This window comes from Sitophilus oryzae, unplaced genomic scaffold (assembly GCF_002938485.1).
Source record: "Sitophilus oryzae breed Bouriz unplaced genomic scaffold, Soryzae_2.0 scaffold_1351_pilon_pilon, whole genome shotgun sequence".
In the NCBI taxonomy this organism is placed as follows: Eukaryota; Metazoa; Arthropoda; class Insecta; order Coleoptera; family Curculionidae; genus Sitophilus; species Sitophilus oryzae.
In genome coordinates, this window is record NW_022146006.1 from 880,303 (window position 1) to 952,391 (window position 72,089).

A 72,089-nucleotide genomic window follows, 5' to 3' on the forward strand; every position below is an offset into this window, starting at 1 on the left:
CAATACCTCCAGAAATAAATTATTTGTCATTGTCAGTGGTGTGTCATATATATATTACGTTTTTAGATATTTTAGAGTGAGTTCATGCCGCCAGCTTTACATACATAAATATTAGCACAAAGGTTCGTTTAAACGACATTAGTGAATTAGCTACACAAAGCGATTTTAGCAAATTCATCCTCTTAGAGAGTAAAATTATCTCGGAACAGTTTGTTGTATGAAAATTCCTTACTATTTGGCCAAGAAGAATGAAATCCTACAAAAAGAATTAGAAGAAATTTTTGAAATTCATCAACCAAATGGGTAAAGTTAGTAAAAATTTATATAAAACTTGGTGACCTCTGGATTATACACATAAAAATGGGCACAAAGGTAAAGCGAATTTATGAAATTTATACCCTTAGGGAGTAGAATAGGGAATGAAAGTTTACTGTACGAAAATGCAATATTATAACATTATAAACCAGACAGTATAAAATTTTATACAAGGGTTTATTTAGTGACATCATAACGAAATATATCTTCCTCAATTATCCTTCAAAAAATAAAAAATAACCTATAAAGAGAGTATTAGTGCTCTTAATAAATAAAAAAAAATGAAAAATAAAAAACATCTATGCTCACTAGCTCTTTATAAAGAAGTAAAAAATCATTTAAATCAATGCATGAACGATTCGAGGTGTAACGCGAACGTAGTCGCGGGAAAAAGCTAGTAATTTATTAAATTATTTTATTTAACTCATTAATTTTCATTGAAAAGGAATTTTTGTAATTCGCCACTATATTAGTTAAAAACTAAGAAACTCATATCAAATTTAAGTTTTGCGATTTTGACTTATACTTTTTACAAAATCTGAACACATTTTAAAAGAAAAAAAGTTTTGGATAATATTTGTGTAGATTGACTACAAGTTGTATAACATAAATGTCTACGACCGGTCTACCTAGTGGTCTGCAGCATCGCCTTATGGTGCAAACGTGGGCCTGTTAATCTGTGACGTGACGCCAACAGCCAAGAAAAACAGAAGCGTGGCTAAGAATTTAGTAATTTAAAAAAAAGTCTTTTAGATACAGTAGTAGGTATTAAAAAGTTTTGTGTTTAAATGGGGTTTGCCTTTAACAGTTAAAATTATATCGTAAAGTGTAACTTTCCGTAAGAATTCTTTTTTTGCTTGCTTGTTTTACAGATAGGTGCGATCGCATAATTATTATTGATAATGTTTTATTTAATTTTAACATTACTACTTTTTCAGTGAATCTTTAAATCTGTTGTTTTTTGTTAAGTTCGTTATTTAAACATATGTATGTAATACACTCATATTAACACTAATCATATTTTTACGTTTTTATTCATCATTTTCAATGCCCCCCCGGTTGCATCTTTGTAAAGGACTGTGAATTTTTTTCTTACTAGAATCCTTTAAACCAACTAATATACCGTGCTTTTATTTTAACTGTGAACATACGGTTTAACAGAGTGCAATGCTATATTGCTAACTATGTTCATTTTTAAAGCAAAACAGTCAATGTATTGGATTTGAATGAATATTATGCAACCAATACTCACACAATATATTTTTTGTTTTAAAATATTTTTTTTTGTTTAGCTAAAAATAGTTCTAGACCCTAAATGGTAAATTTCGATTAAAAAAATATCAATATTTTGAATTTTATTTTACGTTTATTAATTTTTCGGCGAAAAACTGTATTGCCTCTGGGTTTCACGAGGGGCAAACTGCTGGTGGTAATTATTGTACAAGCACTTGGTAATACTGGTATTTTTTGGTACTTTTGATACTAATTTGGTATTTTTGGTACTAATTTGGTATTTTTGGTACTAATTTGGTATTATTTGGTAATAAACTGGTATTATCTGGTAATAAACTGGTTTTATTTGTATTAAACTGGTATTAAACAGGTATTTTGTTGGACATCTGGCAACAGTGGATGTGGATTAGACGCACGTGGTGACGGCCGGGAAGATTCCATCATTTCTAGCCCATTTGCATTGAAAATGAGCCGCCTTCGCGCTTCACACGATCAAAAATTTTTGGTGTTGACCTATTTTATATGAAGTATTTTAAAGTTTTTATATTTAGTGTCCAAAGTAAGTACCTACTTAACAATAAAATATACCTCGTAATATACATACTTAAGAATAATTACTTGTGTTTCGAGGTTAGGTTGCTGGCCTATTTGAAAAATAGGTTATAATTGCCAAGCTTGCAATTTTTCAATGCATAAGAATGTTTTTTACGCAAAAACGGTACATAGCGTCATACGAAAAAATGTCAAGAAATTAAAGAACTCGCATCATGGAAACATAATATGGATCTCGTTAGAATTTCTTATTTTTCTTGTGCATATAATTATATTTTTCAGCTTATAAGTAACAAATAGCGCAAATAATAAAAAATTCAATTACTTTTTATGTCTAGTTTTTACTTTATAAATTTTTGAAGTATCCATGTTAATGGATACTTCAATATAATCGATACTTTAATGGATACTTTAATATAATATCCATGCGTTAAAATGACTTTTTAAACGTGTCATGATAGTATCTTTATTCGATTTCCCAAAAAGTACGGTTCTGGAACGGTTCAAAACAATGGCACAATATGATTGTTTGCAACTTTTGACATGAATGATTGTCGTAATTAGACTGTGCGATTGTTTTAAACCGGTCTAGAACCGTACTTTTTTGGAACTCGAATTAAGCTTATATGTTTTTCTGACCTAATTATAGTAGTTTGACATGAATAGGCCCTAAAGCTCCAAATATCTTAAATTCTTTAGATACTAAAAAGAATAATACTAATTTGGTATTTTTGGTTCTAATTTGGTAAATAATTTGGTATTTTTGGTACTTTTTTCCCAAAATTGGTATTTATGGTACACCATTTTTTTGGCAGCGGCTTGCCCCTCGGGGTCTCACAAATTACAATGATTGACGCCTATGTTCACAGTTAAAATAAAAGCACTGTATATATCCCATATGTCCCATTTAGTAATAGAAATTGAAGATTCACAGTCTACTACTTAGACCATGTGTACTAAAAATGTACGGTATTAAAACACCAGTTGGATCTAGCAATATACTTTTATTAAAGAAATCATGCAATAATATTTTTAAGTACCCATTATTCTACCATAGACTAGTGTTCATCTCAGAGCTGCAATTTGCTCATAAAAGCTTTCCAATAAAGCTGGAAATGCCTTATTTTACGATGAAACTAGAAAAATTCTACGGCTCGATATCTTGCGGTGCGCTATCCTACGTTATGAAACAACAGTTTTATACGCGTTGCCGGAATTGCCGTACCGGAAATAATCCATTTTGATAACCAGCAAGAATATTACATTACTGCACAGTGGAATATACGGTTTTGCTTTGATCTTTAGATTTCATAACGCTAGGGAATTTTCGAAGATATTTTCAGTATTTTAGTTTTATTATTCTCTCTTTAATTTAAAACTTAAGCTTCTTATAATTAGTAACTAACTAACTTTATACATTAAAGTATAAAACACGCTCTACACTATGCGGAGATCTATTCGAAGCAGGCCAAGATCGCTTTTCGTCGCCCAATTTTGCCACATTTCGGTTTATTTCCAGTTGTCTTGACCCACTTCGGTTTGCTTCGACCTACTTTCGATTCTTAAAAACACCTAAAAACTACTCGTGAGGAGGGCGTGGGGGATATTTTTTTGGCGTTTCCTGTTGCATCGTTCAATGTTGTTGGTTTTGAACCATTTCCAAAACGTGGCGGTATCTGTACCCGAGGCAAAGGACTTTTATTTCAAAAATCTTAGTGAAATAAGTAAACCTAGACGTTTTTAAAATAGCTGTTGTTACGATGATATTTCGTTAATTACATTTCGTTTTATATTGATATATATATATATATATTCATATATTCCACAAAATTAATGTTTGAACACGCGTTTATAATATATAGAGTAGATATTTAAGAACAAAACTTTTCACTCAATCTGCTGGAATATAATTACAATATAGTTATTATTTAATTTTATTATAATGAATTAGTATATAAAATTGTATATGCTATGCTCGTTTACGCGGCCTTAATTACGCGTCAGGCAAGTATTAATAACCGTTGAATTCTTCTGGTGATTAACACATATTTTTTAATATTATCTAATAAACATGCTATAAAAATTTTAGAATGCCTAAAGTGTATTTTCCAGGTATAATGATTAAACATATTTGGGATGGTCGGGTTACACGAGCCGAAAAAGTGTCTGGCATACTTATTTCTGGGTTAAATAGATGCTAAAATTTAAATATAAACAAATCCCAAGTTGTCTAAAGGATATTTTTTGGATTTATTTTTTTGTAAATATGGTTGCGCGGTAGCAAAATAACCGCAACCCACCATTAAAATTCAAAATTTAAAAAAAATACTCATTACACTTAAATGCTCGACTTAAAAAAGATAAAAATTATTTAAGGAAGAGCGACTTTCACAAATATAAGATTTGTCAACATTCATGGGACACAGGGCACATAATAGATTTTAACACTGCAAAAATTATAAAGAAAGAAGCGATAGCCTCTAAAAGAAAATTAAAAGAGGCGTTTTTAATAAAATCTAATAAAAATAAATGTATTTATTGCTCATGCATCTGTAGATGTTAGTAATGTATGACAATCGCTTCTTTGACTTTTAAAGAACATACCATAAATAAACATAACATACGTAAAAATTAAACTCAAATTAAAAATAATCACACAGAAAGTTTGAAGCTTTTTGGTTTTACCTTATTAAGTAATTGTTAGCAGGTAGTAATTGTTAATTTTGAAGTTTAACTCGATATAATGTCATTTTAACAGAACGTCAACGGTTTTTGTAGACGTATCTGTTTAAAAAAAAAAACTAAAGTGTTCTCGAATAGTTGCATTTAGATATTTTTTAGAGTTTTTTTCTTTTTTTTTGTATATTCTTTTGCTTCTGACGACGGAAAGAGATAAAATTTCCGAAACGTTAAGCATTTTTATCCATTATGCAAATTTCTTTATAGTAAGCCACTGCTGACCGTTAGTCTCCATTGGATTAAAGCTTGATTTTCATGCATCCGTTATCCGACGATACGTTGATACGATATTAATTTCATTGGTTGTATTTAATGGCTTCGATTGGTTAACCGTTTCTAACCAACCGAAGTTTTTAACTTCAACCAATTAAATTAATATCGTATCATCGTATCGTCGGACAACGGACGCATGAAAATCAAGCTTAACACAGCAGTGTTTACAAAAACTAACTATTTTATTTTGTAGATTTTATTACAGTGGAGTAAAGCTTGATTTTCATGCATCTGTTATACGTTGATACGATGGTCCGACGGTACTCTGACTGGTCATAGAGTTTTCGCGCCACTTTTCATCCGTAAATATTTTACTTCAGCCCGTCAACGGACCCGTTCATACAATAACGGACGTTTTGACACTTTTTTGACAAATTTAATCTAACCTTAATAAAAAATATAAGTAAAATAGTCAAATCGTTATGGAAACGAAAATATAAAATAACACCAACGTATATCCGATAAACGGGGGCATGGAAATGCAATAAATTTAAAAACTGCGTTATTTCCTAACCAATCAAAGTCTTTAAATTCTACCAATAAAATTAATATCGTATCAACGTATCGCTGGACAACGGATACATGAAAATCAAGCTTAGATAACCCATAGGATTTTTTTGAGAAATGAATCCGCCACAGAGGTATAGACATTTTTTAAAAGACCCATTGTAATATTATTTAGGGTAATCTCATTACGACCCTGTCAATTGACCACTGTCCAGATGAGTCACTGTGAGTCGAATTTGTCGACCTTCTCGCCTCTATTCCAGTTCGTTGGTGGACGCGGCCGGTCCAGGGTCCCGAGGTTAGTTAAGTCCTTTTGTCCGTTCATAAAGACAAATGAAGGGATTTGCAGTTATTTTATGGCGTACGTGACGTTACACGACGCCGACTGTTTGTTTTTTATATCCCGGAATTTATCTTTATGGCGAAGGGTAGGCGAAGGGAAGGATGGCCGATAAAAAGGTCGAAAGGGTCATATTAGACGCTATGAGATGATGGAGGTTATTTTCCTGTCATTTGTAAATCAATAAATTAAAACCAGTAGCCTTTAGGGTCAACAGAAAAAAGTTCTAGCTCTATACCAGGTGCGTTTCAAAAGTGGCTCAACCCCTATAACTTTTTTATTTTTTCAGATAAAAAAACAAATTTTGTATATTAGTAAAACTAAAAATCTTTTAGTAAAAAAAAAGCAACTTTCTAGAGCAAGTCGTAACTTCAGTAGAGACGAGACAGATAAACAATAGCATTTTATATTATGTAGATACTAACAAACGAAATTTTGTTTTTTATCTAAAAAAATATAAAAGGTATAATAGGGGTGAGGCACTTTTGAGACGCACTCGGTATAAATTTATAGTCATTAAAACAAAGAGTGAAGTGAAATAAACAGTAAGATGCCGATGTCTATGTATGTATGTAAGATGCAGATTGTTTAAAAATGCAAATTGAAAATCTTTCATCACATACAACGAATTTAAGTAATACTAAATTATAATAATCGTTAGCAAAAAAAAATTTATCAATATACAGTGTAGTCCGAATTGTATTCAGGAAACTTCGCCAGCAAATTTGGCCGAGAAAAGTAAGTAAAAAAGTTCGTATAAATGTATGTCCTAAAATATTTAGTTTTTTCGACGTTAGTTTAAAAGCTATTTCGAAAAAATCAAAATAAAATTTAATCTTCTACACCCTGTATCTCCGAAACAAAACATTTTAAGACATAAATTGATTTTAGTTATTTTTGTCTGCAGAATATGTTGTCGAAGTTTTCCGAATACATTTCGGACCACTCTGTATAAAATTCATATTCTTGTATGAGCCGAAATTATTTACCCATTTAATAATATAGCTTAAGTATTTAATGCATGATATTTCTATTTAATTAATATTTATTATTTTAGTTATACTTTAGTGCACTTTTATCAGCTACTAAAAGAATGGGATATTTACTAAACAAAAATAATAATAGAGCTTGCTCTATTACTCTAATAACTACCTCGACGTTTATTAAATCTGTTCAAGACTAAACTTCCACAGTAACTCTCGAGTTGGAGCTAATAAGAGTCCATGTTAACAAGGTCTATACCAAAGTCCAGATACAAGTAATGCCGATTAACACAATAAGGTCAGAACTTTGGGTTAACAAAGTGATTTATGCATTAAAATATTACATAATACTAATTTATTTAATTAAAATAAAATGATTATTTTTATTAACAACAATACTCTATGAAATTATTGTAAAGAATGCCGACTAAGCTGATTCATAGGAAATTCGTTAAGGTGGGTACAGATTCAGCGAACGAAGGCAAACGAATGATTGCGATCGAATTCGTTTGGATTATGTGTACGTACGATATCATCGTTGATTGAAGAAATAAGACGATAAGCAACCATATAGGCGATTTTGTGGAACAAAACCTGTCCGAGATGTAGCTGGCGTTACCGGCAGCCTATCCGATATTTATGTCTGAGTTTTAGATCTGCGCCGCTGCGCGCTGATAGTCGTTTACAGCGCAGCGGATAAAGAATACTGTACTGTAGTTCTGTTTAGAATCGATGAAGTGTGGTTGCCGGAGGCAGTGTTGCCAGAACTACTGATTAATCCGTAGATTTATGGATTAATCAGAAAAATTCGACCAAATCTCTTGGACCAAATTCGTTCACCTTCATTCTTAAGACTTTACAATCGTTTTATAAAATAATTTATTCCATTTCTAGTTATTACTAGTGAATTCCATATATTAGTTTTCAACGAATAGTAATATACGTAGAATTATTTGTGAAATCTTTTCATTTGAAAAAAACAGTTAGGTACATAGTAACTCTTGTTGCTACTATAATATAACTATATTAATATACAGTCCACATAGATATACAGTTGTTAGCACATAAACAATATCTGCTAAGTTATGTATAGTTCTATGAACGAATGAAAATATATGGCACATTATTTTAACAAGATATAGATCTGAACGTAGAAGTATGGGAGTGCTTCTAACTTCTCATCGTTTAGACAGATCTCTCTCTCCAATCGTTCCTCATATCTGATGGTCGTGACTTCTATGAAAATACTTTTTGTTTTATAAGATCTGTCCAGGCTAATCTGTCTTCAGCTCGATGGATAGCTGAGTGTAGGGGTATACCCGTTGTTTGTCTTACTTGATCGATACTTGACCTCTACATCTTTTTTTCTGGACATCACTAGTTATAATAATTTTTCCATGTTGTTGGCAGGTCTTCGAGCAATGTGTCCAAAGTACTCGAGGATACGTTTCAGATAGATTGCCGACAGCCGGGTGCTTATGTTGAGCTCATTAATTATTGATAGATTAGTTCTTCTAGCTCTTTAAGGTATTCTCAGCATACGTCTGTAGCACCACATTTGAAAGCTGTCTATCATGCGCCGTTCCAATGCTTTGATGGTCCAGGATTCCACTCCATAAAGAAATATTGAGAAGACAGTTTGCTATCCTAGATAAACAAAATCATGAACCTCTTCGATACCATTAAGCTGGAAAGATTTTTGTAGGGTTTTTCCTCTGTCCACGAACATTAATTTAGTTTTTTGGCGGTTGATAGTCCCATCTCAGCACTTTCATTTTCCACTCGCAGCAGTAGACTCGCCATTTCTTCTTCACTGGTCGCAATTAGTGCTGTGTCGTCTGCAAATCGCAAGTTATTGATTTTAGCTCCTCCCACACTGATACCTCCATCCCAGTCTTCCAGAGCTCTCCGCATAATATTTTCCATATATATATTAAAGAGCATGTGTGAGAGTATACACCCCTGTCGGACGCCTTTATGTATTTGAAAAGGTTCAGACATGTGTTCATTCACTTTTACCATTGCTGTGTTATTGGTATATAAGCTCTCGATCAATGCTACAAGATGTTCTGGTATCCCCATTTCTCTTAAAATCCTCCAGAGCTTTATCCATTTGACGCAATTAAATGCTTTGATGTAGTCAACAAAGTAAATGACAGCTGTTACATTAGACAGATAGTTGGGTCTAAAGATAGATAGCCGTGTCATTCTTGAACAGTATGTATTAAACCGACAAGAAAAGTTAACATATGCTTGTTTTATTGATATACTACCGGTCTGAGGGCAATAAACTATTAAGTGTAAAAGCACAGGTTATTGGGTGGTAAGAGTGCCAGTCTAATACAATTATTAAATATTGTTTATTTGAAAATGGTAAACGACGGTTTGTAAATTATGAAATAAAATATCTTCTTCGTCTGGCATTGTCTTTGATTCGAAAGTTTTCATTTGTGCACACTTGTCATCACAAATGTTTATGAAGTAAAAACTAAACTTACACCACTAAGGCTAGTCTTTGAATGCTAGCTGAGATCACTTACTCATTTTAATAAATCTACTTATAAAATCACTATACCAACAACTCTTCTCCAGCAACCCTTATTTGTTTCCGCCGAAAAACTGACGTTTTACGTATACCTTGTTAGAAAAATACTCTGATACAACAATTTTCTATTCTGAATGAAAAATAAAACAAATTAAAAAAAATATAAAACAATAGATAATGTTTATGCATTTGTTTGTGGAAAATTAATTTCATGTCTTGTATGCTCTTGAATAGTTTTATTTAGATATTTTGAATAGTTTTTTCTTTGTTCTTTGTATTTTTTTTTGCTTCTGACAACGGGAGGAGATATACCTATTAAACTTTAAGCATTTTATATTGGTTAAGAAAATTTGTTTTCCTAGTAAAAATCAACTAACAAGCTGGTTTCCATTTGTATTTTACGCATTGGTGTTTAGAAAAAATAACTGTTTTATTTTAAATATTCCCTTCCAGTGATGAAAAGCCCAGAATCCTTTTAAAGAGAAGAGAGTGAATGCTCAAAACAGATTTCTTATTACGGAAACGCATATTAGAAATTTATTGAAGTAAAACGAGAAAAGGGATGCGTATCTGTTATTGCTCTGATTAACCTAAATTTATCAAAGCATTATCTGTGGATACATAAATATTATCTATTTCCGAACATTTCGAAGAGACGATTTACTAAAATCTTATCTAATGAATAAACATAACTTTTGCTGACCAATCGTGGTGCAATCAAGATGGGGGCCTAAACCCATGATTGCTAATACAATTCGTCCCTACGTGGGTCAATATTAAACAAGATTTTTGGCGACGAAAGCAAATATTCTTGATTTAGCTTTTATGTGTGACCCCAGGGTCCAAAAAGAGAGAAACGAGGGCGACATTTCGGGGCATATTGGGAAGGAAGGCTAATCCGCACGACAAATACAAGGTTGCAGATATAAGGGAAAATTGAATAATACGGAATTTCAGCTTTGCTCTGCTTTGTTTACTTATTTGAGATATTATTGTGAAGAAAGACGCAATAATGACGCTATTTTAATAATGAAAAGCAAAAATAGTTTAATCATCTTATTGATATAATTTGAATAAGTACTGATAGTAAGAAGTTTTTGTAATAGGATTATGTTTTCTGGATCCAAATTAGAAAATTATATTTGCCTTTATTTAATGACACATCATTAAAACTTCAACAGTAAAATGGATAAATCTGTAAAACAGAATTGAAGTAAGTACTCTTGCTTTAGTCAGAATTTTCAGGACTTTTTTGGCTTTTGGCGACGAAGTATACCGGGTGCGTCTTAAAAGTGGCTCACCCCTATAACTTTTTTATTTAATTTTTTAGCTTCCATTCCTGATGAAGTCAATAAAGAATTGACGAAATATCGAGATATTAAAGCAAATTAGTTTTAATAACTAGCTGCATACCTGGTAAAATATTAATATATTACTAAAGTATTTTCTACTAGTCTTTTCAATATGTAACTATACAGACAGAAGTCTTAACAAAAAGATATTAAAAAAATGTACTAAAGTTCTTGCTGAAATAGGGTTAAAGCTTAGTTCATTTAAACTTAGATTTCAGTCGATGTTTCTGGTACAAGGTCGTATAATCCGAAGGAGTTTTCCTATAATTACATGTATTCGAAACAAAAGGGCTAAAATCTAACTCGCTCTAAGTTAGTTTTCAGTTAGATGAACAATATTCCTAAGCCGGAAGCGGTGTAAATTAAACAAACAACATTTGCATGTTCGGAGCTATAATTAAACAAGGTATTCGCGAGGTATGAAATTATTCAGTTACCCATATTTTTTTCTAACGTTTCAATTTAACTAAATCAGGGTTATTTGTAGAGTTTTCGAGGAAGCCTAGCTTCTAATTAGTGGAGAAATTAATTTAGATGTCAGTTATTAACCGTTAAACTGTAGGTTCATGCCTTGTTTATATAGTGAATAATTCTATGTTTTCATCTTTTGTACGCCTCGAGACGTCAGAGAAGGTGTAGAAAAAAAATAAGCATGAAAATAACCTGTTTGGTTCTATTTTTTTGTGTCGCTTTATGGTCAGATAATGTTTTATGTCGAGTATGAAATTTTTTAAAAAAATTATTGATATTTGGTAAAAGAAATGTTTTATTTTAGATGACAGAAAAACAGTTAACTGCAGCTGTCAAACTCGTGAGGAATATGTGTGCGGGAAAAACCAAAGCTACTGCTGGTAAATAATGTAAGTTAGTGTGGCTTACGCTGTAACTTAATAGATACAATTTTAGAGGATATTGATAAAATGCATGTTGGAGACTGGGATGTGGATCACAACGCAATGGTAAGAATTTGTAAAGTTTTATTTATATTAACCTATTCCCATATTTAATTATAATTTTTTCTATATGGTAAGCCAGTATATGGGAAAAGCTCCACGTCAGTTTTTCTATTTCAAATTGTCATTCCAGCCTTATTTATAAAATATGCGAGAAATAGTAGCACATATTTTTCAAAATATTTTTATTGATACTCAGTTCAAAAAATAAACGTTTTCTTCAAAAATAAACATACTAAAACAGACAAATTTGTTTGATCTATACATAGTAAGACAAAATAAGAAGTGATAATTTTTCCCGCTAATTTAAATATTACAAACTGTTTATCACGTCATAAATCAACACGATTTTTATCAAACATTTTGCTTAATTAAGCATTAACCAGATAAAAAATGTAATAAACTGCTAACAAAAATAAAGCTTTTTCGGATAACTTGGTGACGCTATAATTGAAAAGTACAACTTACCTATATTTACACTTAGTCTTATATTTCATCATCATCATCATCGTTATGTCCAGCTTATTCAACATTTCCAATTATGATGTATTATTACTTATTGGGGGGAGCATCCCCCCCAACGCCCCCAATAGCTTCACAACTGTCGTTAATATTTGGTAAATTCAGTTTGAGACCTGCTTTATTACTGGTTGTATTTAGTTCGTTGATTTGTGTTAGTAGTTATTGATTACTATTGGCAATTAAGTCTATGTCATTATCGAATCTTAGATCGTTAAAGTATTCTCTATCTATTTTTTCAATCTTTTGTTGGTCTAGTCTAGTTTATGGACAATTTCTTTTAGTGCTGCTGTAAACAGCTTTGACGTTACCGCATCTCCCTGTCTTTGTATATATTCGTAAGATTTTCTCTATAAGGCCTATATGTACCTTGTTATACAGCTGCTTATATGTTTATTTTTACCAAACCAAACCAAACCAAACTACACCGTTTTAGTTATTGTGATAATATTTTATGATGAATGATATGATTAATATTTTCTAATTATTTTATCCTTTTTAGTGTTACATGTACTGTGGTTTAAACATGTATAAATTGGTAAGTAATACATTAAAAATATTAAGCAATATTTAATCAGTTTCGGCCAATTTGAAGATAGATAAAGACAACAAATTTGACAGAAAATCTGCAGAAGCCCAATTGGCCCAGTTGCCGGCTAGTATGCACGAATATGTCAATAAGTGTATGGATCAATGCGAAAATGCCGGTAAATATTTTTATATGCACTCAGATGCAAAGAAATGCGACGGACAATTTATTAAAAGTTCTGTGTGGACGGACAATTTTTTAAAAGTGCATCTGTTGACATGAGTCAAGAAAAGAAAAAAGAATTGTGAAGGAGACATGGCTCTGACCGAAAAATAATGTTTTAGGAAAATTTACTCACGAAATTATTGCACAGGGGGTTTTAAAGATAGGACAATAAACAACTCTTCGATTAATCCTGTAACTTAAATACTAAAGTTTATAATAATCTGAGTTTACGAATTAAAGTTAATATATTTATATACAGTTTGCTAAAAAATCAAGGAAATAAATAAAAATAAAAAATCGCTTTCCACTAGACCAAAAAAAGTCCGTTGCGGTTTTTTTTGCATCCGAGTGTATATTAAGACGTTTTTTTAATAACTCACAGGTTATAGTTTAAATTAAAAGTATATTAAAAGAAGAGCACTAAAAAAAAACTTGTAGGATTTGTTTTGGATTGACTTTGCATTAGAAAATAAAGGACATAATTTTAGATTTACTTTAATGATTTAATTGTATTTTTCAGCCACAAGTTTTGACGATAAATGTCACTCGGCTTGGGAATATTCTAAGTGCATGTATTTCTGCGATCCCGAAGTAAGGAGTCATTATATTATACTCAGAAATATAATTTATTCTAATCCATATTTTTTTAGAAATATTTCCTGCCATAATTCTTCCTATACACCAAAACATACAATAAACAACAAATAAGACCAAAATATCTGGTGAAAATCGACTATTCCAGTTTGCAGAAAAAGGAAATAACCAACATTTTTGCCATTCGCAGCGCATGTATTTTTCTTTTGAAAAACACAAGGAAATAAACAGCCATTAGTTATTTTCCCAGAATGTTTTATTTTTTTACCGAAGGAAATCAATAATTCTTTTGCTTAAAAGTGTATTTTTTACTACAACTAAATGCGATAAAAGATTAAATATAGCTGAATAAAAAAAGTTTCATGAACGTCACTTCTACAGTAATGCATAAATGTAAAAATGTTATACAGGGCGGTCCGAATAGTATTCGAAAACTCCGGCAGCATATTCTCTAGATAAAAATATATAAAAAAGTTCGTAGAAATTTATGTTCTAAAATCGTTTCGGAGATACAGGGTGTAGAAGTTTTATTTTTATTTCGATTTTCTCCAAATAATTTCTGAACTAATCTCGATATTAGGATGAAAACTGGTGTCTGGTGAGTTTTGATATGATAAATTCTATTTTGATATCAATACGGGTCCTACTTCTAACGGACGCCTTACTTTCATATTTTCTAACTGAATTGAAGAGTAATAATTTCTCGTCCGTACGTATATAAATCTACTAGATGAAAAAACATATATTTCCACATTTTTTTACGTAAAAAAAGTCTTTTGGTAGTAATTGCTACGACGAATGGTTCTCGATATATTTGGAATCGAAATAATCAATACATGTCATTAATACAAAAATTAAACATGTTGACTAGGTGCTTACTAGACTGAAATAATAGATTTGGATTTTTTTGTGCCAAAGGTTCAACAGAAACGGTTTTTATATTTTCGTAACTTTATTTAGAAAAAAGTATGATTAATATAAAAAAATAAAATGTTTCCAGTTTCATTATTTCAGTCAAATAAAAATAATTATCTAATGAACATATTTATTTTTTTGTCCATAATTACATGCATTGATAATTTACATTCCAAATATCTTGAGAAGTGTTAGTCTTGACAACTTTTACCAAGAGACTTTTTTAAGTAAAAACGGCGAAAATTTTTCACTCAGTACTTCTATACAGGTACTTCTATACTAAGAGAAATTCCGAGAATATAGTTTGCCTATGTTCTTGTGTTTTATAGACTACAAGAAGGCTTTCGATTGTTTGAGGTGGAAAAGTCTATGGAGGGTTCTGAGCGAAATGGGAGTTCCGAATCAATCTAGTGGCTCTTATTAACAATTTATATGACAATAATACGGCAATTGTCAACCTAGATAACAAAACGTCGGAACTTTTCAAACCTAGAAAAGGGGTACTCCAGGGCTGTATACTGTCACCCAGATTGTTTAATGCCTATGGTGAAGACATCATGAGACGTGCTTTGAAGGGCGAGGAAGGAGGAATCCTAGTCAACGGTAAAATCCTAAACAACCTCAGGTACGCAGACGACACCACCCAGATAACTAAAAGTGAAGAAGAAATGGCCCGGTTGCTAGAAAGAGTTACCATCGAAAGCAATAATCTTGGTGTAGAAATAAACACTGATAAAAACACCAAACCAAAACCAAACTCATGCTGATTGATAGAAGTAGTGCAGTTCGATTACACAACATCCTCCCTAATATAGAAAGAGTAGATCAATTTATATACTTAGGATCTTTAATAACAAATAATGGGGGCTGTGAAGCAGAGATAAGAAGGCGTATAGCAATGGCACGGACGGTTATGATGAGCCTAAGAAAAATAGGGACAGATAGGAACATAACTAAAAACACCAAAAAGACCCTTGTTCGATCTTTGGTGTTCTCCATATTCCTATACGGGTCTGAGTCATGGACCGTCAAGAGCGCTGATAGACACCGTATAGATGCATTTGAGATGTGGTGCTGGAGGAGAATGCTCCGTATCCCATTGACAGGTCGAAGAACGAACCAGTCAATTCTTAATGAACTCGGCATCACAGATCGATTATATCCACCATCTGCCGTAGACGCATCCTGCAATACTTCGGTCATATCACTCGCAGAGGTAAAGACAATCTTAAAAAAATCATAGTACAAGGCAAAGTAGAAGGCCGAAGAGCAAGAGGACGATCACCATCGAGATGGCTTGACCAAATAGCAAATATTAGAGGTCGTCCATTTCAATCAAATCACCAAAATTCACAAAAAATCACCAGCTGCACATAGCTATAATGTCACGATTCTTCAGACATGAAGAGACGACGAAGAAGAAGACTTCTATACAGACAAAAAGTTATGTCTCTTCAGAAGAGTTATATGTAGGTGTATGTTGTCCCCTACAAGTAGGAATCATATTGACATCGAAATCAAATTCCTCATGTAAAAAATACCACTAGACACTAATTTTCATACAAATATTGACTTTAGCTCAGAAAGTATTTCGATAAAATCGAAATAAAAATTCGACACAAACTTCAACAAACTATATCTCCAAAACGAAGCGTTTTAGAACATACATTTATATGAACTTTTTTTACCTTATTTTCATCTGTAAAGTATGCTGCCGAAGACTCCCGATATAATTAGGACCACCCTGTATAATGTCTCTTTTCAGATTTTTATGAAATGTATTTCTGTCGAGGGGTGTCACTATTGGAATTACCTGTACATTTTCTTGGCAGTCTTATGGCAGTCGCCTATAATAATTACATGGCAGTCATAGGCAGTCTTCTTCGTAGTCATTGGCAGTCGCTTGACAGTGAAAGCTAATTTTGGCAGTACGTGTACATTTTTTACCCGAGTGAGACACTCCTCGATTTCTGTATAAATCTTTTTTAAATCACACCGTTCGAACCCATTAACTTTTGCCATCGGGATCTGTTACGCTCTCTGCGAAAAAAGCAAGCAAACAAATAAACAATCGTTATTTTTCCATCGGGATCTCAGTTTCTCCTGGTTTCTCTCTGCTCTTAACGTTAAATAAATACGTAAAAATAAATTCGGACGTTGGCTTCGGTCGCCGCCGCCGTCGACTCCATGAAGCCGTTCCAGTGGAATAAATTACGCCGACCCCTCCTAAACCGTAAATAAACAAAGTATTTTAAAACAAAAGTCCCTAATTCTTTTACGGCTTGATCCCGCAAATCCCCAAAGCTGCATCAACAATGCCGACGTTTTTCGCACAGATGAGATTTTTCGATTTGAGTAAAAAAATGGTTTCGTTAAAGAAATATACAACTGAAGCTGGTGGGTTTGGTGATAAAAATAGAAATTGTTTAGTTTAAGTAGAGTGAATAAGTAAAATTTTTTACAACAGTGTTCCATGTTCAGTCTCTAATATTTCTTTCACACGAAGCCACCTTCATAGCCACTTGGCTTATCAGTTGTGCTCGTTGACCACCAGTGGCTGATACAAATCAGAACACCAAATTAAATTCAGAGAATACCCTAGATATAGTTTAATAATGGATGTCAAGTAACATTACCGACTGTATTGTTAATAATTCAACGACAACGAAGAACGAGACTAAAGAAAAAATTCTGGATATGCGCCCACTTTTATTTGAGAAATATCAAATAGGTCTATTTTGTAATTTTGTTGCTATAGTCTTCTAATTTTCTGTCCCAAATAATTGGTTCTCCTTCAGTGGCATTTATAAAATTCTCAATATTAGAATCAAGACCTTTTTACATAATTAATATTTAAATAATAATCGAGGAGGATACTTTCAAGATGCATTTTAGAATCCTTATTTTCGAATTTTGTCAAACAGAGAAAAACTGCGACGCTTTTTGCGTAGGTACTTGAAAAATGGATAAAAATCCTAAAAATAGTACACGCATATGAGAAAAATCTAGTTATGATGATATCTGAAAACACTAAACAAACTGTTGACTATTCTTTAGACTATTCAAAATATCCTTATGGGTGAGATTTGTCTTTATTTTTCTACTACCACGGTCCGTATCCTCAAGTACGTGATCTCCAGTCGTAGGTCCATTCATTATTTTTGTTATAAAAAATTATTAAAAGGCTATTAAAAGGCCACTTATTTCTGTCTTTCGCCTTTATTCTCCACATGGATGGGTTCTTATCCTTCTCAAGTCCTCTTCTAAATTATTTTTTCATCTGTTTCTCGGTCTATCCCTCCTTCATTTTCCACCTAGTTCACGTCTCATTATCATTATAGGAACTCTTGATTCAGCCATTCTTTCAACGTGTCCCAGCCACATCAATCTTTGCGCTCTTACTACTCCTGTTATACTTGGTGCCCGATATAGTTGCTTTAATTCTTTATTTATTCTTCTAGTCCATATGTTGTCTATCTTCTTTTCTTGATAAATCTCCTCAGTATTTTTCCCTCCTAAATTTCTAGCCTCGGATTTTTCGTTGCATCGAACGTCTACGTTTCACATGCACACAGCACTATTGGTCGTATTCCTGTTTGGTATGTTCTGATTTTTAAGCTTCTAGAGATGTATTCTTCTCTTACTCTTAATAACTTTCTGTAAAGCGCTAACACATCTAATTCCTACCATTATTCTTGTCACAATTCCCTGAGTTACATTCGGTTTCCTTACACACAATATTGCAGAATTTAAAAATAATTTTAAAAATTCTTCTCGAGAAACTGCTGCTTTTAGAAAAAAACTAAGTTCTTCCACTGTATAGTCGACAAATGCAAAGAAATTTAAATCTTCGTTTATTGCTACTTTTATCAATGGGCTTCGAAAGTATACCTACAAACTCCAGCTTCAACACTACAAAAGTACAAAATAAATGTTATCTTGTTGCTTCTACAGTATATTTGATCTTATATTTTATCAGTTTATCACAGCTCCAACGGTCTTACTCTATCAACGTCAATATTTTAACGTTATCTTTTCAGCATGTCTATTATTCGTCTCAAACTCATTAACAATGTGTTCAATTCCGCACTCAATATTAGTGTATAGAGGTAAAAAACCGAAGCTTTTTTGAAGAAATAAATATTGTATTATAGAATTTACATTTATATTTTAAAGTTTTATGAGGCACATATTAGATGAGGAATAATTATTCGATACAAAACTATGCGGGGTCAAGTCGCGCCAAGCCCCCGCCAAGTCGCGCACAGCCATACCATCCTTTTCTCGAAGCTATTAGCGGCACTTTTGACCACCCTGTAACTTCGTTGTGGATAAAGCAAGAATAATAATTTTCACTATATATGAGGACAGACTATAGCTGGCTAGATTACCAGATATCTAGAAATTATACCATATAGTTTATGAATTATCGCTTGTCAAATTTCTTTAATTTCGACATTGACTCACTGACAGAACATCAAAATTCTAAGTTACTTCTCGTAGAGTTATAAACTTCAAATTTTGAATTTTAGGTAGCTTTGAGCTTATAAACAAAAGAAAAGATGAAAAATCTCAAAATATCCTTATGGGTTAAAAGTTAGTTGTCTAGTCGATACAGGTAACTGACTTTCCAGTCGAGAAAAAGGTAGAAAACTGAAATTAATCGAAGCGGTCTCTTCTGATTTTATTTGTATATGAATGTAACAAATATAATTCAAGGATTATGAATTAGTGCCACTCAAACTTCTGTAACTTTGTCTGTGATTTTATCAAATTTATAAGATACTAAGGACCGTCATCAAATTTATAAGGTACTTCTGGAAATATCACAAACTTAAAATTTTGAATTTTCGTTAGATTATAATGGAAGGAAAAAATTAAAGATCCCGAAATACCCTTATGAATCAAAAGTTAGCTATCTAGCCGCTACCGATAACCGACTTTCCGGCGATTGTAATAGGAGGACCGGTGATAGGATTGTTTTTAAAATTTTCATTTTTATATATCACTTTACTTTTGCACTGGACGCGCGTTTCGCTAACCAAGATGCAAAAGTAAAGTTTTTTGGTATATTGTGGCGATTTAGTGTTTTATTTTGCTGTTGCAACACTAAAAGTTCTAACCCCTAACAGTAATAATCTACCATTTCGATTATTAAATAAATCTAAACTGTGCCCCTAACGATAATGATTTTTTAATTAGAAGAGAATATCATACTGTCAAGTTATTATAATTATTATAGAAATAAAGATGAATATTGATACTAACAATTTGTAACAAAATTGTTGAATAGGTGCTTAAAGAGGAACCAAATAAAATAAACTGACTTGGTTTTGCATGAGATCTCACAACTTTTTATGGTTTGGTTTGGTTTGGTTTTGTGTTGCGAGACTTGGCATTTTTTACATTCTATATTTTTGATGGGATATCTTTGTCGATTAATCCTCACACATGCATATAGCGCGAATCCCAGCGGATCTCCGCTATTTTTTTTCGATCTCCGCTATTTCGTATCGCAGCCGCCGGGCCATGCTCCGTCCCACAAAAACAATTACAGAACCAATTACGAGCGGCGAATATTAAAACCAGAAATCAAAGCGGACCATCCAGTGATTAAGATAATGCTACTACGCGCCTCGTATTCATCTCGCCGTCCATTATCCATTACAGCCCTTTGTATATTACGATGGGCCGGCTATCCACAACACGGCTATACGACGTGGAATATCTCTTTGACAGTTCTGGATTTCCCGTAGTTTCCTCGTTAATTTATAGCAGGGTTATAGCTAACATATATTTTTGAGTAGTTTTGTTTAGGTACCTTTTATTATTTTGTTTCCTCACATTCGTATTTTTTGTACAAATCTTGTATGTTTAATAATAACCAATGTCAAACCACTTTAAATTCTGTATTAGTGACTATTTTCGGATATTTAGGCTTGATCGGGCCGTAAAAGTATAAATAATAAAAAAAAACTATATACAGCAGGTACCCGGATGTAAAAGACGTGGTATACTGATGCTTCCAAAATCAAAGCAGGAACAGGGATAGGAGTTTTTTGGTCGAAAATTAAATACTCCGAATCAATAGGCACCTACCCCAGCATCCTTCAGGCAAAAATTTACGCTATCGAAAGATGCGTACAATTTACCTTAGATAGGAACTATCGAAAACAGGAATAGGAATCTTATCCGATCGTCAAGCAGCACTAAACGCGATCAACTCAGTAACCATCAATTCGAAGTTGGCCAAAGAATGCTTAGAGAAACTCAACAAATTAGGCAAAGAAAATAAAGTCCTCCTACTCTGGTTGCCTGCTTACCAAGGGATAGAAGGCAATGAAAAGAAAATGATCTAGCTAGAAAGGGAGCGAACACTTCTTAACTGGACCAGAAACGTTCTGCTTCCCAAGTGGAAACCAACTTAAAGCAGAACTGAAGAACCGGGAAGACTCCATCCGTAACCTGGAATGGGTGCCCTCCAATGGTCGAAGACATTCGAAAAAGTTCCTCATAATTTACGGCCGAGAAAAATCAAAGATTTTCCTTGACTTAAGTAAAAACAATCTTCGGATTGTCACGGGGTTTCTAACAGGACACTGTTATCCTCAACGAACACCTCAGTAAGCTGAAGCTGAGAAACAACGGCGAATGCAGATTCTGTTTCACTAGGAAAAGCCATCACAGAATACCTTGTCACTGAGTGCGCAGAGACGACGACCGTTCGTGCCATGTACTTTGGTACGGCTGATGTCGAGGATGGAGAGCTGGCCTCTGTAGAGCCGTCTCAGATACTGGCTTTTGTAAAAGCCCTGAGACTGTATGATGAGTTATAACTCGTTACTCGGAAGAACTCGGAGTACACAATAGATCTGTAAGGTAGCGGTGATTAACTCCCCTCCTAAACATTCTACATGTTTGAAGTTATAACAAACTAGTGTGTTATAACTTCAAAGCCACACCATTTTATAGACTTTTCTGACAGTATTTGTGCTGTGGCCGCCTCTGTCTGGTTAATCATTTCTTGCGGTAGATTTCCTGAATCATTTTTCTTTAAAATTTGACTTGATAATTCACTATTTCGTCTTTAAAAAATCGCGATTCATCCAAATGACGTCTTAATGTCAGTGCTATTTATTATGACAACGTAGCCTAAACATTTCCCAGCGTGACATATATGTAATATAACACACTAGTACCATAAATAACTATTTTTATTATTTATACTTTTAAGGTCTGAACAATATAGTAGTTTGACGTTGTTTTTATTAATCATATTTAATATTAAGCACAACTTTTTAATATAATTATTTTTAATATTCTATAGGGGATTGCATGATTTAATATTTTGTATAAAATATGGTTAAATATTTCTATTAAAATCAGAAGAGAAAATAATAGATATATTTATTAAAATTCCATACAGCAAATATTTAAATCACAGATCGTAGCCAAGCCTTCGATTATTAAGATAATTAAATTATACGCTACGTATCCATCCCGCTATCCATTATCCATTCCGTGCTTTTGTGTATTATAACTCAAACACAGACTAAGTGGACTCTCCAAGCAAGTGCTTTGCTTTGAAGGATCCCGCATTTTCAAATCTGCATTTTCACTTTAAAATACCGAGATCGCTTGCATATTTTATACATTCCTAAACTCATAAAATATAAAAGTGTTTCTGTGGCTAAAATATACTCATGTAAATATAAATATAGCCTATATCTAAAATATTTTACCACATCACACTTACTTTAAATTAAATATTGTGAAGCATACAATAAAAAAGATCTAGATTCATATATAGAAGATAGTCTGAAAATAAATAACTTTTGTATTTCATTTTACTTAATAATAAAGTTATTTATTATTCAACGATACTAGCTAGATATATACTAACATGAAACTAATATAGGAATATATGGAATAATGTATTTAATAATACTGCATTGGGAAATTAATATGACTATTGAAACGAACCACTTAGCGGTTCTAGAGCAAAAGAAAAATTGGAGAATAATGGCATACCTGAAGTAGATAACGTTGTAAAGTGCCAAGATAATTATTTCGAGTATAATTTGTGAAAATTGTAAAAATAAAAATAAAAAAGTAAATATTTTAATATCTTCAGAAGAGCTAACTTGTATTATAATTTATTATTCCAGCTAAAAAAACTTTTGATGAGTTCTACTACGCTAGCGAGCATAATTTTACGCACCGGTTTTGCTAGTGGGGTCATAACTGGAGCTATTTCGGCTATAACGATTTGCATAATTATAATTTTAGAAAATATTCATAAAACATTTAATCACTAGTTGATTTAGAAAAGTATACTCATTAATATTGCAAATTATATTTTATCCTCTCATAATACCTATATGTCTATTTAATTTGTTGATCATGTAACGAGCACCTTGTTTACTCATTTGTTTCGTCGAACTGCTTGAATCCATATTTGCTTTTGATAAAATCGGTGTGACAAACTGTGTTGTTTCGGCAGAGTTGAATATCCGGGAAAGCTGAGTTATTGAAAGTTATTACACCCAACAACGCTCTTCTTTACGATTTTTTCGACAATTTTATTAACAATTGTAATTGTCACAACACAACACGAAGCTTAGTTCGGATTCTTTTTCACTTATTTTTTACTACTAACTGCACTAGCAAAAAACTAAAATGCTTAAATATGATCACAAAGCCATGATTTGAATATTATTTTAATGCGATCAACATGAACTGTAACCGGGACGGCGTAAAATACGTAGCGAAAATTTCTGATTTCTGCCGTATACAGTGCTGCGGTCGGAATTTTTTGAAATCAACTGAAATGCACCAAGCGTATAAAGCCAAGGGCGGCGTCTGTGTGTTGAGAAATCTTTTTCAAAATAATTTAATAGCCGTGGTACTCAGCGCTTTCTAATATATTGTTGGTTATGGAACTTAGGACATTTTACAAATAATATATGATAAACCAATTTTTTGGCATCACTCACTTTAGAACATTATTTACTCCAAGTCTTGAAATTCAAATAAATTAGACATAAATTTGTCATATAAACATAAGTTTTAAGTTGTGAATTGAGTTAAATAGTTTTTATTGTTGTTTTTTTCTGTGTTAATAAACTTCGTTAGTTGAATTATACTTTTGGTTATCTACACGGAACCCAGCAAAAACTTAACACTAATATATCTAATAGATAATGCATCTCACTATCTGAGATCAAGCAAAAGAATCAAAACGCCCGTCGCGCCTCTTAGAGTCGTAGTTTGGATAAATGTAGTTAAGTATTCTAAAACCAAATCTGTTTTGTCACCGACCCTTATTTCCCATTTGACTGCTTCCGGTTTTCCACTTTTGGAATTCGTGAAGAAAATACATTTAAGTAATTTCGTGACGTTGTTGACGCATCAACACCGAACAAAAAACAACCGAAACTAAAGAAAATAAGGAAAAGAAGGTTATTAATTTATTTTCAGTTTAGAATTGGTACGTCAGCCTGATACCATCAATCTTGAAAGTCGTTTGTCTCGAGCTTTGTCAAGTTTTCCGTTGCGTTTTGTGTGGAATGGAGAATAGAGAGACTGTTTTTTCTTGGGATTTATTTTCAGTTTTAATTCACATCGAAGCTGAGAGAACTCAGAAATCCTCCTTATATAGACCTATTGTATTTTTAAAAAGGAAATTATTCCAGCACATCCAGTAATAATACCTATTTTTCTTTCGTCTATCTTTCTTTCGAAAGCGTCATCTACGTACCTATAGATAATGCTTTCAGCAAAAACTATTGATAAACAAAGAAAAGAGTTTCTGCATAAGTACATCTACTTGGGTGAGATTTTTCATTATAAAGCTTAAAAGGTCGAGAGAAGCTTCCATCTGACTACCGGTGTTGGTGTCCACACTAATACCAGGCTGACTTCTTTCCCTAATCTCACTATCTTGTCCCTGGCTATAGTGTCGTTGTTAGAGAATTGCATCAAAACGTATAAAGATGCTAGGTGGGACTACCCTGTCCGTCATACCAGGCACCCCCTACTGTCTGTGTTCATATCTCACGGACAAAGGGTGTGAGGGTTTTGGCTTAACCGCCCGAACCAAGAAGAAACAACCTTACCAAAAACCTAAATCCTTCGATGGCGGGGCCAGATCAAAGGGATGTGTGGCTATATAGAAGACCAGTCTTTTGTGGTCTCAACCTTGGTGCACCAGGGTCCACCCCATTTTATTTACCCCTTACATGCGGGACTTTTTAGAAGTCGTCCTCGAAAAAAGAGAGTAAAAGAACCAAGAACCTGCATGGCGCATCTTCACTAAAAGACAACAGAGAGAGAACGAAAACCTATCACCTTTGCTCTGGCAGGAGGAGAGAAAAAAAGCCAGGATGGAAAGCTTTCCAACACAGAGAGGCAAGCAAGTACGTATCACCAGCTTTGCCAAAACTCGTGTTCTCTGTAAGAATATCGAGTTAGCGAGTCATCAATACGAAGGAGGCTCTCTTTCTCTTTCTCTTTCTCTTTCTCTTTCTCTTTCTCTTTCTCTTTCTCTTTCTCTTTCTCTTTCTCTTTCTCTTAACCTTCCCTATAACTTCTGTATTTAACATTTTTTTGTAAACCTCGAAACAGATGAGATAATGAACTTTACTCTCACTCATCGTTGACTCACCCTGTATACTAATGTATTCTCAATTATTTTATTTTAACTTCCGCGTAAACATCACCCAAAATTCAATTAACGTTGGCTCGAATATATTCACATTTTTCACTATTTATGTATTTTTAACCGCCAGAGAATGTTCGTTTCTTTTTGGCAATTTTCCAATTTTGACGACGCTTGATAAAGGCAACTCGATAAAGATAGACGTTCTAGTTTCGTAGCGTGAAAATTTTCGTAACGAGACGCATTTTTATATTAAAATCTGTTCGGAAGCATGTTCTAATTAATACGGTGCGGTGTTTACTATGGCGCCTTTATTGGGATATTCTTTATTTTTGCTTTTTGTCTCGACGATCTATTTCGGCGAGGCTAAAGATAGCATATGCGTAGGTAAGTACAGTGTTTTGAAGATAGGGCATCGATACGTCGCTCGTAACTAGTTTGTTAACCGTAAACAAAACTGTTTTGTTCTAAGTTAATGACGTGTTTTGTATAGTAAACTAGTTGTTGGCAGTTTTTTCTTACTATTGGAGGGAACGATACTGTAATTAACCCATTTTTAGAACACAACTGTCGAATGCCGTTGAAACACATATTGATTATTTATTAAATTAGATATAAACGGAACATTTTACTACGAAATAATTAGAATTTTATTTATATACTGACATATGACATATTTAAATTTTGGACTTTCAATATAATTTTTACGTCCTTCTCGTTTCTGACTTAATAACAACAGCCCTACACTTAACCTGAGTCCGCATGCTAAATTCAAGAGGTCTTAAGGGTTCCTAGAGGTGTAAAGACATAAAATAATATGATAATCAAAATAACAATTATTTATTGACTTGCTTCAATACAAATAGCAAATATAAACATAAAATATATAACATAAAACACGCAAAAAAAACAAATTAATAATTATTATTCAAAAACAAAAGTAATGAATAATAATGAAAAAATTAATCCGTATAACAGTGATTACAGAATATTTGTGTCAACATACGAGATCGTGACATACAAAGGGTAACGAGTTGGTTTGTTTTTCCGCCTATCACAATTCTGTAGTGCCGATCCTCTGGTAATACCGTTTTCAGTGCTTTAGAAACTGAAATTTATTTTTCAGTATCAGAATTTATTTTGGGCTCTTGCCTTTCTATAATATCCACTTCTCATTCTTCCTTTTCATCGTCATCTCGATCGTTATGTTCAGTAGTAAATTCGTCATCTTCGTTCAAACGGTCTTGCATGAGCTGTTGCAATCTTTCTTGCAGAGTACATCTAAAAAATAATACTTAATTAACAAAAGAAATCGATTATTCACTTTTTTTAATACAATTTGCTCATTTTCAATTAAAACAAATCAGTAAAATAACTTACCTTGTTCGACACTATAAAATTATTGATGTAAAAATAGTATCACAAACGAGTATCACAAACGGTCGCGCGCGGACTGACACTCGTGATCGTGAAGTGTGATCAATCAACCTACATTTTCTCAGTCTGATCTCGTTATACACCTGCCTCTGGTTGGTTAAGCTCCATAAGTCCTCATTTCTGATAGAATTTGGCCAGAATATTCCTACAATTTTCAGCAGAGAGCGGTTTATGAAAACTTGAAGTTTGTTAATTAATGGCGATGTAATTTCCAGCTCTCTGCACCATACAGCAATACTGATTTGATATAGGTATTGTTCCAATGATAAAGGGAGCGATATTGTTGGTACAAACTCTCATCGATTTATTTTTTTTTAATATTGATCTTAAGACCTGCAATTAGAGCTTCATTTGTCAAGTTAAATAGTTTTATTGCCATATCCGCATGACTATGAGAAAGGAGACAGATGTCATCTGCATAGCTTAGATTTTCTAACATGCTAAAGGGAGTCCACTATATTCATGCTAAAATAACTCGCAAAAGAAAATCCCTGATCTTGAAATGTATAAAAGCTAATCATACATAAACTAATTCCTACAGGTGCCTTTTTCGATGAAGAACAACAAAAAACTCCTCTAAACTGGGGAGTTATAGAGGATAATCTGCACGAAGACATCGAGTTTCAAGCTCCCGAAATAATATCAGTATCTGAAAATGAGATTTTCGATGCCACAGTGGCACTATGTGAATTTATTAATAACGATCAGCGATTAGTTGCAGTATTTGGACCTAGAAGCCACATCCTGTCCACAGCATTAGAATCCACATGTGCCTATTTGGGTGTTCCATATTTCATTACAAGTTGGATGCCGAAGACTAACCTTCCATTCGACAATGTATTTAATCTGTATCCAGACACTGATTTGTTAATTCAGGTATGACAAAAATTAAATAAACTCCTGAATTTATTATTATTAACTATAATTTAACTGGGGTTTGTAGGGCTATGCCAAGATTGTGGAAAGTTTTGACTGGCATTCAATAGCTGTTCTCTACGAAGATGACGATGGTCTTGTAAGACTTCAAGATGTATTAAAGTTACAAAAATTTCATAAGGAGGAAATGAATAACGAAATATTTATGCAAAAGTTGAGCTCTAATTGGGATAATAGGTACTAGTTCGATACTTATAGAAAAGATGTCATTTGTAGTAGGAAAGAACTGGTTTACAAACATTTTTTTTTCATATTGTATAAAAGTCCTATAATAGGTTTACAGATTGAGTGAAAAAGTCGGCATTATATGAGATTTTTTAGATTTATAGTCCTTTTTGAAAATGGGCTTTGCTGTTTTTCTTGGTCAGTTTTTTCTATGAATTATATTCAAAATGACAGAAATAAATTTTAACTCTCGGGTAATTGTTAAGTTTGAAATTTAAAGTAAATTAACGGCGCTATAAAAACAAACATCCCTAACTCATTATAATTTTGAACATAATTTAGAATAAACTATAGAGTAATTTCTAATATATATTATGATATATCTGCTGTATATTTTAGATCAATATTAAAGTTAATTAGGAACTCTCCGTTCAATAGAATTATTATAGATTGTAAACGAAGTCGAATAATCGATATACTACAGCAGGCACAGGAAGTAAAGCTACTTTCTGATTTCTCTACCAGCATATTCCTAACATCATTGGTATGACAACGCAATAATTGTGTTTTACGATATTAGAAAATATGCTCTGTTTTTTAGGATGCTCACACGCTAGATTACTCGTCACTATATATTTTAGCGAACATCACTACTGTGAGGCTCTTCGACCCTATGAAACCAAATTTTCAAAGGATTATAGAAGAAGACTTTGCTGATATGAACCCTGCGAAAATCTCAGTTGAAACTGCTTTACTCTACGATGCAATGACTCTTATTACCGAAGCTGTAAATCATCTAAAAACAAAAGATGTGGATATATCGTCTAGATATTTATATTGTCTCTCACCTAGTATTTATTCCGATGATATAGAACTAATACCAACTATACAAGAGGTAATACATTTATTAGCAATAGTTATGTTATATCTTTCTGATTTATTTGGTCTATCGTCTTGACTATCTAGTATATAATTTGTTTACATTGAATTTTAGTAAAATCCTATTATCTTCTTTAATAAAAGGATTGAAGTAATATAAATATCTAAAAAATATTTAATTTTTTATAAGATGGCTTAAGCTTAGCGGCAGTGATGCGGTCCAAATTTTCAAAAGGAAAAATTATGCCTAAATCAAGTGTTTTAAATATACATAGAATAAATATTAACACACTAACATATACAGGGTGCCTAAGAAATAAGTGCAGAAATTTTAACTGGTAGTATATTTCAACCCCAGAAACACGTCTATGAGTTTTTTCTAAGAAAAATTGTTAAGAACTTTAAATTTTTCTTGATATTTTCGGGGAAATTTTCAAAAACTTTTTGGTGCCACTATTCAACTATTGGTCTGAGATTTCTCTACGGTGTATCCGTATCTTGCAGTGTTGCCTTTTTATATATTTCTGCATTTATAAATTTACAGCAATTTTAAATTTCTACACAAAAAATTAGGAATGTAAATTTTAATATTTTATCTAAATTCACTAATTTTAATTCAAATTATGATTGATATTTACTCAAATTAATCTAATATTTTTAGATACCTATTGATTACAGAGCAAAATATAATACTAATAACAATTATGCTAAAATTATGCCAAACCAAACCAAACCAAACCAAACCAAACCAAACTGTCTCGACAAGCGTGTTTTGATTGTTTTGGATACAACCGTTTAGTTTATTTCCTTTCGTGTTTATGTTTTATTTTTACGAATTTGATTGCGTTTATGTTTTATTTTTACGAATTCGAATGTCTTGAATTTAAAACTTGTAACTACGGCAACGTCGTTTACGAGTAATATCGTCGCATAACGCAAGATCGCCACAGCTAGCGGCTGCGCCTTTTAAAAACTAGTTGGCAAGATGGTAAGTGGAACTCTGGGCGGACGGTTTTGTTTTCGATGTAGCCATTGAATAATGAATATATCGCAATACATCGGAAATACATAAAAAAATATAGCAAAAAAGCAAAATATGTATTTAAAATTGTTCAGTGAAACATATTGTATTTTCTTAGATTAAAAGTAGTTCGTAAAGTGGCGATAAGAGGCAATAATACTCAATATATATTTATTCAGAAAGGCATTCAAAGTTGTGTGCGCTTTTCAAGATGTTTTGTAAATCAATGGTTCAAATTATGATGAAACCTATATCAAAATAATGTGTTAGACTTTGGGACTGATATTTTAGCAGTTATAATAGCATATACAAGTAAAGCAGCACAGTGAAGTGTAATTCAGATAACTGGTGTATCGAAAAAGAGAACTGTCTCTGTAACTTTTAATTACTAAATCTGTCATTAAACTGCCATTACTAGATCTGTAATTAAATATATTTTTTTAATGTTGTTGGTAAGTTTTATCTCTTAATTTATTTTGTGTTATAATAACACCATCTTAAAAATGTAATTCATCTCTGCAATCTCTGCTAAACTCCTCAGGTGGTTTGATTTTCTCATTTTTTTAAGCATATACTTTCTTGACTATGCGGAAACATGGCAACACAGGGCGTCGAATTATCTGAGATGAGATGGCGTTGGCGATATTTGCCGGCGGTTCTCAAAATGTTGCCATAATTTTTTTAAATTCTCAAAGTTAAATAACTCGGTTATTTTCAGTTTATTTTAAAAATAATAAAGAGAGAAAGTATATTTAAAGTAGGTATGTTTCTTTTACCACCCCTTAAAATATCGGCACTTTTATCTGGGACACCGAGTTTAGCCATCACACACCTTTGGAGTAGAAAGCTATTTCTTGCTTCTACAGTGCTCGGTATACCAGGGACTATAGGTTTCTTACCACCACGTTTCAACAACCTATTATTAAGCAATTCTAACCGACGACGGCCTAATAACCCGAAAAACCAAAATTCTTCAAACGATGGCCTCGAAAGCCTAAACTACTACAACCTATTATCAGTCTAGGAGTGTGACAAAGTACCCTTTTACATTCCCAAAAGCCTTTTAGAAATGAAGACGAGAGCTGTACCTCTTACAGCGTACCTAATACGAGAATTAAGAGCCAATTTATTTTTTCATAATTCAGACATGTCAATTCAGTCATATTTTAGATTCAATTAATGGATACACTTACTGGACCAATATCACTTAAAAATGGAAAACGAGAAAAATTTACTCTAGATGTCATTGAAATTAATAAACCTGACAAACCTATCGGCATTTGGGATTCAGAATATCCAGAAAAAATGCATTTAACGAGAAATGCCACGGAGCGAGAAGCCGAATTACGAAGAAGGATGGAAAATTACAATTTTATTGTCACATCAAGGTAATCATCAACAGATCATGGATTAAAACTTATAGAAATTAATTAAACTCTTTGTAGAATAGGAAGGCCTTATCTGTATAAGCGAGACGACCCTGATGCTTATGGAAATGCTAGATACTACGGATACTCTGTTGATTTGATAACAGAAATTGCCAAAATAATTAATATCACCTTTGAGTTTCGCATTACAGAAGATAATTCTTATGTTAACTTGGTAAATGACTTAATTGAAAGGGTAAGTTTGTATAACTTAAGAGTGTTAAGTGAGTTAGTAAGTTATCGCTTAAACATAGAGAGCAGATTTAGGAATATGCGATTTTACCATCACACCTCAAAGACGAGCCGTTATTGACTTTAGTATGCCATTTATGACCTTAGGTATAGGTATATTACATAAAGAAAGTTCATCGGGAGAAGTTGATAATATGTATGCATTTATGAGACCTATATCATGGACGGTGTGGTTTTATATTTGGACGTTAAATCTCTTAATATCAATAGCTATGTTCTTTGTAGCAAGGTAAATATTATATTTATGCTATATTTGAATTGATATACTTTAGGTAAATTCTAGATTAGCTCCTCGTGAATGGGAAAATCCAAAACCATGGGATGAGGAATCGAGAGAACTGGAAAATATTTGGACAATTAAGAATTTTCTATGGTTAACTCTGGGGTCTATTACTACACAAGGATGTGACATTTTACCAAAGTAAAAAGTCATTTAAACTCTCAGTTAATTTGCGCAAATTGGTTTGCACAAACCAATGTGCACTAATATTAAACTATCTTATAAAACTCACCTGACAATTATACCGGGTGCGTTTCAAAAGTGGCTCACCCCTATAACTTTTTTATTCTTTCAGATAAAATAACGAGATTTGGTAAGTTAGTATATGACATAAATTGGGATTGATTGAGGTATTCAATTGTTTTCGGTCACTTCCGGTTTCACCGGAAATGACTACAACTTTCGATTTTTAAATGGCACCCTCGTTTTATTTGACAGAAAATGAGACTCTGAATCGAATGACATATCATATGTCAATTTTTGACATAGTCACTCAAAAACAAATTCTATTTTAAATTTCAATCCAGAGTGCCATGGCTGTGTTAAACACACTAATTTTCAATCAAGGAGCCTTGGAAAAATAGATTTGATTGTTCAATGTTTTTAGTGTATTTTCCTGGCCGGTTAAAAGATGCCCAAATCGTATTTTTAATCATATCTCAATTTTTTCAAATGGAACGAGGGTGGCTCATTAGCATATTACTTGTTTATTTATTTTACTACATTATTACTACCATCTAAATGTTTGGTCTTCTTCTATAAGTAGATATCTACCAGTAATACAATAATTAACAAGTCAATCACTGTAGTTTTTGCGAACAAATTTGTTGCTTTAGTTGCAAAAATTAGTAGTTTTATGGGTTTCACATACATGGCAGGCATCAACTTGCTTTTTGTTGTCTCTAATTGGTAGATTTTCCGCTGGAGCATATTTAACGAGGAAAACTTGGAAATCTCTGGAAAGAGTTTGTATACTGGCTCTTTCCGTCGTTACTACAAAATGTGTGTGTTATAAACATATATTTAACAGATTATTATAAACGTAACCGAAATAATTAATTAACAATTTAAAATTACACCAAATAAAACAAAAATAATTAAAAAGTATGATAACTATTTCACTTGCATAACAGGCCGCGTGGCCGGCACGGAGTACCGCAACTTATGTATTTGCAAGATTTACGACAAAATTTCTACTAAACCAGAATCGCTGTATACGGAACTATTACAACCCAGGGTGTCAAATATCCCTAAATAAGAATAATTATTCTTATTTAGGGATATGTGGTACCATTAATTATAATTTATGATACCACCGCCCTACGTCCAATGGATATTTTGTATTAACGAAATTAGTAAAATTGCTATAAAAAATTTTGGACGCGCCCGCTTGAAGGTTAAATTAGAATTGCCCTGTTGTATAAATTAATATTTTTTTTTTAGTTTTACTTACTGTCTATTTACACTTTAATTACTAATAATTTATATTCATTTGTGGAGATTCTGCATTTTCAAACAAAATTTCAAAAGTGACTTCCATGCTTGATTGAATCATTACTATGCAAAAAATAAATATCAGTCAGAAATAAGGCGCCCCAAAAAAAAACCGCGGTATTTAATATATCGACAGGACTATAACGATTTCTTGTTACTTGTTGACTTTACGATTTATTGGTGCAGTTTGATTTGTGCAAACCAGGTTGCGCAAATTAACTGAGAGTCTAAACGGCCCTTAAAGAAGATCATGTTATAAATCCTTTCTTATTTTTAATCCATTCCAGATCTACACCAACCAGGACAATTGCAGGGTTCTGGTGGTTCTTTTCTTTGATAATTACCAGTTCATATACTGCGAACTTAGCAGCTTTCTTAACAATGGGAAAAATCGATGTAACAGTTGACAGTGTCGAAGAACTAGCTGCGCAATCAAAAATAAAATATGGTATAAAATTTAAATTTAACTGTTTTAAGAATGATTTTTTTATTTACCATAATCTAGGAATGTTGGAAAAGGGTTCCACAGAAACGTTTTTTGCCAATTCTAATAATTCGCTCTATCAAAAAATGTGGAACACAATAAAGCATGACAAATCTGTTTTCGAAAAAAATAACGATAACGGAGTGGAAAGAGTGCTTTCTACGAAAAATGCTCTTTACGCCTTTTTTATGGAGTCTACTGGAATAGAGTTTGAAATGGAACGCAGATGTGAGTTGAGAAGAATAGGAAATTTATTGGATTCCAAATCGTATGGTATTGGAATGCCATTAAGTATATTTTAAAAATAGAGTAAATTCTACAATTTTAAGATTATAATTCTAGATGCAGACTACCGCCATTCTATTAACTCAGCCATTTTACAATTACAGGAAACCGGAAAGCTTATGGATCTGAAGGAAAAATGGTGGAAAAGAGAACGGGAAGGAGAACCTTGCAATAGGGTAAGATAAAAATGTATTCATTCATTGCCATTACCCGCTGACGAGTATTTGACACGCATCAGAAGATGGCTACGCAAGGCTTTTTTCCTTTTATGAGCTTTTTTGTGACCGAAAAGTCCGATACGTGATGTTATCTCTTTTTCATACTCCGAACATTCAAAAATCTCATTATTTTGTTACATCTTTACTCTTTTGGTTGCCGTTGTTAACTGAGTTTATAATTCTTCCCTATTGCGTTCTGTTGTGCGCTGATTCCTCCCACTGATTCTATATGCTATCCTCTTTAAGTTGTTATGGAAAATATCCTTGTATCTCTTGGGTTGTCCACCCTGTTTTCTCTTACCGTCTACAAGCCTAAAGAAGAGATTTCGGTAGGCGGTTTTCTTGCATCCTGCATACGTGACCAGCCCATATTAAGCGGGATTAAATAATTATGATTTCAGAGCTTTCGCAACTAGATTTTTCAAGTATCGATACGTTTGAGACATAGTGATACCATTTGATTCTTAACAGTTGTCTAAGGTGGCTATGTTAAAACTTGTTTAATGCGTTGAGACGGCGCCGACGCGGCGCGGCGGTATGGCACCCAGGTTTCGCTTCCATATAACATGGTAGAGATTATTATTGATCGGTACACTGCAAGTTTCCTTTTTTGTACTCGAGTAATGATTGTAGAAAACCCTGTCTTTTAATTTACAGAATTCTCTTGAGGCGCTGCTAATTCTGTGCCGAATTTCAGAATCGATATTGGCATTTTCCGAAATCAAACTGCCGAGTTAATTGAATTCCGCTACATATTATAATAGTTATTCTCCAATTTTTAGAGCATTGTTCTGATTTTCTGGATAATTTTAGTTTTACTGATATTTAGCTTAAGACGAAGCCCGTGGAAACAACGGTTCCGCGGTTGGTGCGAAAGCCCGTTTGCGATTCTGGGAGAATTTTTTCTATATGTGGGTGCAGACGGTTTGCCATAATTTTTGCAGGAAATTTTCCTCCGATAGCCAATAATGAAAGTCGCTTTCCCATATGACATCGAAGAGAGCCTTAAAGTGACTAATAAGTTCTTTACTTGATCAAAATATCGATAAAAGATTGAAGTTAAAAATAAAAATCAATTATGTGTAATTAAAATTTAAACTTTTTATTGTTTGTAGAGTTCCGACGAAAAATCAGATTCATTGGCTTTATCAAACGTAGGAGGTATTTTTATTGTTTTAGGCCTTGGGATAGCAATTGCTTGTACTATTGCCATCTTTGAATTCTTTTGGGAAGTTAGACGAGTAGCAGTTGAAGAACACGTAAGAAATGCAATACTATCTAATTTAAATATTAATTTATTCTTTTTGTAGATTTCTTTCATGGAAGCACTTAAATGCGAAGCAAAATTTGCTTGCAAAATTTTTATTAAGAAGAAACGAGCTAAGCCTGTTCCATCTGAATCATCGTCTTCCAATTCTGAAGACAAGGACAAAATAACTTTAGCTAGGAGTCTTTTTGCAAAATCTGTGTCCTTATTAAACATTGCCAATGAATCAAATGACAATGATCTGAGAAATCGAAATACGATGAGAGGAATTCAATTCAATAAAAGCGGCAGTGAAAAAAACTAAATTTATTTTGTGATACTAAATTATAAGTTTTAATTTATAACTAATTTGTTTAAATAAAGTTAATAATATAACATTTGCATTATTCTAACATTATTAAACTAATGGACAGTTTTATATATACAAACAATATGTCCCCAGATCGTCAATATGGTTTATTCGTTTTTTAAATTTCCTTAGCGTTTCAGAAAAAAAGATACAAGATATGAGAATATGTTTGAATTTTTATTATGCGAAAGAATCAGAATGCATCTCTATGATAAAATCAGTTCAAATTCATATTTACTAAGTATTAATTTTGGTAATGTGTTTAGTGCAACGACCATTCAACTTCATAAGACTTTTTTGGCATATTATTTGCGTAAGTCTATTTGTAATAAACATTCATTATGAGCTGATACTTTGATTTTAGAGTTGTAATTTTGTATTAGTTTTATGTATAATAACGTACCAACAATAATATGTTAACAGACGCAGCTTTTTCCACCTACCAAAAAATTCTTTAGCTATTTTTGAAGGATACCTATTTAGGGAACATCTCTTAGGGTGACACATATTGGAGTAATTCACCTCGCCGTGCTCATCGCTGTTCACCTCGCCGTGCGTCGGTACTGATACATTCTGGAAAAATTGTATCTTCTTCTTTCTTTCAATAGGGTTATCCCGGTATAAAACAACTATTTAAGCCACTTGTGAATCGGATGCCCAACTTTCGTCCCATCTTTTGGATAGCCTGCCAGATGGTCTGGGTGTTTTAGGTATTTGTGTTTGCCCCATTTTGCTATCCTATCGTGGTCCATTCTTTCAACATGGTCTTCCCAATATGCCTTCTTGATTTTCCCCACCCCACTATGTCTTGTACTTCCAGTTCCTCTCTGATGTCGTGTTTTCGCATCTCTTAGATCTTCTCTTCGCATCTCCTAAAGTATTGTTCTTAATACTTTCATTTCTGTTATTTTGAGTATTGTCTTTGTTACTGATGTTCTGGCTGAAGTCTTTATAGCATAGGTAAGAACTGGTCTAACACAAGTCTTGTATATGCAAACTTTACTTTCTCTTGACATAATTTTATTTCTCCATATGTTTTAAGTAGCCAGATATTCATGCCGCTTTGTTTGCTTGGACACTTGCTTCGTCTGACTGATTTCTGTTACTAGAGACGTTCACGCCCAAGTAATTAAATTGGGACACTTGGTTAGTTGTTTGGTTGTTAGGAGCGTCATTTTGGAACGACTCTATTGATGCGCGAGTCTCTAAATTTAAATGTTTGTCTTGAAATGCACATCCGATTGTGTGAATGAAAACATGTCTTGAAAACTGTTCTCAGAAAAGCATAAGTAACGTTCACCGACCAACATATTCTCGAAAATGTATGGTTAAAGAAAAGTTCAACCAATAATCCCTCACGCTTTTCTTCATTTGATAAATTCATATTTTTGTTTGAATGTGACAGTTTGGTATCTCTGAGAGCAATGCCGATTGAACTTGTTTCCATGGTTAACTAAGTGGAATTGTTTAAACTAGATAAGAATTGGCTATAACTCAGTAATTTTCGAAAAAAATATATTACGGCTTATACCGCTGGAAAGATTAAAAAATGGCGGTTGAAAGATTAAGTCATGGCCAACTATGTGTTCCATTTTAAAAAACATATGTTTGTGTTAGGTTAGGTTAGATTGCAGTCGGTTATGTCAAAAATGACAGGTTTAGAAAAAAAAATGGAGAACACAATTTCATTAAGGATGTGATTATCTACAACTTTTATCTGAAAACTTGTTATCTAAAATAGATAATAATGAAATTAGGGAGTAATTTGAAAATAGCCCAAATTTGTTTTCTTCCAAATATCTAGTAATCCATAAACTTTTTCAAAAATCCGAAAAGTGCATATCTTTGTCCTCACAAAACTGCAATTCCGTTTGACAAAACCTCTAGCTCCAGTAGTTTCCCAGATACCCATAGAAAACATCGTAAAAATCTCACCCTGTATATCTTTAATAATTTAATTGTTAAGAAAATAATAATTTTTTCATTTAACTTATTTTAGAAAAAAAAATAAAAATAACTGGATTACATTTATTTGTATGAGATGATAAATTTAACTTTTGGTATTAGTGCGAAGGTTAATTTATTTCTGGATCATAGTAGGTCGAAAACAAATGGTCTACCGTAAGCACATTGCAGTGCCAAATAAATGGGATACTGTAAAAATAGACCGAAAAATGGATATTTATTAAAAATTATTAGGGTTATTTCTGTAACACGCGATACATTTTTGATTACATGTGGGAATTATAATAATTTAATAAGAAGATATATTTAAAATAAACCAAGTTATTGTATAGAGGAAATTATAAAATAGGTGTTGAAATATTTATTGTACGCATCGTAGGGCCCTCAAAAGTTACAGACGCTTTAGCTATAATTAAAAGTCAAACTCATTAGCCGCTTAACTGTCTGGGGTTATTTTTATAGTCGATAAAATAATTATTGGCCATGCACCAGGATTTAGGGACCTCAAAATATTTTCTGTTTTTACTAAGTTGAAGTCTAGTAAAATACGATAGCCACTTAAACAGGAAAGATGCGAATGTGATCGATTCGAAAAAAGTTAAGCGCGGAGTTAACGATGTATCGTTTGATATTTTGGTCGATTTATTTTTGCAGCGCGTATTGTAGTAACGTAATCAACGTGGGTGAGTAAACACGTTTGTTTCATTATACAGGAAGCAGAAAAGCTTGAAACGGTTAAATATTTTAGGGATTATTTTTGATAAAGATCAGGCGCACGATGATCCCAACTGGGATGTTATTACCCAAAATATCAATCCAGAACTCAAGTTTACTGTTCCAGAAATTAAAAATGATTTACCTTCGGATGGGTTTGAAGCCACCAATATGCGTAAGTAATTGTGTTTACTTCATCGTCGACATAAACCTTTATCTCATTTCTTTCTCTAAATATAGTTTGCAATATGGTGCAAGAAGAAAATAGTATAGCTGCATTATTTGGACCGAAGGATGTATGGATGTCTGCAACACTAGAGACTGTATGTTCTCACTTGAATTTGCCTTATATTTTAATAAACTGGAGACCGAGAATTTTTGAAGCACAGGATGTAACTTTCAACTTATATCCTGAAGCATCCATCCTGGCTCAGGTGAGTAACAAATATATAAAATTTTAATTTATTTTTTTATCAAGTGTGTGTCTCGGTGAAAATCATTTCCGGTTCTGAGAATAGAATGAAATTATATTATATCACAATAGAAACGCCTTTTTTATTTTTAGGACATTAGGAAAAAATTCCACCATATTTTCATGTTTTTTCTAATTTTCTCTAAAACGGTTAGAAATTTGGAAAAGTATAAACGGGATTAACAATTTTAGAACAAGCAACAAATTTTATGAAAAATGCATTTTCCTCATAATGTTAGTAATAAAAAAGTTTTTTCTCTTGTAAAGAAAATCCAGGGATATACTGTACATACAGTGTTACCATAATAAATGTAATAACAAATTGACTAGACATACCAAGTAGGTGGTACCAAATTATTCGTAAAAAAAATCGGTAAAAAAACTTTTAAGTTAAACGGTTTTATCTTATGTGCACTGAAAACTAGAAAATAATAATAACAATTAGGTATTTTGAACTTCTAGTTCAGAAATATTTTAGTACTAGGCAGAATAGCTTTTAGGCATATTAGACTAAAATAAAAACGTGGGGCCCATTAACTATTGCTGTAATACTTTCTTCTATACTAAGTGTGGATTGCATCGACTTACTATAATCGTAACTGGAGATTTTGACAATCAATAACCAGCCGTGGCGGCTTCACCAGCGAACGCCGAGCTCATGATCTACCAAAGTATAAAGATATGCTTTGCCATAGGTAGGATTTCAGAGGGGCCCCACGTTTTTATTTTAGTCTAATATGCCTAAAAGCTATTCTGCCTAGTACTAAAATATTTCTGAACTAGAAGTTCAAAATACCTAATTGTTATTATTATTTTCTAGTTTTCAGTGCACATAAGATAAAACCGTTTAACTTAAAAGTTTTTTTACCGATTTTTTATTTTCTAGTTTTTAGTATTTAACGGTTTAGTATTTAACGGTTTAGTATTTAACGGCCTACCGAATATTCCTCATTCTATTTAATTCATTTAGTGCATCATTATTACATGTTTTTTACATGTTAATTTATTACAATCCTGACCTGATAATTTATTACAATCTAATTCCTCAATACATAGCCCTTCCAGAGACTTGACTTGACTTAGAGCCACGTATGCTTGCCCTTCCTCAAACAATTTTGAGCCCAAATACACTACTGCATGGTCGACTGTGCTGCCCTGCATTTTATGGACGGTGGATGCCCATGACAAAATTAAGGGTAACATCCTTCTTTCAGCCGTACCATAATTGAATTTTGCTGGAAACTGTATGGCTTTCGGGTGTATAACGTGTATGCCGTCTCTGCCAAAGTCAATCCAAACTGATGGTACATCTGTTTCGTACATTTGGGTTCAACGGAACTGAGGCCAAACAATTTCTGTAATGTGGCCTATAGCACCATTTACCAATCCTTTTGCAACGTCAATGTTGGACCGCAACATTTTCACAAATCACCTATTTTTTTTTATCTGTCCTTCTAACGTCACACAATCTTGGACACAACTGTTCTGGACACGACTACTCATGCCCTCACCTAATACGCCATTTTGTAACGACGTCCATCTTGGATTTTAAATTTTGTCATAATCACAGTATTCTACTAGTGTAGCCCTTTCATTTGATACCCATATTGAGGGGGTTCTGAAAAAATATGAAATCCGCCATTTTGTTCCGGCGGCCATCTTGGATTTACAATGTTATTGATATTACTATATTGTATTGTCATCGGAACTAAAGGTGTGTACCAAATTTCAGATCAATCTGACAACAGGAAGGTACTTAAATTTCAATTTCTAATTTTGACCCAAACAAATAAATAAATGCCGTACGGGTCGAGCTAAATAAAACCGTTTAAAAACTTCAACTCATGCATTTATACCATTGAGACATCTTTCAGCTGGCCCGAAAAAAACACAACAAACATTAGAAGATCATATCAATTTTCCAAGACTACTTGATTATAAGATAAATGGTCTTAACACAGTTATGGCACTCTTAATTAAAATTTAGAATACTTTTTTTTCAATTTAAAAGTTGACATATCATCATCTTTTTGAATCAAATAAAGTAAAAATATACTAAGGCTACCATTTAGAGATCTAGAGTTGTAGCCATTTCCGTTGAAAGAGGATTTGACCGAAACTAATAAGATACGTTAATCAATCCCGATTTATAGCATATACTAACATACCAAATCTGGTTTTTATATGAAAAAAATAAAAAAATTATAAATCGGTATAAAGGATATGCAAAGAGTGAATACTATTGCATGTACAAAGAAAACTCACATTACCATTTACGTGCACAATGCAACTCTTTTAATCTCTAGTTAGTGGATGGATTACTTATATTTAGGGATTATGCGTAGCATTTTCATAGATTAAAAAATATATCTTTAGTACCTACACAAAACCAAAGATTGGATGGCCTGTTTTGGGCAGGAGAAATCACAAAAATTAGAAGTTTGGTGTAACTTGTCCCAATTAGATTCAGCGACTAAAAATTTGCTAATAAGCTAACCGAAATACATTATCGCTAAATAATATTTTTATCAAAAGACTATGCCAGAAAAAGAGTTATAACGATAATGACTCTATCATATAGTACTCTATCATATTCTGCTAACGACATTAAATATTGTATCAATCGTTTACCAAAGAATACAGTGGATACAGGATCCTTTAGGATTAAGAAACCCCAAAATATACCACCAATTTACCACAATTCCTACTTTACACATTTCGTTAACTGTGTTAGCATCATCAATAAATGACTAACTATTATAATTTTTTTAATCATATGCTAATGATGCATTATTAACAAAACTGGTATGCTGAATTTAATACACAGTTTTGGTGTAATTGGTAAACTATAATTTTTTAACTAATTATTATTAACCAAAATTTAGAAACGTCTTCACCAGAGACCCTTCCACGATATGTTCCGATACCCTAAAAAATACATTAAGTATAAATTGATTACAACTCCTAATTTATTGTAATCTATTTTAGGCGTATGGTACAATAGTAAAGTCTCTTGATTGGGATACATTCGTCGTTCTGTATGAAGATGATGAAGGCTTGGTAAGGCTTCAAGACGTTTTAAAACTCCAGGAGCACAAAGACGACGTTTTTAAAAATACACTTATGGTTAATAAATTGGATCCCTCTGGAGATAGCAGATATATTTTAAAGAAAATTAGAAATACACCGATATCTAGAATAGTATTAGACTGTGCCACTGACAAAATTATTGATATTTTGCAACAAGCCAAAGAAGTTAAGCTATTAACTGATTTTACTACCAGTCTCTTTTTGACTTCATTGGTAAGACTTCTGTGAAAACTAAAAGTCTGCACTAGGTATATAACATTTTATTTTAGGATGCTCATACATTAGATTTTTCCCCTGTGGGAACAAAATCAAATTTGACTACAGTAAGATTATTCAATCCACAAGAAGACAATTTCCAGAAACAAATATTTAAATACTATCCTGAGAGTGACCCCAGTCAAATTACAGTAAGCGTATTACAGGGTGTAAATATATGAATTGCATAGAAATTCGGGAAGTAATTTTTCGTATAATTATTTTTTGATTTTGGCGTTTCCTTTCCTAACACGTCATATATCAACTTTGGGGTTTTCCTTTTGATAATTTTATACAAAAATTCATCCTTATCTTTAAAAAATAAATAATCTCCTATATTCGTACACCTTGTATAATAGTGTTTTATCGAAACTTCAATAATAATTACTGAAGATATTATAATTTATAATTATTCTACATTTTAGGTTGAACATGCCCTGATGCATGATGCCATGATACTATTAGCCCAATCATTAAACGTTATGAACTCAAAGCAAGAAAATGAGGAGATATCTTACGATCCAATATACTGTAATTCAACTGAAAAATATGAAGACAGGTATGGTCTCGTAGAAGCCATACATGAGGTAGTACCTTTTTAGTAACGATATTGTTTTATTTCACTTTTTATATGTTTTTAATTTCAGACTGAACTGATTAATGGTCTTACAGGTACATTTAAATTAAAGGATGGAATAAGGGACAGCTTTATATTAGAGGTAATGGAAGTTGACAAATTGGATAGACCTATAGGGATATGGAATTCGGAAAATCCAAAATCGATATATTTGACCAGAAATGCTACTGAAAGAGAGGCCGAAATTCAAAACAGATTACAAAACCACAAGTTTATTGTTACTTCCAGGTTTGTTGAAAAGAAAAAAGATATATAAATAATAGTCTAAGGGCTAGCAACATTTTCGAGAGAGAGAACTTTAACAAAGCTGGTTCTTTAATATATCATTTGTGATGCTCTCTTAAACAGAGTGCGGGTCATCTGGCTGCCGGTAGACGTTGCGTTTACTACTGCGCATCACATCCGTAGAGGGTGTCCCATTTCCGTGTGTTTTATGGGATTTCTTGTTTATGAGTAAAGATACAATGATGCGTTTTACATATTACTTTGCCACTTTTTTATGAAACTAAATACATCACACATAGATTTGTCGTAGCCTTCTTAGTTCCTGAAATACAGGGCGAATTTGAGATTGATGCATTTATATACATACATAATTGATGCTTATTTCAGGAACTAAGAATAGGACAAATCTATGTGTAGTATATTTAGTTTCATAAAAAGTAACAAAATAATGTAAAAGCCGAATCATTGTATCTCTACTCATAAACGAGAAATGCCATAAAACGCACGAACATGGGACGCCTTGTACAGATGTGATGCGCAGTAGTGAACGCGACGTCTACAAGCAGCCAGATGGCCCGCCCGCTGTTCAAAAAAGCATGGCAAAAGATATATTAAGGGACCAGCTTTCTTAAAATTCTTGTTATAACAACGTTGCTAGCTCTCGTACTATAAGTAGCTAATTTTAATTCTTTGTGAAAAGAATTAAAATAGTTAATTAAATTCTTGTTTTGGGTAAATTTGCCGGACCTGTTATTTTGATTTTTAATTTCATGAAACAAAAAAATATGAATTTAGGGCTTATACAATAATACATTGAATGAATAAATAAAATAAAAATAAATAAATAGCGCCCATGTAATACTTTTGACATATCACATTTCAGATTTGGTTTATTTTAACCCTAGATCATATATACTTACGTGGATAAATTAACGCCATAAGACATGCCATTTTCAAACCTTCTTTATTGCACTTATGAAACGTTCAATAGGTTTGTCTTTCTCGAGGACCTTACTTTGCGCATGCACATTAAAAGTTCCAATTCCAAAATAATTATAATTTTATACGGTTTAGAAAGTACAAATTATACATTGTTATGGAAACCAATTTTTCATTGTCATCATATTGTCATAATCATTAATTTTCTAAATATTCGCCAAAATAACTAGAAATTGTTAAGTGTGTGAAAGTTCTAATATAAAGGTCCCAGAATTATCTTTTCATAGGCAAGTAAAGTATTCAGTTGTTCTTTTATTAATATTAAGCCACATGCATACTTTCTGGTTAAATTTCCTAAGAATATTGATATTCGTACGGAGTGGCTAAATGTATTTTTATATAATTTAATTTTTGTGACAATAAACATTCAATTTATTGTTCAAATATAAGCATTTTACAAATTAAATTTTTAAAATTAATGTAAATTTGACGCGCGGGTAATAGGTCCTCGACAAAGATACATAGAGTAGTAGCACCGCGTGTGCAACAAAAAAAGAAGATAAAGGGAAGTCGTTGATCTGTTTGCGACAGTTTCCATAGTGATTTACTTATCCACGTAAGTATATATGATCTAGAATTTTAACACAGCCTATTTACTAAACAACCAGTCTACTTTTAACGATCAGTTACATCAATAATTTCCAAAGTGGTCACCGTACTGCCTCATGCTTATCGCTTGTTTTTTGTTTTTAAGTTTTAAACAATATACTAATATATTTCTAATAAATGTTATTTCTATTTTTAGCTTTTGATTTTTATATTTCAGGATAGGTCCACCTTATTTATTTGTAAATCCAGATCCCGAAGCTTCAGGAAACGGGCGTTATTATGGTTACTCTATAGATTTAATCGCAGAAATTGCTAAAATATTGAACATAACATTTGAGTTTCAAATAACCCAAGACAATTTACCAGCAAACTTAGTCAAAGATTTAAAAGAACGGGTATAATATATTAAAATATTGATATAAATCATAAAGTCACAATAATTTCATTTTAGAGAGCTGACTTAGCCATATGCGATTTCACAATAACTCCCGAACGAAGAGAAGCTATTGATTTTAGCATGCCTTTTATGACATTAGGTAATTTACCGTATTTTATTAATAAACAGAAATTCGCAATTTAATTCATAATCAACATATAGGAATAGGAATTTTGCATAAAAAAGCTGAAGAAGTTGAAGAAGCAAATATGTACGGGTTTCTTGGTCCGCTGTCGTCTAAAGTATGGTTTTACATAGGCGCTCTCTACCTGTTTATGTCATTTCTCCTAGTGTTTATTGCCAGGTACAGAAAAATTATATACTAGAACTCACAAATAAAATTGCATCTTCTCTTAGGATGTCTGCAGAAGATTGGGAAAATCCCCATCCTTGCGACCAGAATCCTTCAGAATTGGAAAACATATGGGATCTCAAAAACTGTTGCTGGTTAACTCTAGGTTCTATTACTACGCAAGGTTGTGATATTTTGCCAAAGTAAGTATAGTCTAAGTGTGTAAAAATAAAATTTCATCATCCTCCTCAGCTTGTTCAACCATTACCAAGTATGGTGTAGCCTCCCTCACATACTCTCTTTGTAGTCTCAGTAGGGCCCATTGTTGTCTATTGTTATATTGGCTATGCGGGCTCAAGTTATCCCTGCTAATTTCCTAACATCATGGTCCCATCTCTGATTTGATCTTCTCCTAGGTCTCTTAATTCCTCGTGGATACCATGCTGTAATTTTTGTGGTTCATCTATTGCCCGTCCTTCTTGCTAGGAGTCCTGTCCATTGCCACTTGAGGGATTTGGTACTGTGGAATTCCCAAAGCTGGGTCATTTGTCGTATCCACTCTATTCTTTCACGATATTTTCTGGTTATTCCCAGCATATTTTGGTTTGTTCCCAGCATATTTTGGTTCATCTGTTGCCCGTCCTTCTTGCTAGGAGTCCTGTCCATTGTCACTTCAGGAATTTGGTACTGTGGAATTCCCAAAGCTGGGTCATTTGTCGTATCCACTCTATTCTTTCACGATATTTTCTGGTTATTCCCAGCATATTTCATTTCATTGAACGTTGTGCGACCTGCAGTTTCCTTATAATGTCCGTTTTAAATGTCCAGGTTTCGCATGCATAAATCATGACTGATAGTACACATTGGACAAATGTTTTCTTCTTTAAATAAAGTGGCATTCTAGATTTGAATATGATTGAGTTTCTTCAATAAGTACTCCATGCTAACTTAATTCCTCTGTTGATTTCTGGTAGTAGAGATCCTGAGCTGTTGTATTAGTTGTCCCAAATATATATTACTCTTCGAATATTTCAAGTGTTGTCTTATTTATTAGTTTTTTTTTTCTGTCTATTAGTTCGTTATAGATTAATTTAGTTTTTGCTAAATTCTTTTTGACACCTACTTTATTGCTGATTGTATTTAGTTTGTTAATTTGTATTGTAGTTCTTCAGGACTATCGGCAAGTAGATGGTTAAAATATTGTCCATCTATTTTTAATCCTTTATTGGCCCAGTCCAGTTGGCGGAATATTCGTTCTAGTGTTGCTGTAAACAACTTTGGGGACATTGTGTCTCCCTGTCGTAATCCTTCGGCAGTTGGACACCTTGAGTTTCTTTTATATATCATTACTCTTGCTTTGGCTTCTTTGTATATATTGGCGAGAGTTTCTATATAAGGCCTGTCAATACCTTGTTTAGCAGTACCTTTTCGCTATTATTTCTTTATTTTTATATATTTTTATTTTAGAGGATCGTGTACCAGATTAGCTACCGCTAGTTGGTGGTTTTTCTCCTTAATCATTACCAGTTCATATACAGCTAATTTGGCAGCTTTTCTAACTATGTCCAGAAAGGATGATTCTATTGATTCGGTGGAAGAATTAGCTACACAATCCAAAGTCAAATACGGTAACTTAAGGTTTTTTCTTAATTATTGTTCCTTTTCTATCCGCTGTATTTTGAAGGCTGCCAAGAAGGTGGCTCAACAGCTACATTCTTCGAAAAATCAAATAACTCATTATATCAACGAATGTGGAACAATATGGCAATGGACAAATCAGTATTTGAAAGTAGTAATGCCAAAGGAGTTGAGAGGATCTTGTCAACCAAAAATGCTTTATACGCATTCTTTATGGAGTCTACTGGAATTGAGTACGAATTGGAAAGAAAATGCGACTTGAGAAGAATTGGAAATTTACTGGACTCTAAATCATATGGAATAGGAATGCCGATGAGTAAGTTTACTTACACAAAACAAATCTTAGTGTTGAATTAAATTATTATTAGACGCGGATTATCGACACTCTATTAATTCTGCGGTATTAAAACTTCAAGAAACGGGAAAACTTATAGAATTAAAGGAAAAATGGTGGAAAAAACAAAGAGAAGGCGAACCATGTCCATCGGTAATTCAGTGAAATAAATTATTTAGAGGGTGTCCCAATATTCCGTGGACAATATAGGATTACTACGTATTTTTGGAATCAAAATGAGTTAATGGCACATCAATTACATTAAAATGCTTCCTTTGTCCGCTAGAGCGCATTAAACTTTTGTTTTTAGACATTCATAGCTTTTCCCATGTGCTCTTCATTTGTGATATTCAATGAACAAAAAATTCCATATTTTCGTCAACTAGATTATAGCGCATAATATATGTTATGTGCCCACATAGCTTAATGTGAAAAGAAACATATTTTTTTCTCAAAATGTATGCGCGGTCTTTTACATTTTATGAAAATAAAATCAATGGAGTCAATGAAATTTTAAAATATTTCTACGAAAATTTATATAGGGGTGGGAGTAGTTTTCACCCTTCCCTTACTTTTTCTTGATTTTTGTAAAAGTTAAATATTAAAACATTTAACAAGACATATGCACCCCAAATCTCATTCAAATCGGAATCCCCCTCCTCCTAGGTGCCTTCTCTGTTGAGGTTAGCGATCAATATGGCATATGACTCTCTGTCCAGAGCTTGATGGATAAGGGTGTTTCCGTCGGTGTGTGTCTAATCTCTTATGTTACGTAGTCATGACTTCTTTTTCCTCCCTATGCTTTCCTCACCGTCGATTTTCCCTTCTATTATCAGCTGTATTTTTTCATTTTCTCAGTGCCGCGCTTTGTGTCCAGCAAAGTAGGTAGTTTTTTGATTTTAATTTTGCCTGTTAGGTGTGTGACTTTTCATTTTGTTTAAAACTTCAGAGTTTGTTGTTCTTAGGTCCAACTTATCCTCAGCATCCGTCGGTACATCCACATTTCAAAAGCATTAAGTCGTTTGATGTTCTCCTGTGTTAGCGTCCATGTTTCGCATCCATATTGAAGCAGAGACCACATATAGCATTTTAATGTTCTTAGCCTCGTTGGTATAACTATTTTGGGATGGCACAAGAACTTCCGCATGTTTAGGAACCCAGCCCTAGCTATTTTAATCCTTCTGATTTCCTTAGAGTGGTCTAGCTGGCTGTTTAATTCCCTGCTCAACTAAATATATCTCTGCGTGGTCTCTAGTTGGACGCCGTTTATCATTATGTCGGTGTTTTCATTGTCTTGCGAATGACGGTGTTAATCTCTAAACTCATTCTAATGCTCTCTTCTGTCAGTTTGCTCATTGGAGTTTGCAGCTGGTCTTCGGAATAACGGTTATTAAAATATCTTAAAAAATGTCTTTATTTTTTTAAATTTTAATGCTCTCTAACGAACAAAGAAAGCACTTTTGTATAGAGGTATATTGTGGCCAAGGAACTTATTTTCATTCCTTTAATACGTATCTCCACATAATTCTTTAATTCGTAATCTCCACGGAATATTGAGATCCCCTGTATTTAATATTAAGAAATAATATTTTAGGAAGTCGAAGAAAACACTGACGCCTTGGCTTTAGAAAACGTCGGTGGTGTTTTTGTTGTTTTAGGGGTATGCTTAGGATTAGCATTTATAATAGCAATTTTAGAATTCCTATGGAACGTCTACAATGTTTCGGTGGAAGAACATGTAAGTCAAAATGTATTTTAACCTAGCTTTTAACTATGAATAATTATGATCTCCATTACAGTTAAGTTACTTCGAGGCTTTTAAAGTCGAACTGAAGTTTGCCTGTAACATTTTTATAACAAAAAAGAGAGTCAAACCACTTCTCTCGGAATCATCATCATCAAAATCGGAGGAGGATTCTAAAACTAACGCAGGGATCCTTACCGGGGCAGCCTCGTTCTTAAACATTAATACCAGTATTATTCACAAAATGGGAAACGGAAATGTGGATACCAAATCGGTCCATTCAAAAAAATCTAACTCGAACCGAACGACCAGTTGATATTGTTTTAACCTTTAAAATAATACGAGTAGTAATATGTAATAAAATATGTTTAGACTCTTAGATAATTGAGTAGAACAAACCTGAAAAAAAAATCTAAAAATTAGAATAAGATAATAAAAAAATGTACAAAATAGAATAGTAATTTTTTGTAAACACCGCTGCAATTTTAGTATTTTTTGTCCATTATGCAAAATTGTATTATTATATAGTAAACCACCGCTGACAAGTTGGTCTCCGTTGGATCAACGCCCAGCAGTCTTTACAAAAAATAACTACTTTTTTCTCTTTCGCCAAGTGGCGAAATACCCATAGGACTTTTTTGAATATACAGGGTGTTTCAAAACAAATGCATTTTCAGAAGTGAAATTTCAAAATACGCAGGCTGGGAGCTTCATAAACGTTGGGTCAACGACACACGAGAGGAAACGTGGTAGGACAGACGGCTTAGGAAAAATCGTCCGGTTTTAGTTTTATCTTGTATGTCGAAAGAGATAGACTAATGTTATGAAAACACACTTTCTGGTAATTTTTTCACTTTTTTAAAATGAGTGGAAGAAGTTGAAATAAACTACCCCTATCATTCTTATTAACGAAATTTAAAGAAAAATCTTATCAAACACATACAAAAAAATTAATTTGGATAGTTCAGTTTGTTTAGAAACTTTTTTATCTCTTGTATTTTTTTGATAAAACTCACCGATTTGAAATTAAAAAATAAAATGTAAAGCATTAAATGCCAGGACAAAAAATATTTTCTGATAAAGAATCTAGTGGGCTGCTGTAATTTTTTTAGGAAAAAATCTAGTCGGCTGCTGTTACTTTTTAGGATGTTCCTAATATTATTTTATGTGACATTACTCTACTGCAATACGTTATTATCTAGATGATTATTATTATCGTTATTATCACTAGATTCTTAATCTAAAAATGTTTTTTGTCCTCACATGTAATGCTTTACATTTTATTTTTTAATTTCAAATCGGTGAGTTTTATCAAAAAAACACAAGAGATAAAAAAGTTTCGAAACAAACAAAACTATCCAAATTAATTTTTTTGTATGTGTTTGATAAGACTTTTCTTTAAATTTCGTTAACAAGAACGATAGGGGTAGTTTATTTCAACCTCTTCCACTCATTTTAAAAAAGTGAAAAAATTACCAAAAAGTGTGTTTTCATAACAATAATGCTTCCATAAAATTTCATTAGTCTATCTCTTTTCGTTTTCAAGATAAAAAATAAAAACATAATTTTTCCGCCATCTTTGTACCGCGATATCTCCCTAATGGTTGACTTTTGACCCAACGTTTATAAAGCAAACTACCCTTTATTTTGAACAAGGAATCACCCCCTAAAGTTTTTCGCATTTGTTTTGAAACACCCTTTATAAATCTGCCACATAGATATAGACATTTTTGAAGTGAAATTTCTTTACGCAAGCTGGGAGTATAAATTCAAGGCCGCGACACGACACACGAGAGGAAACGTGGCAAGGACAGCCTACGGCTTAGAAAAAATCGTCCGGTTTAAGTAAAATTTGGTATGTCGATAGTCTGGACCAAGGCCAACTTGACCGTGTACGACCCGTGTCACTGGGACAGTTAGTTTTGAATCATCAAAATTTGATGTCCGATCGCGACCAAATTTGGTGGGTAGGCTATGTGAGCGACGGTGCATATGGCAAATTTGCCTTCAAATTCTTTAATTTAATAGCTGTTAGTATGAAGTTTCACTTCAAATATACGCACATAGTGCACACACAATTTTTTTATAATAGTTTTAGTTTAGCTATTGATAAGTTGTAGAGATTGTAGAATAGAATTGAATAAAAATACGTTTGCCTTTGATATTATCCTTCTAGTTATCCTTCTATTTATCGGCGACTGCTGGTAGTATTTCGATATCTCTGGTTCTAAGCATGGGACTCGCACATACTTTTAGTAAGTTAACTTAGGACGTACCAGACCCATTTTCAAATCAATAATTAATTTTGTTGTTTTATACTTTTCTTTCACATCTCATCAAAATATTTTGAATAACATTGCTTGTCCTTCTGTACTGGCGTTCCGAAACATTACAATTGATTACCACACCGTACAATAAAAAGATACATAATTCCCATATAAATTCAACAAAATATGTTTCTTATGAAATAATTATTGCTGCTCAATATTTTGTAATATTATAAAACTATATTTTGATGCGGAAAATTGGTATTGCTTTTTGGGTTTGGTTTGATTTGGTTGTAAAATGATATCTGTCTCACAACGCAATCCTTCAAAGACATGGAGGTGATGCTCAGTCGCCGAAAAATAGAAGCAGATAAAGTAGGACTAAGCATAAACATCGACAAAACAAAATTAATGCGCATCAACACATATAACAACACTCCGTTTAGTGTAGGAATCAAAAATGTCGAGATGAGTTTACTTACCTGGGAAGTATTGTAACAGCAAACTGTGGCGCAGACGCGGATATTGCCAGCAGGATCACGAAGGCGCAGCGAGCCTTTGACCAACTAAAATCAGTTTGGACCTCCTGTCAACTCTCCATAAAAACAAAATTAAGAATATTCAATTCCAACGTCATACCAGTTTTACTATACCGGGTACGTCTCAAAAGTGGCTCACCTCTATAACTTTTTATTTTTTCAGATAAAACAACGTGATTTGGTGTGTTAGTATATGACATAAATTGGGATTGATTGACGTATTCAATTGTTTTCGGTCACTTCCGGTTTCACCGGAAATGACTACAACTTATGATTTTTAAATGGCACCCTCGGTATTTTTTTACTTTATTCGATAGAAAATGATACTCCGAATCGAATGACATATCATATGTCAACTTTTGATATTTTGCCATATTTATGGTTTATTTGAAATTGTGGTTCATCACGACAATTTAACTCAAAATTCCAAGTGTGTGGTATCAAATTATTCGTAAAAAATGTTTTTTCCAAATATGCTAATGAGCCATCCTCGTTCTATTTGAAAAAATTGAGATATGAGTAAAAATACGATTTGAGCATCTTTTAACCGGCCAGGACAAGACCCTAAAAACATAGATCAAATCGACGATCAAATCTATTTTTCCAAGGCTCCTTGATTAAAAATTATTGTTTTTAACACAGCCATGGCACTCTAGATTGAAATTTAAAAGAGATTTTGTTTTTGAGTGACTATCTCAAAAATTGACATATGATATGTCATTCGATTCAGAATGTCATTTTCTATTGAATAAAGTAAAAAAATACCGAGGGTGCCATTTAAAAATCAAAAGTTGTAGTCATTTCCGGTGAAACCGGAAGTGACCAAAAACAATTAATCCCAATTTATGTCATATACTAACACACCAAATCTCGTTGTTTTATCTGAAAAAATAAAAAGTTATAGGGGTGAGCCACTTTTGAGACGCATCCGGTATGGTTGAACATGAAGAGTGACAAAAATATCTATCAACCGCCCATAGGTGTTTATCAATCGCTGCTTGAGAAAAATACTAAAAATCTTTTGGCCAGACACCATACGCAATACCGACCTGCTTCATTTTAAAAACCAACAATAATTAGGCATTGAAATTCGCAAAAAAAAATGGGTTTGGATAGGTTACACCTTCCGGACACCTGATAGTAGTATAGCGAGATCAGCGTTGGAGTGGAATCCCCAAGGAAAAAGAAAGCAAGGACGACTTGCCCAAATACCTATAGAGACGTTCCATACTGGATGAGCTTCAACCAGTAGGTAGATGGAAGGAAGCAAAAACAACTGCCAAAAATAGAACCCGATGGAGAGCTTTCACTGAAGCCCTTTGCACAGGATCCTATATAAAAATATCCAAAAAAAATTATATCAACTTTCAGAGCAGCCAGTTCCGAACTGTCTAATCCATAGTCCGCGCAAATAATTCGGAATAATTCTCCAATCCGACAAGTTCGATTTGTGTCTATGTTCGCTTCGATGACGCTGTCACAATAACGGCCAAATAAACATTAATCCTCCAGTTCGGAGTTAATATCGGAGGACGTACATTTTAGGAATTACTAAGATTAGGGTGGAAACACTTCGAAACATTCGGCATCTCTTTGTCCTATCTCCGGGACATAATCTTTGGGTTTGTCTAGTTTGCAGCACTAAACGTTTCATCTGAATTACGCCCCGAAGGAACGGAATTATTGGCCAATTGTTACACAGTTTTTTTCCGATTTCGAGTTTAAGATGGATTATTTAGTTACGAGAGATGAATAGTTTTTGGATGAATAAGTTTATTATTATAGGCATGTCCCAAGTAGCATTTTTCGACACAAAATCGAAACAAAATTGCTGTTGAGAAACAACAGTTTTGTCACATTTTTAATACATATGTTTCGTAACATAAATGGCTTTTTGTTTCGAAACACATTTTGTGGCTCACATTTACAAAGGTTTCGTATCCGTTTTGTGCCTGAGAAGTTTTGAAAAATTATTTAATATACTGGCAACATATATTTTTCCGCAACATGTTTTTATGTTTTAATTGTGTTAAAATAAGTAAATAAAAATGTTTTAATTATTTTGACGAGAAGTTTTTATTGGCGTTGTTGAAAGGTGACTAGCTCGAAATTTTCGAATGATTCCATTTATGGTCGATTCATTTTCGAAACACGAGTTTCTCTCTTTTTAGACACAAATATGATATAATGTAGATGATTTGTGTCCGACTCAATGTCAATTTTATAAAATAATCAATTAAAATACCGTCATGTTGGCTAGTGATAGCTTATTTAACTAAAAATATATATTTTTATCCGCTGTTGAGCTTTTAAACTCATAAGAACGCGTTCTACGTACATTAATTTATATATATATTTTTCAGAACCATGATATAGAAATAAAAATTAAAATCTATATTTCAAACAAAGAAATAGTTTGTAGCAGCAAATAGTGATTATGTATAGAAGGGGCATTAAAAATATGAAAGTACATTATTAAATTAAACGATAAATTTGATTTTGCCAGACATTTTTTGTGCGAGAAAACCAATGGTTGCTTTCATTTTAAAGTCCACATACAGACATAGACTATTTTAGTTTGGTATTTTGTTTCTTCACATTTAGATTTTTTACATATTTACAGTGGCTGATGAAAATGGGAACATCTTGGACACAAATTGCAGAAAATGCTTCAAAAAATGTTATCTAAAAGTTTTGATTCCGCATCGAAACATTTCAAGAGAAACGGCTAGTGTCATCACACTGGAAACACATGTAGAAAAGCCATATAAAATATATAGTTTTCGAAAATAGTTGCTATTTAAAGTATACCGTTTCCATTGTGTGTCAAGAAATAGACACGATTATTAAACGGCCCATACATTGGTAACATGATGCGCAACAACCTGTGTTGCGCATCATGTTGCCAATGTATGGCCTCTGTTTGATGCGTTGCGCAATTGTTTGATAAGTTACAAGAATATTTGAATTCTTTTGTGCAACGGGACTGTTTGCGCAACGCGTTGTGTATTGTATGTATGTGTTGCACTTCTTTGTGCAATATTTTAGTTTTTTTAGTTATTTCATCCTAATTCTTTGTTTTCTTTTTCGTTTTTTGGTAACATCGACATCATTCAGGGCACAGATGATAATAATTGTTTGATCGACATGATTGTTTCTCGAACAATGCACAAATTTTAATAAAAAGTTTGATCAAAATTTCGCTAAGTGTATGGGTGATGCAGTTGTGCAACGCAACGTTGCGCATCGCTTTGTTGCGCATTTTGTTTGATAATGAATGAACCGCTTTAGAAACATTACCTAAAATGTGTCCTAAAATGTGTCCAATAATGCTACTTGGGGTATATCCTGTCACAATCATTTTCGGTATAATATTTAGCTGATGTTAACTAAAGCATAGTATATTTTATTTTCCTGTCGTAATATTCTGTACTAAAGCTTTTCCTTACTTATTTCATCTGAGAATTATATTTTATAATATGTGTTTGGTTTGGTTTGGTTTTCTTTTATTTCATTTAAACTCTTTGTTATGCCCAATGGTTATACTTGGCGAAAAAATGTATCTCTTCAACTTCGTTGAACATACCCAGGGTGTATGTTATGCCATAGTATCATAACAATTTGAGTGGTAAAATTGTTTATCATTTTTTTTAGGTTTCTTTCTTTTGATTAGTTAAAAAATACTTTGCAAGTTGTTTTAATAATTTTCATTTAAGTGGTGGTATTTTTTCTACTTTTGAAATAAAAAATGTAATGAGGTGCAGACAGCAAACCTGTAAGTCTACCTGTATGCGAGAATTTATTATCTCGAAGCAAAAGCAAAGATTTAATCGTCAACATTCTCAATAACACAGCCAGACATAATGCCAGAGTTTGCGGCAGAGGAAAGAAAGTTTTCCGCGAATAATAAGCAACTTTTGAGATGTTCGTTGAAAGTTTTCCAAAAGTGGACCAAAGAATAACGCCACATCGCGTAGCGGGATATATTATTCATCATTCTCGCCGGATTCAATGGCTTCGTTTCGGGGAGGTTTCGAGAGATTTTGCTAAATAGTTAGGAAACCAGAGATACACTTCACCTAAGCTTACTGTAATTTTAAGTAACGCTTGATTATAATAATAAAACAAGTATCAATTTGCGGAATTCTAAATTATGGAAGCTAAATATATATTGGTTTTATAGCCATATGATTTACTTCAAAAATATTCTTATTTCCTCATAAAAATTTCATAGAAAATAGAAACAGAATTCAGGCTAATTTCTGTGTGAGTGTTAGGACCGGTTAGTTACCTGAAACAAAATTCTTGAATTAGCTTGAATTAATGAATAAAGCTTAATAATTTCTATAAAATGGTGTGGCTTTGAAGTTATAACACACTAGTTTGTTGTAACTCCAGAAACTCACGCACGTGTTATTATTTATTTTATACGCATGTATACATGCGAGTAATGTCTGTATAAGTAGTGGCTGTTGGATAAAAGTGTAAATTGATTGAACAACTTTATTATCATTTAAGGAGCATGCCCTGTGGTCTAGTTCTATAGGCAAACCGGTATCTAAAGTAATATATGATTACTTATATAAGTGAATTCTTGGACTTTAACATGATTCTACCGAGTAGCTAAGCCCGACGCTGGGCCTGTGTGTCAACATAAATAACTCCTAAAAAAACCACCAGCCATTAGATGTCAAATTTTGCCACTAACAGGGGGGTCCATGCAAACCACCAGATTTAGTGGTAAAACCACTAGGTGGTAAGACTGCGGCCGCAGTACTCCATTATCTATACGAAATGGGTAAATATACATGTGGAGTCACGCTCCAATAATTTTCATTTAACCCCGCCAAAACTTTGCGGTTAAGAAATAAGAAACCAAAGAGGGGTGGACAGGAAATGAGTATCGTCTACCTGTAAGCGAGAATCTATTATCCTGCAGCGAAAACAGAGATTTAATCGTCGACAATCTCCGCAACACGGCCAGACATAAAGCCAGATGAATTTCCGGCAAAGGAAAGAAACTTTTCCGTGAATAATAAGCAATTTTCGAGATGTTCGCTGGAAGTTTTCAAAAAGTGGGCCAAAGAATAGGAAGATGATCTTGCTGCTGCATTGCGAAGCAGAATATATTATTTATGGCTTTCGCCGGATTCACTGTATTTATTTCGGGAGATTTTGTTAAAAAGCTAGGTAAGCAAAGATATTTTCCATCATGGTTTTCTCAATGTAATTTTAAGCAATGCTTGATACTATTAAATAAATCGTTATTGGTCTGGTAAGGCATATTATTCACTGCATTTTTTCATTTGTTTATATTTTGTGCAATGAAAATCACTGCCCAATTAAAAATTTATGTTTCTTTTAATGTGGCAGGCAGTTATTCAGTATTGAGACTAAACCAATTTCTGTTAGTAGGCCAAGAAAAATTCATGTATATTTCTTATACCAAAATATTGAAATACTTTTGACTGTCGCTTATTCAGTTTCAGGAAATTTGTTTATAGTGCTTCGAAAGACTGCAATGTTGCCACCTCCTACGTTTTCCACATTCTGTATATTTATAAGTTATAAGTTCACATTTTAAATATCTGCAAAAAAAATACTTAAATTAATTTTATTTGCTGTAAATTTTTTGTACTATATTTTAAATACCTACCTTTTTTACAGTTTAGTAAACTGAAATAATGAAACTAAATAATGAACAATTATAGCTGCTTTTCAGCAGTTCATAATCAGCGCCCAAAAACTAAAAAACAGACAAATGTAAGATAAGCCTGTAAAAATACTTTTATTATTCAAACAGAAATATCAATTATTTTGGTGTTTATACACAAAAATAAGACTGTGAGATAGAAAAACAGAATTTACATTCTCACAAATAATCCTAAAGGACGGTCCACACTTGCTATATAACACTGCTATACATATAGCAAAGTTATATAACATGTTACATATTTTTTAATTATATTTAGCAAATTTCGATGCTATATAACTTGCTAGATGTTATCCATTTGTAGTCGGTAAAGATCAAAAGATGTTGTGCAACATTGCTATTGTAATATGAAACAACGCGTCCACACTTGCTAAATTTCTAGTTGAGCCGCTCATATTTTCAGGGACGTGCGCGACAGAATCTTAGTGTAGTGAGCTGATATTGGTTTGTTTATTTACTGGTCAATCATACCGTATGATCGAAAAAAAAAACTGCGTCCCGTCGCGTCGGCCTCCCATCCAGTTGGCTTGGACATGACGATCGATGACATTCCCCATATAATTTTCCATATAAAATGACAGCGATCTTCATTTCATAGTATGTATTTGGAAAGAGAAAAAGTTCAAAAGAAATGCAAATCAGGTACTGCATGGTTTAGATGAAGTGGATAATTCAAAATGGTTTGCTTTAGCTTTTAAGTTATTAAAGTTTTTAAAAGACAGAAACGCACCACGAGAAACAGCCGAGGCAAGTATTGAAAAGATAAGCTAACGAATTCAACTGTATCTACATCTTGCTGGTAGGCTATGGCGGACTCAAAACCCCTTTTTTTCTCGACTTTCTTTCTCTTTGTTCAAAAATAATTACGCACGCCGCTGCTGCGAGCTGAACCTCTTTCTCGCCAAAACGATTCATGACTACGAAAACTATAATGTGAACCGCTCCCGCTTTTTTAACATGTTACATGTAGCTTGTTAAATAGCAATGTTATATAACATGTTACTAAATGCGGACCCTCTTTAAATAATTCAGGTGCCAAATCGAGTGCCAAATATACGTGTAAGTGTAAACCTGTTAAGAATCGCAGTGAAAGGATGTGTTGCTAAGTGTAGAGCGAGGGGTAAACACATAGGGCAAAAAGTGTACACCTACATCCTCTATCCTTAGTACATCCCCGGTACATCCCCTACATCCTCGGTACATCCCCTACATCCTCGTACATCCCCTAGTACATCCCCTACATCCTCGGTACATCCACTACATCCTCGGTACATCCCCGGTACATCCCCTACATCCTCTAGTACATCCTCGGTACATCCCCAGGAAATCCTTTCATGTTTACGCCATACATTTAGAATAATTTTCGTGATGAACCGTTTTACGTATCTAAAATACTTTTCGAGATATACGTATCTTGGACACACTGTATATATTTTTTTTAAATTTTATTTGAATGGTAAAAAGGAAGTTAAAATTTTGAACGCTATTATCTCCGAAACTATTAAATATATAAAAAAAGATGAAGCACCATTTCGACTTACATTTACTAGAGGGATATAAAAATTTACAGGGTGTTTTTTATTTAAAATAACAAAATTAAGGTTACTTTACTTACGACGAAACCGGAATTGTTATTTATGTTAGAGCGATCTCCCACTTTATTACGAGCTTTATTAAATGTATAACTACACAAAATTTCTCAAACCTGTACAATTTATTGGCTAGTAATATAGTTTTTGTTGAATTCAAAAGGATAAAAAAAAATCAAAACCATTTAAAAAAATTATATGGGGTTATCGAGAATCGAACTAAGGCGCGCCAACCCATATCAAATCTTGCCAGAGCTGTAACAATCTCGGCTATTATTGTGCCTACAACAATTCGCCGTTACTTTTATTATACAGGGTGAGTCTTAAATAGGTGCAAATATTTTCAGGGCTGGTAGATCTCGATAAAAGAAACATATTTTTTCTTTACCATTTTTCAAATAAGTCCAAAATAACCGAGTTATTTAAGTTTGAAAATTTAAAAAAAAATTGATTTTTTTTAATTTTGATAGCCACCTGAATTTTTTCTGTATTTGCATCCCTTTTAGTGCCGTAACCATAGAGTAAAGCTGTAACTATGGTAATATCAGAGATTAAGAATTTATAACGTGGGAAAATTAGCGGTGAACAGGCAGTTCTAAAAAGTTTTCGAAAAATATACAGGGAAATTTAAAAGAAAATGCACGATTTTTAACATATTTTATTTGCAAAAAAAACATCATAGACGTGTTCCTGGGGTCAAAATATACCCCCCTGAAAATATTTGCACTTATTTAAGACTTACCCTGTATAACAGCAGTTTATGCCTCGGTTTATGCAGTTTATGTCGGCGGAAAAAATAACTTAGTCATGCGTAAAGCCCTATATTATGTGCAAAGTTATCAATCTCGTGTTTTGAACCCCAAATAAAAATGAGATCTAGTAGCTACCGAGGATCTACTTTATAAAACAGACCTAAAAATAGGCAACGTTAAAGGCATTCGCATTTATGAACTTCGTTTTTGACGTATAGAGGGTACAATAATAATTATTTACACACACTTCCCTTTAATTCATAACGCTTACGGCACTATGCAATAAGATATGAACACACACAAACACATTTTTGCATAAACTTATACCAGAGATATGGATTAAAGGCTATATATCTGACTTATACATACATTTTGCGAGATATTTTGAGGTTATGAGTAGGGGTGAGCCACAAAGCCTTGAGTATCGATATTTTTATCGATATATTAAATAAAGGTCCATTTTCACTCCCATGAAATTTGTGCAAATCGGCTTGTGAAAATCGGCTTGTGCAAACTTTATTTAATAAATTCATTGAGAAAAACGGATGTGCACAAGCTAATTCACATACGTGAAAACCAAGTAACGATATATTGGTCCATAAATATCGATATAGCTATCGATATAACAGATACCGCTATATCTCTTTATGAATACTTCATATCGGAAATATCTATATCTATCTATATTCACAATATCGATATTCGATCTTATTTGATTTCGTACAGGGTGGTTGTAAAATATTGAATAAATATCAACATCTCGAGAACCACATTTTTTGGAAATCGCTCGGCCACATCAATTATTTTAATTTTTCCGGGGCAGATTATGCCAAAAATGAATATTATACAGGGTGTCTCAAAAATGCTTTGTCCAAAACAATTTCTTTTAATGGCAACCCTCGTGGCAACATAATTATTATTTTTCTGCATTTTTGAATTGCTCTTAAAATTCTGAATATTTTCCATGTAAGTGCTATACCCAAATCCAAGCTTTTTGGAGTTATTCTCATTTAAAAATTAAAAAGTGAAAAAAAATATTAGAAAAAAACCTTTTTTAAGAGGATACCGAAGAGGATACCTTATGGAAAATGTATTCAAAAGACAACCCACAAATTTGGATGACTTCAAACATCGCATTCGGCAAATTACGCCCCAAATAATTCGAAATACATCCCCGGTAAATCCTCGGTACATCCCCTACATCCTCTAGTACATCCTCGGTACATCCCCTACATCCTCGGTACATCCCCTACATCCTCTAGTACATCCTCGGTACATCCACTACATCCTCCGTACATCCACTACATCCTCGGTACATCCCCTGGAAATCCTCTCATGTGTACACTATAAATCCCTTAAGTGTTCACCCCTCGGTGTAGAGTTGATGGTTTTTTAAGGTTTTTACTTCTAATCTGAAATTTTCCATGTCATTTTTAAATCATTCTAGTCGATGTGTCAAAACTGGGCATCGAACAAGCCGAGATTCTGGTAATTGCTTGGTATTTGCGGATGATTATCGATTACTTCAAGCGGACGCGGCGCGGCGGCGGCGGCTCTCAAAATTTTGTCATTTTTTAAAAATTTTCAAATTGAAGAACTCGGTTATTATCAATTTATTTTTTAAAATATTAAAGAGAAAATATGTTTCTTTTGAATAGATCTGCCACCCCTTAAAATACTTGCATGTATTTCTGACATCCTGTGTAATGATTATTTCAATCCAAATAGAGAATTTGGAACTTAAGCGACACTCCCCAAAACCCCCAAAGCTAGGTTGCGCCAATATTTCCTTCTGATGAGTCGCTAGGTGATCATTTGTAAGCTTTCCAAAATAAAAAACGTCGGCAAAATTCTACGGTTTTTAAATAAAAATGCTGAAGGGGAATGGTTAGGAAATGAGCAGCGTCTACCTGTAACGTAGAATCTATTATGTTTTAAAGCCAAAAATAGAGAATATAATATACATTCTCCGCAACACGGCTAGATATAAAGCCAGACGATTTTCCGGTAAAGGAAACAAACTTTTTCTCGAATAATAAGCAACTTTCGAGATTTTCGATGGAAGTTTTCGGAAAGTCGGCCAATGTTATGAAGATGGTTGTATTCCACGCCGCTTTACGAGGTAGGTATAAATTATGCATAGTCTTCGCTGGATCCCCTGTATTCGTTTTAGGAGATCTTTCTAAATACATGTAGTTAGAAAACCACGGATACTCTCTATCTCGGCTTTTATTAATTTTAGGTAATTTTACAAAAACATTCAGAAACCTATTTTTAATTGCTTATTCAGATTAAATTATTATTCTGTTGGGCACTCTAATGGCAAACGTGGTTGTTAGACTGATCGAAAATGACGTCACTGCCACTGCTTGTTTCGTTGCGGAAACGCATTCTAGATTTAGTTGATAGAGCCTGTCAAAGGCGAATGAAACTGCCATTTGAAGAAACATGGCGTATTTTGTAGCAGTACGGGGAGAGATGGCGCTGCGTAAAAATTTCATCAAGCTATCCATAGTGTATAGTGTAATTAACATTTCATTTGATTTTCTCTGGAGCAGTTGGAGTAGGAGAAAGATATAACAATATTAACTATAGTCTATCCAATGTGCCAGGCAATATTTCGATAGACGACGTACAAAAATGACACAAAGCATTTACCTGTGAACTGAAACGACAGACAAGAACTGTCACTGTCATTGATCCTCTTGTTGGAGAGGCTAGATTTACAGGAAGAGGGTTACGCGGAGTTTTAATAAATGTACATATACCGGGTGCGTCCCGCAAAAGTGGCTCACCCATATAACTTTTTTATTTCTTTAGATAAAAAACGAGATTTGGTAATTAAGTATATGATATAAATTAGGATTGACTGACGATTCAATTCTTTTCGGCCACTTCCTGTTTCACCGGAAATTACTAAAACTTTTGATTTTTAAACAGCACCCTCGGTATTTTTTTTTTCTTTATTCGATAAGAAATGACACTGTGAAAAAAATGACATATATGTCAACTTTTGACATTTTCACTTTAAACAAAATTGTATTTTAAAGTTCAATCAAAAGTGCCATGACTGTGTTAAGAACACTAGTTTTTAATCAAGGAGCCGTTGAAAAATAGATTTGATTGCTTAAAATGTTTTTATGTCTTGTCCTGGGCCGGTTAAATGATACTCAAATCGTATTTTTTATGATATCACAATTTTTTTCAAATGGAACGAGGATGGCTCATTAGCATATTTGGAAAAATATTTTTCACGAATAATTTGGTACCACACACTTGATATTTCGAGTCAAATTGTAGTTATGAATTGCACGTTGCAATTTTAAGCACGCCATATTTGAAAATGTCAAAAGTTGACATATGATATAATATAATTTTATTCAAAGTGTCATCTTCTATCGAATAAAGTCACAAAATGCCGAGGGTTTAATTTTAAAATCAAAAGCGGTAATCAATTCCGATTAAACAGGAAGTGACCGAAAACAATCGAATACATCAATCAATCTTAATTTATGTCATATACTAATATATTAAATATCGATTTTTTATCTAAAAAATAAAAAAGTCATAGGAATGAGTTTTTGAGACGCACACGGTATAGTTTTTTTGTTGCGACGAGCTAAACGAATACTTAGCTATAAATAAGGTATGAGAAATAATATCTTAACTTTAATTATTTTTAATTTTTGTTACTCAATCAATACGACAATTAATTCCATAATTTTTCTGGTAGAAAATATACACGCCCTATTCACTATGTTTTCTTTGCATTAAATTACCAACTTACTCTAGTTTAGAGAAACTCTCTTGTCTCCTGATCCATCCTGTCCAATTGTCCTTCTTGTAGTCCGAATAATCTCTTTGCTCCCGGATCAGGTATCGATGCTACTTGACCCCATTTGACCGGTAGCCATTACAGAGGCCACTTCCAGATAACTGTACGATCCCGCCTTTTATTTGAATTGGGAGCGATGGCTGTCGATAATCTCAACAGATTATTGTAAAATACATAGCATAGCATAGACAAGATAAATATTGTTTTAATAATCCTGTAGGGGTCACCTGTGGAGTCAAATGAATTTTCATAAGTGTGCTTGAAAAGGACGAACATAACTAATATTAATTAGAATGAATATATTTTTGTTTAATTTTGATATAAACTGATGTGTGTGTGTTCATAAAATTAGTGTGATTATTAGTATTGAAAAATTGCCTATTTGTTGGTTAATTACATATACACATATTTTTAAAAAGTTATTTCACGATTCTTTTTTTTTACATTGACATGCCATCTCACAGATTACAGACGATCTCGGGCCTATTTCATTTTTGTTTAAAGGCTATGTTTTTTTGTTTCATTTGGATTCAACACAGCGGGTTATTTTACAAAAATTATTTTCAGATTTCTCTTTCGCCGGCTAAACAAACTTTATTACTTACCCTTAGTTTTGATTTAATTCAGGACTATGTTCGGATTGTCACGGGGTTTTTTTCAGGACACTCACAGGATACTGGTTTTTATAAAAATCTTGAACTTGTATGGTGAGTTATAACGCTAAAAATAGATCTACAAGGTCGCTGTGATTAATTTCCCCCGTCCCATGCAATCTACAATCGATCTACCTTTTTTGTTTCTACTCACCTTCAATTTCATTATTATTTACAATTCCATTTTAATATTATGTTTGTTTTTAACTTATTTGTTTAATAATATGCAATTTCGTTCGATAGAGACCGGATAGACGCAACCAAAATGGACTACATAACCGATGACTTAAAAACGACAACAAATTAGATCACTGATTCATAACCTTATAGTAATTGTTGATAACATTGTTTGTCTACCTCGAGTTTACTATGAAAGGACTTGTAATTAACTTCGAATTGACTAATACATGTAACAGCTCAATAATAGAATTTTTTGATTGGGACTTTTTTAACTCTTTGTTTAAACTAGAATAGAAATAGAATACGTACCTAAGGGCCGATAACTATTTATAACCCCGACGGTCTGGGTCATAAATACCTCAGGGCTTCGACAGGGCGCCAGCGGATAAAGCGAGGCGGCGGGAAGTCGCGACGTCCATGAATAATGGAGCCGAAACCGCTAATTAAGATCGGCGCTAGCTCGGACACCGGCACCTGTCAAACGGTAATTTATAGGTGCGTCTGTTTCGAACAAGACACCTAATAAGATGGTAGTGACAGACTATTGGGATATTCTAAAACAAAAATATGATCGGTTATATCGAATTGAAAATAATTCTCTTCAATCATTGAATCATTACTTCGCAACAGAGGTAGGTATGTAATTAGCTACTGGTTTTAATGTTACTTTAAATGTGGTAGAGATTCAGTATTAAAACTAAAAGAATTTCGAAATTTCATTGTCTTTATTTATTTTGCTTACACAACGTTTCGGTCAGAAATATTACTGACCGTTATCAAGTGTGAACTAAAATAAATCGTAAAACTATTGAGCTTATATACTAGAACCAAGCATTTACCCGTGAATTTGTTGGGTCCAGTCAAGCCTGAGGTTTTCCACTAAGAAAACCTGCATTGGAGCGTTTCATAAGTTGTTGCTATATTGTTGAAATTTCCATACTAGGATTGCTAAAGACTTTATTATTGTTAGAAATGAATACGGCCTCTTTAAGTTTGCGCTTTTTCCAATGGTTCTTTTATGGACAACCCGGGCTCCGATGGGTTTTGGTGAAAAATGCGTTATAAAGTACAAATATGCAGCACTTTTTTTCCAGCGATAAAAATAGTTCTATTAGTTAGAGATTATTGGCTAATCTGAGATTGGGTAATATATCTGGCAGGTTAAAAATTGGATAAATACTATTGAAACCATTGCTGTTATCTTCGCAGTCCTAAAAAATTGTCAGATGATAGATTTATATTATAATTACAGCTGCAAATATAGTCTGGTTCATGTTTAACATCCCGAAAGCGTTACCAGACTAATCCAACGCTCGTCAAGCGCGCTAAATTCGGCATGTTCAATTATACAGGTGATTGTTGTCATCTCTACATGTTTTTACTTTTCATAATTTATGGTAAGAAAAGTATTGGTTTAGGGCGAAATTTTACTATGACCAAAAGCACTTTTCTCAGCGTTTTGACCCCAGAAATCCAAAAAACAAGGTTTTAGTCCGTCCGTCTGTCATCAAAAATATTCACTTGTCAATAACTTTGTAACTATCAGAGATATAAGAAAGTATTAATAATTGTCAAATGTCTGCTATAGGAAATTTAATTCTTTACAAAATCGATCTCTTGACTTTATTTTGTATCTCCATTAGTTTTTGAATTATAGCAATAAAACAATCTGGTCAAGATGACTTCCTAAACTTCTCATCATATGATTGTGTTTGCATTTAGAGCGATTTTTGAATTTAAGAGTAATGTTTGTCAATTTTGCTATAGTGAAAATCACGATATTGCAGAGATTCAAAAATTTTTGTTTCTAAAAATACGAAATGTACGACCTGACTTGTGAGTCTGGTGGAGCTTTCGTGATTGTATTTTCTATGAAATAATAGTATTATTTAGCATGTGACAAATTTTCAAATCCGAGAAAATAAGAGCAAAAATGTTGTAATTTTTGCAATTTTCTAGATGCCGCCAGACTCATTTGCCAATTTCGTAAATCAGCCAGACTTGCTTTTGATTATATTTTATGATAGTATTAAATGATACATTAAATTTCAAGAATGGGAAAATAAGGGCTATGAATTTCCAAAATCTATCACATTTTTGCGTCTGCAAATTTTCAGCCAGACTAACTTTCCACCACTTGAGATGTGCCAGACTGTTATTTCCATTAATAAATGTAAAACGTTTATGACTGGACTGATAAGTGGACTTTTTTATATTATTTAGAAACCCCATCCGAAAATTTTAACCAGATTCACAAATTGTTATTAATGTCACCATCCGGACAAACTATTATATATACACCCACTAGGAAAATAAGTACAAAAAATTTCACTGCCTCCTGGACTATAGTGTTAACTTACGTTTTTTAACCGGATAAGTGCAAGTTGGAGCTCCGTATAAAGACCATATTTTTTATGATTAAATTACAAATGTATAGTTTTCAGATTTTTCTCTATACTTGTATTATAAGACCGTATTCCTTGCCAAATTTTATAGTTCTAGGTCAACAGAAAATACCTTATAAATTTTCATTTTCTTGAGTCTCGTTATGCGTTTTTTGTGACATATGCGTTTTTTGTGACATAAACGGTCGTATCTTTTATTAAGTTAACTTAGAAGTTTGATTATTTCACAGCTTCAAGGGACTGTAGACCTTAATATATGGTTTTAATTTCAACTCGCGTATATAATACCTCTTCGCGTTTCCGAGATAAAGTGTCTTGATAGACAGCTAGACGGACGGACGGACGAACAGACAACAAAGTGATTCTATAGGGGTTCTGTTTTTTCCTTTTGAGGTTCAAAACCTTAAAAATAGGTTTATTTTATGTAATTAACAAGGAACTAAGTTTAATTCATAAATATTTTTTTTCAACATGCAAATATAGATAATATTTTAACATTTTTCTATATACACATCTCTAAACATGATCCAGTCAAAAGAAAATCCAATTCTTGATGGTGGTATCAAACTAGTCATTTCTTTTGATGGCCGTACGAGATTTCAAAAATTACGATTCCTAACAACAGAATAATAAAAACGACTTTTTATTGCGAAGGATGAAAAAAGGAAGAGGCCCAAAAACCTCGATCGGCCAATAACGAAGCCGATTTCTATTTCCTATAGTCGTTTTCCAGCCCTCTTCAAGATGAAAAAATCTCGCTTTATTATCTTCGCAAATCCGAGATTGACTTTTTCCTCCCTCGTGCCCGGCCCGAGCGAGCTGCGATTCGCAATTAACGTTTGTTTGAACTTTTTTCGCGACGACGGCACTGAAAAGAATTAATATGCAAATAAAGGCAAATGAAGCGTCGACGAGAATATTTCCGAGTCAATTTCCGAAACATTTGGCCATCGCGGGGCATGGTAATGACTATCAGTGGCGGGGTCATGACCAGTCAAATTTTTAAATGCCATTTACGGTCATTTCATACAGTTCGTATGTTAGATTTACTCTTAGCGTTAACATTATTTCTAAGAGCTTACCTAATAACTTAATAACTCTCTCTCTCTCTCTCTCTCTCTCTATTCACAGTCGTACTACACTTAACAATCTATTAGGCTGTACTTTTGGGTCACTCACAGGGGTCGGGTAAAGCGGGTGTCGGGTGTGTGGCCGAAGGAAATATATATTTCAAAAATCTGCTCGATCCTGACGTGTTAAGCCACACCCAAAATTCCAATCACACGTCCTTTGATTAAGGCTTGATTAAGGTTTGTAGAGCCTCAGCATTTGCCATAAAAAAGAGAGCAATTTGTTACAAAACCATATAAATTATAGTATATCACTGTAATCACAAAACTTCAATCTATTTCCCGTATTGTAACGGAATATTAAATTATTTCTCTATTTTCGAAAAAAATTAGTCCATACATAAGGAATATTTTGTTGATGTTTGACTATCAAAATCTTAAAAATAAAGAAGTTCTAAAAATGTGCTACAATACGAATATAGCAATTAAAGATAATCCCTTATCTTTAATTGCCTTCTTCATTTGGGTAAAAATACCTAGCCAGTTAAAAAAAAAGTTAAATGCCGAATGCTTATTTTGCTACTTTTTTGAACTAGTGAACTCTTAAGAATCCCTCAGTATGCATTTTGAATTCGTTTTTCTCGAAAAACGAATTTAAAGTTTTTTTTAAGTTATTACCTCACTACTTGGCTATTTCGACTAACTCTTATCAACTGATTGTAATATTTGGTATATGAACAACTTATATTGAACTTAAATGAGATGTAAAACAGTTTTTTAAATAAATTACTAATACAATAACAAATTACAAATATCAAAATTATATTAAGTGACTAAATAATTTGTATATTAAAAAAGGAAATACCATATGATCGAAAAAAAATCACAGATTTTGCAACATGCGCAACCATCATCGGCGTATTGAAAATACCAGACACAAAAGTCGGCGCGGCGGTGGTCAGCAATCACCTGTTTTTAACATTTTATATTAACTTGTGACGTCATTTGGAAGAGCTCAATAGAAATATAAAAGAACTAAAGCTTGTTTGGAAAGCAATTTGACATTCGTGACATCAGCACTCCGGCAGTCTAACGTATCGCTAATTGCCATTCGCAGATATATTCCAGATACGTATAGTGAACAAGTGAACCCTTCGCAATGTTAAATAATTTTGATATTTGATTTTTATCGTGATGGCTTTTTATAAAAGTGAAGAATTTAGTAAGAAAAATATTAATGATGAAGATGAACGTGTACGGATTCATGAATGGTCACGATCACGGTCACGACACTATAGAAATGTGAGGTATGTATGTATATATACTCGTATATATAGAATTAATGGCATTAATTTGCAATAGCACCTCGAACCCACAGTTTCATTATGGAGCCAGATTAAACAAATCAGAATGAGTATTATGTTACCGTAAAAGCCCGAATATTGGTTAAACGTAGGGTTACCCACGTAGGAGCCCGAAATATGCAAAAAAGGTCACTTTAGGTTAAGTTTAGATTAGGCCTATATTTTTATTAATGCAAAACCAACTAAAACCTAATTCTAATATAACCTAAACTCACTCCCTCTTTTGCATATTTCGGGCTATTACCTGGGTATTTCTAGGTTTAACCAATATTCGAACTTACGGTGTAAATTTATGGACGGTCCATAAATTTAAATTCGCCGTACAAAAAATAAGTAATAGTTACTGTAGATAAAAATAAATTAAAATATAGTTCCACGATAATTCAGTTTGCAGCTTCTTTTCATCATACCTAGTAAAAACCCGTCACAACCACTACTCATAGTATGTATGCCTATGTATTTTTAAACATCATTATGAGATTTAAGTCATAGGTGCCCATAATATGAGTAGCGGTATTGACGGTTTTTTGTTATGATGAAAATGTTGTGTGATATGAAAAAGCAACAAAATATATTATCGATTGCAGCAACTATACCTAGTTTTACATTCAGTATGTCCAATTAATATAGAAAATTATTTGTTAGCTTCTTAAACAAAACAGACCCATAATAATTCAAATCTTTATCATCCAAGACTTCCAAGAATTATAGAGTAATCTCACGTCAAAACTTTTTAAAATTATTGCATGCCTTAAATGTTTGCAAAATTAACAAAAATATGTCTTTGATTACCTGCAATTAATATATTTGGTCCAATTTATCAGTTCTGCATCATATCCGAAATTCAGATTGTGTGTGACACAACGAAGAGTCAACGTACAACGTGAACGATAAGAAAATGGCAAGTAAAAAAAATTGTAAAGTCTTAATTACTAATTACACAGTCTTGAGTTCTCCTGCCTAAAATCTATATTGCCTTCCCTAAGATTTTAAATATAAATGATTGAAATTCATACAAGTTTACCACAATTTAAACTTAAGATAATTATTTAATTATTATAAATCCATAGTTATATTAAAATATAACACTTACGAAGTTACTAAATATTAACTATTTCTACTTAATCATTTAATAATTCTGATAAAAACACGCTTGATTATTTATTTTAGAAATCATACGGGCTATAATCATTAATATGACTATATTAACAATACTTAAATCAAAATTTATTTGAAGGAATGCTACTGTATTACAATAAAATTGTAAAACAAGTATGTAATAATAACTCGGAATAATTATTAAAAACTGCTCATCTTGATATAGAGATCTCAAAGATCTGTTAGCCGATTTTATTGAAATTTCGCCGTGTTGTGAAATTTAATAAGTTAGCAGTAATTAAATGATAATTATTATTTACAACAATATTTAAACGATAAAAACTTATCCCAATAAATATTTGGCACCGCCTTGAATTCATTTGTTTTACGTTGGCGGTGGAAACCATGCAAGCTTTTTCTTTGTCCTAAGTTGTTAATTAAAAAAATAATTATCATATAAAAAAATATAGGTCCTAATAGCCTAAATTTTATCAAAATATATCAGCAGATCCGATGAGACCCGAATATGTTTTGGAACTTAATGATTTAATTAATTATTCCCTTTAATGCATCGATTGTGCGCATTATCCTACGCGCTAAGAAAAAAATATTGCATTAGTCTAAATTTATTATTTATTTATGTTATTCCGCTCTTTCACGTATAATTTGCCCCCTGCTTCTCATACGGAAAGAGTTAGATTAAAATAGCCCAACTGTACTTAACAACCCATGCCTTGACGCATATTCTTTTTTATAATAATACGGCTTTCAGAGACTAAACGTCCTTTTTTTTAAGTTATTACCTCACTACTTGGCTATTTCGACTAACTCTTATCAACTGATTGTAATATTTGGTATATGAACAACTTATATTGAACTTAAATGAGATGTAAAACAGTTTTTTAAATAAATTACTAATACAATAACAAATTACAAATATCAAAATTATATTAAGTGACTAAATAATTTGTATATTAAAAAAGGAAATACCATATGATCGAAAAAAAACGGCGTCCAGTTGGCTGGGAAATGACGATCGATAACATTTCCCATATACATTGATATAAATTGACAGCGATCTTCATTGCATAGCCATCGCTATGCGATGGCTATATATATATAACTGATTTTGAAATGGGATTTCCAAACCACAATACAGCAAATTTAGTCAAGTTTGTATTTTAGTACCATCCTATAACATCTTCCTTTTATGTTTGTAGCTCACAATTTACGTAGTCTACGCCACTGTATTCCATCCAGATGATGTATATCTGGCTCTCCCTCCAATTGATTTCCACTAATCGACAACTTACGAACAAAAGAATATTCATTGGGCATTAACTAGAAAGTTGATGAAGTGAGCGGTTGGAGCGTCCATAGACAGTACTTTCATTAGGAGTCGTTGCTATGATTTAGTTGGAAAAATGCCAATGGAAATTATATAGGTCGGTATTGGAAAATTGGTGCCTGTATTTTATAGAACCAAAACATTAATAAAATTATTTATATTTTCTATGTTATTTTTTGTATTATAAGGGTGTTCCTT

General features: G+C 33.0%; 3 protein-coding genes across 3 annotated transcripts; all 3 read left to right on the forward strand.

Moving 5' to 3' along the window:
- Positions 1–11,460: 11,460 nt before the first annotated feature.
- LOC115875185 (general odorant-binding protein 83a-like) lies at positions 11,461–13,841 on the forward strand. The gene is made up of 7 exons (XM_030890589.1): positions 11,461–11,557; positions 11,615–11,690; positions 11,746–11,798; positions 12,814–12,849; positions 12,907–13,018; positions 13,586–13,656; positions 13,716–13,841. The coding sequence occupies exons 1-7, from the start codon at positions 11,492–11,494 to the stop codon at positions 13,731–13,733; spliced, it is 432 nt and encodes a 143-aa protein (XP_030746449.1). The 5' UTR covers positions 11,461–11,491; the 3' UTR covers positions 13,734–13,841.
- Positions 13,842–25,385: 11,544 nt separating this feature from the next.
- On the forward strand, positions 25,386–36,173 carry LOC115875191 (glutamate receptor ionotropic, kainate 2-like). Its single transcript, XM_030890596.1, has 14 exons — positions 25,386–25,621; positions 27,213–27,547; positions 27,615–27,784; positions 28,172–28,316; positions 28,374–28,667; positions 30,843–31,060; positions 31,118–31,295; positions 31,354–31,580; positions 31,635–31,772; positions 33,413–33,573; positions 33,631–33,900; positions 33,952–34,070; positions 35,228–35,371; positions 35,423–36,173. The coding sequence occupies exons 1-14, from the start codon at positions 25,537–25,539 to the stop codon at positions 35,681–35,683; spliced, it is 2,745 nt and encodes a 914-aa protein (XP_030746456.1). The 5' UTR covers positions 25,386–25,536; the 3' UTR covers positions 35,684–36,173.
- Positions 36,174–38,245: 2,072 nt separating this feature from the next.
- On the forward strand, positions 38,246–49,693 carry LOC115875192 (glutamate receptor ionotropic, kainate 2-like). Its single transcript, XM_030890597.1, has 16 exons — positions 38,246–38,376; positions 38,442–38,582; positions 38,648–38,841; positions 41,868–42,182; positions 42,239–42,376; positions 42,650–42,811; positions 42,872–43,089; positions 44,852–45,029; positions 45,086–45,170; positions 45,233–45,374; positions 45,428–45,565; positions 46,830–46,990; positions 47,047–47,316; positions 47,369–47,487; positions 48,929–49,072; positions 49,134–49,693. The coding sequence occupies exons 1-16, from the start codon at positions 38,310–38,312 to the stop codon at positions 49,392–49,394; spliced, it is 2,733 nt and encodes a 910-aa protein (XP_030746457.1). The 5' UTR covers positions 38,246–38,309; the 3' UTR covers positions 49,395–49,693.
- Positions 49,694–72,089: the final 22,396 nt, after the last annotated feature.

What these genes read in the sequence shown, in the direction of transcription:
- LOC115875191 (XM_030890596.1), top strand. Translation starts at nt 25,537, where the DNA reads ATGGCGCCTTTATTGGGATATTCTTTATTTTTGCTTTTTGTCTCGACG. An exon ending in TAAATGACTTAATTGAAAGG is followed by an intron (nt 31,296 to 31,353) that starts GTAAGTTTGTAT and finishes GCTTAAACATAG; the next exon opens with AGAGCAGATTTAGGAATATG. An exon ending in TGGTATTGGAATGCCATTAA is followed by an intron (nt 33,901 to 33,951) that starts GTATATTTTAAA and finishes TTATAATTCTAG; the next exon opens with ATGCAGACTACCGCCATTCT.
- LOC115875192 (XM_030890597.1), top strand. Translation starts at nt 38,310, where the DNA reads ATGTATCGTTTGATATTTTGGTCGATTTATTTTTGCAGCGCGTATTGT. An exon ending in AAGTTTATTGTTACTTCCAG is followed by an intron (nt 43,090 to 44,851) that starts GTTTGTTGAAAA and finishes TTTATATTTCAG; the next exon opens with GATAGGTCCACCTTATTTAT. An exon ending in ACAATCCAAAGTCAAATACG is followed by an intron (nt 46,991 to 47,046) that starts GTAACTTAAGGT and finishes TGTATTTTGAAG; the next exon opens with GCTGCCAAGAAGGTGGCTCA.
- LOC115875185 (XM_030890589.1), top strand. Translation starts at nt 11,492, where the DNA reads ATGAAAATAACCTGTTTGGTTCTATTTTTTTGTGTCGCTTTATGGTCA. An exon ending in AAAAACCAAAGCTACTGCTG is followed by an intron (nt 11,691 to 11,745) that starts GTAAATAATGTA and finishes ATACAATTTTAG; the next exon opens with AGGATATTGATAAAATGCAT. An exon ending in GGATCAATGCGAAAATGCCG is followed by an intron (nt 13,019 to 13,585) that starts GTAAATATTTTT and finishes TGTATTTTTCAG; the next exon opens with CCACAAGTTTTGACGATAAA.